This window comes from Zingiber officinale, chromosome 1A, assembly GCF_018446385.1.
Source record: "Zingiber officinale cultivar Zhangliang chromosome 1A, Zo_v1.1, whole genome shotgun sequence".
In the NCBI taxonomy this organism is placed as follows: Eukaryota; Viridiplantae; Streptophyta; class Magnoliopsida; order Zingiberales; family Zingiberaceae; genus Zingiber; species Zingiber officinale.
Window position 1 is genome coordinate 122,864,770 of NC_055987.1, and position 72,089 is coordinate 122,936,858.

General features: G+C 37.2%; 3 protein-coding genes across 6 annotated transcripts; all 3 read right to left on the reverse strand.

Moving 5' to 3' along the window:
- Positions 1-5,359: 5,359 nt before the first annotated feature.
- Positions 5,360-11,069, reverse strand: LOC122029959. Its single transcript, XM_042589105.1, has 9 exons — positions 10,601-11,069; positions 9,903-10,451; positions 9,637-9,736; positions 8,150-8,218; positions 7,460-7,559; positions 6,578-6,654; positions 6,113-6,174; positions 5,894-6,011; positions 5,360-5,777 (listed from the first exon to the last, which is right to left on the reverse strand). The coding sequence occupies exons 2-9, from the start codon at positions 10,232-10,234 to the stop codon at positions 5,688-5,690; spliced, it is 948 nt and encodes a 315-aa protein (XP_042445039.1). The 5' UTR covers positions 10,235-10,451; positions 10,601-11,069; the 3' UTR covers positions 5,360-5,687.
- A 3,450-nt stretch (positions 11,070-14,519) lies between these two features.
- Positions 14,520-25,739, reverse strand: LOC122029967 (plastid division protein CDP1, chloroplastic-like). 2 transcript variants are annotated; one of them, XM_042589114.1, is made up of 12 exons: positions 25,313-25,739; positions 23,612-23,725; positions 23,384-23,521; positions 19,805-19,909; positions 19,601-19,723; positions 19,161-19,529; positions 18,979-19,077; positions 18,776-18,907; positions 18,056-18,121; positions 17,216-17,977; positions 16,955-17,145; positions 14,520-14,846 (listed from the first exon to the last, which is right to left on the reverse strand). In XM_042589114.1, the coding sequence occupies exons 1-12, from the start codon at positions 25,574-25,576 to the stop codon at positions 14,762-14,764; spliced, it is 2,448 nt and encodes an 815-aa protein (XP_042445048.1). In that variant the 5' UTR covers positions 25,577-25,739; the 3' UTR covers positions 14,520-14,761. The 2 variants fall into 2 exon arrangements, with proteins under 2 accessions (XP_042445048.1, XP_042445054.1); XM_042589120.1 differs by having other exon boundaries at positions 14,786-14,920.
- A 949-nt stretch (positions 25,740-26,688) lies between these two features.
- Positions 26,689-35,861, reverse strand: LOC122029984 (E3 ubiquitin-protein ligase RING1-like). Of its 3 annotated transcripts, none has more exons than XM_042589147.1 (2): positions 34,683-35,861; positions 26,689-26,959 (listed from the first exon to the last, which is right to left on the reverse strand). In XM_042589147.1, exon 1 carries the CDS (start codon positions 35,791-35,793, stop codon positions 34,717-34,719), a length of 1,077 nt encoding a protein of 358 aa, XP_042445081.1. In that variant the 5' UTR covers positions 35,794-35,861; the 3' UTR covers positions 26,689-26,959; positions 34,683-34,716. The 3 variants fall into 3 exon arrangements, with proteins under 3 accessions (XP_042445081.1, XP_042445072.1, XP_042445065.1); XM_042589138.1 differs by having other exon boundaries at positions 34,675-35,861; XM_042589131.1 differs by having other exon boundaries at positions 34,688-35,858.
- Between the last annotated feature and the right edge of the window lie 36,228 nt (positions 35,862-72,089).

The window sequence follows — 72,089 nt, forward strand, 5'->3', positions numbered from 1 at the left end:
TACTGGGAACCAATTATGGAAATTAATATTTAATGGAATTAATAACTTAAGGTGATTTGGGTCGAACGTGTTAAGTTCCGCAGGAGACCCAAGTCAAAACCTAAAAGAACGAATAGATTAAGTTTTGGATCAAACGTGTTAAGTTCCGCAGGCGATCCAAAATTTAATTTAAAAGAACACATGGTAGCTAGGAAAAGGTTCAGACCTTTGTATAAAATTTTTGTACAGTGGAACCTCTAGGTTTTCCGAGTAGCAACCAACACTTCCAGCCAGAAGGCAGCTTCTCAATGATAGCAGCCACCTAAAAGGTTTCACTCATAACCATCCCTTCTGAGTGGATCTCGTGCAAGATCACCTAAAGCTCCTGGACTTGGCTGATCACCGTCTTGGAGTCAACCATCTTGTAGTCCAGGAATCGACCCACGATGAACTTCTGGCCCCTACATCCTCCGTCTTATATTTCTTGTCCAGGGACTCCCACAGTTGCTAAGTCGTTCTCTTCATGCTATACACAGCATATAGTGAGTCGGCAAGGCAGTTGAGGATGTAGTTTTAGAAAATGAACTCAGAATGAGTCCATGCCTCTACTGTACTGATGGCTTGTGCATCAGCATCGACAGCACGCTTGGGAGGGTCCTCGGTCAAGAATCGAGCCAGGTTGAGTGTGGTCAGGTAGAAGAGCATCTTCTGCTGCCACCTCTTAAAGTTCAGTTCACTGAACTTCTCTAGCTTTTCCCCATGATTGATTGGCACAGTTCCAATTGGGGCGGAGGGGGCATGCACGTGTTGAGTTTGTTGCACCTCAACATTCCGTTTTGTGATCATCTCAACAGAATCGAATCTGTTTCAAGATTGTTGGACAAAACAATCTGTTGCCAGAGATTTTGGAGACTTAGCTGAATTTAAAATTACATAGAATTTAAATTCAACTTACAATAGAAATGACCTGAGCGGATGATCTCAGGTTGTAAGCAGGAGATGGTTTCTGTCAGGTGATGAAGGCAGCCTGCACGGTGTTGACAGATCGGGTTATTCGGTCGAGTAGCACAAGCGAGTGCAACAGATCAGAAAGGCCGACCGGGCAGAAAGGTTGACCGAGCGGGCAGACATGCCTGATGAGAGGCAGGCCGGGCGATCTAGTGTCGAGCAGACAAACAGGTATGGCAAAAGACCAACCGGGCGAGTAGACATGTCTGGACAGGCAGGTCGGGCAAAGCAAACCAGCCGAGAAAAAGGTAGACATGTCTGGCGAAAGGTAGACCGGGCGAGCAGACTGGCAAACTAGGCGAAGCAGACTGGCCGGACGGATGAAGAGACCGACCGGGAAAACTGACCGAGGCCTGCGAGAGTCGCAGTTTCCTTGAAACAGATTTGCCCCACCTCCGGCAGTGCTTCGAGAGTCGTTTGTTTCCCAGGATACAACGGTTGACCGTGATTCCACCAAGCACTAGTGGTCACGGTGAATTGAGAAGCACTATCATGGGCACTCTGCCGAGCAGGAGTTGCACGACAGAGAACGAGGAAATGAAGGTGGAGAGAAGCTTGTGTTGTTGTCTATCTCTTGCTTGTGATCACAGTCTCCTTATATAGGAGCTTAGATCAACGGTAACGTTAATGGTTGATTAACGACCATTACTTTGCCAAGCAATGAAACGCCCATCGTTTCACTCATTATCTTGGTTGTTCTCCTTGGGCAAATTTTGCCCTGACTGGTCCGACATTCGGCACACGCAGGTCGTGCCCGCACACGAGTCAACATGGTTCAGTGCAATCCGGACCCTGGATTTGCACCCCCCCCCTATGCACCCACGTGTGAGAGAGAGCCTCTCCCCATACATTTGTTCACATCCTCAATGCATGTGAATCAATATAAACCAACCATCATGCCATGAAACTCCCAATATGGGACTAAAGTCTCATTCACAATAGAGCCACTTTCCGCTTCCACATCTTCTCCATTCACTTTTATTGAACATGTGTTGAGTGAAATATTTTAGATTTCAATTGAGTTTTATGTTTTATTTTGTCATGGTTTTCTTGTGTAGCATTATAGGAGAATTTATATTACAATTTATTTGATGATATGTATTGGCACTAAAATAATAATTAGTTGATGTTTCTCCGTAGTACTGAAACTTTGGTGTGTCCTTTTTTCTATCCTTCTCACATGTTTCATCCTCAGTGAACACTAGTGCTGGTTTATGAAGATCAGCACTACTATGATGCTAATCTTCAAAAATCAACACCAACATTTGTTCTAGTTGACATACTATTATAATTTTACCTACGTTTCTTAGTTTCTTAGGACAAGTATTGGACACTATATATACATTCTACACACTAACCTTTCCCATCTCATTACAAGTTTTCATAAATCCAAGTCCCTTAGATCCATCAATAGATTTGGCTCAAAATCTATTAATGGACTTAGAGAGCTCCGATCAGGTTCATTCCAACTCATGTAAGTTTTTGTAGTGCCCAAGAATCCAAATGTATCCTCCATTATCATTGTAAAAGATTCCCAATATTGCTCAAAAGGTTTACAAAATTTTAGACATTATATCAATTGACACGAGCCTATAACTTCGTGTAGGAGATTCAGGACTAGGATTTCTCACCTTATATCCCTTCTACATACTCCACTTCCATTTCATTGCAAGTTTTTTGGAAATCCAAGTCACCTAAGTCCATTAATGAGTTTTAGTGGAAACTCATTGATGGAATTAGAGAACTTTGATTAGGCTCATTCTAACTTCCGTAAATTTTTACAGTGCTTAGGAGTCTAAATATACTCTCTATTATTATCTTAAAGGATTCCAAACATTGCTCAAGAGGTTTAGAAAGTTTCAAACTTTGTACCAATTGGCACGAATCTATAACTTCGTGTAGAAGATTGAGGACTAGGATTTATCATTATATATATCTTCCATATATTCTACACTTTCATCTCATTATAAAATTTTAAAAAATTGAGCCCCTTAGGTCCATCAATAGATTTGGTCAAAACTCATTGACTATAGTGCTCTGATCAAACTTATTCTGACTTATGTAGGTTTCTACAATGCCCATAAGTCTAAATATGTCTTTCATTATCATCTTAAAGGATTTCCAATATTGCTCAAAAGGTTTACAAAGTTTCAGACTTTATGTCAATTGGCATGTGCCTATAATTTTGTATAGGAGACTCATGATTGGGATTTCTCACCTTATATCTCTTCTACATACTTCACAGTTTCATCTCATTATAAAATTTCAAAAATCTGAGTCTCCTAGGTCCATCAATAGGTTTCGGTCAAAACCCATTGATGGACCTAAAGAGCTCTGATCGAACTCATTTAAACTCTTATGGATTTATTAGATGAATCTGAGTCCAAATAAACCCTCATTTACTCTTTTAAAGTCGTCCCAATAGTGCTCAAAACAATTTGAAATCTTCATAACACTGTGGTGCTAGTTTTCAAAGACCAGTACCAAAGTGAACCGACACCACTATTTGTGATCAGAACTAATACTGTATATTGATCTTCAAAAATAAACACCAACATTTGTTCTAGTTGGTACGTGACTATAATTTTTCCTACATGTCTTAGGACCAGTATTGAACACCATATATACCTTATACACACTAACTTCTTTCATCTCATTGTAAGTTTTAAGAAATCTAAGTCTCCTAGGTCCATCAATGAGTTTCGATCGAAACTCATTGATGGACATAAAGAGCTTCGATCGGGCTCATTCCAACTTATGTAGGTTTCTATAGTGCTCAAGAGTCTAAATATGTCCTCCATTATCATCGTAAAGGATTCATAACATTGCTCAAAAAGTTTAGAAAATTTCAAACTTTATGTCAATTGACACGAGCTTATAACTTCATGTAGGAGACACAGGACTAGGACTTCTCACCATATCCCTTCTACATACTCCATACTTTCATCTCATTATAAAATTTTAAAAATCTAAATCTCCTAGGTCCATTAATGAATTTTAGTCAAAATCTATTAATAGACCTAAAGAGCTCTAATTAGACTTATTCTAACTCCTATGAGTTTATTAGGTGAACCTAAGTTCAAATAAACCCTCATTTACTCTTTCAAATCCTTAAAAATGATTTGAAACCTTCAAAACACTATGGTTTTAGTCTTTAGAAACCAACACTACTGTGGCGTTAGTCTTTGAAAATTAGCACCATAATGTGTGATCATAACCTATATTATGGTGCTAATCTTTGAAAATCGACACCATAATCACTTATATTTAAACTATAGTGTTAATTTTTAAAAATAAACATCAAAATATTTTTTTTATTTTATAATTATTTTTATTAATAAATTTGTTCATGTTATTTATTTTATTTTATTTTGAATTTTTATTATTTTATAATTAGATATTAAAAAATAGAAGATATTAAAAAAATAGAACAAAATAATTTTAATATTTTATTAACCTCCTCTTGAAAATAAATAAATTAATTTAGAGGATGATATAATTTTTTAAAAAAAGTTGAGAAAAAAAATATTGTATATTCAAATAGGAGATGGAAAAAAATGATAATCCTATTTAGCCTCTTTGACTATTCCTAGGAGTGACCGGTCTGGTTCCAGAGAAGTTTTCTACCGATCACCAGGATAAATAAGGAAGCGCACGTGATGGCCAGTCCAAAAGCTCAACATCTTTTGATTGCACCCCTCATTTGGAGGAAAAATTTCTACAAATATATCATAGTTGAGATTCGAACCGCGGATAACTGAGTGACAACCTGGATGTCCTATCATAACCCTGAAAATAAAAATTATCTGGATAAACATTTTATAGTGACTGATCTCACCGCTAAAACGATCCTATATTAAAAAAACTCCTAAGAGAGTTTTTATAGATACGATGTCACTGTATTAATAAGAGGTCCTACTATCGAGACAGAGGTCCTACTATCGAGACAGTACTTCAATCAACAGACCATTAAAGAAAGATTTATTTATTACTAAGACGACTCAAACTCAAAATCCCAAGCAAACTATGTCGCCATACTTACCACTTGACATAAATCACTTCGAGAAAAAAAAACATAGGAGAGGAAAGACAAGAGAGATGGTGGCACGTATAGGAAAGAGAATAAACAAATGTCGATAGTTGCGGATAAAATTGAAATCAAATGCATTTTTTAAGAAGAATAAAAGTTATGTGCATCTTTTAGACATTTTAAAACTTCAAAGACACCCTTTGAAAAATTGCCTCATTTTTAATGTAGGTGTAAGTATGATATTATTTTACTCAAATTTAAGTCCTAATAACTTAAACCAACATTCGACCTTGCCTACATGAGATAACAACAAACACAACCTCCGAAGAAGCATCAACGATCGATCATCGGAAATAAACACGATACGCTTCGTCATACACTTGGTAACATCAACGATCGATCAAGAAACATATGACCTTTTCTCAGTCCACATTTTCCAGGATTGAACCTATCGACAACATACAGATACCATTGTTTTTTCCGCACCGAGATGAGCCCCCTAATGACCATCAAAAAACTTTATATTATTTCTTTCCTCTACCTATTGATTTCTACACCCCCAACTATCCAGCAAACAATTTAGCTTCAGAGAGAATTTGATGCCCAATGTCATTCCATGGTTTGGAGCCGTTACAGAGGGCTTTCTCGTCGGCAGATGAACACAGACAGCTTATGTGTGCTCTCTAAATCCTCCTATGTTCGGCCTGATGCTCGTTGCGTCCAACCGATAGCTTTTTCTGGGAGGAGCAAGGCCAGTAACCTTCCGAAATGAAAAATGTGCAAGTGACTCAGTTCGATGTTTCCATCGTATGAAAGTTCATGTTAGACTTGTCAAAACCATAAAACTCCTATGCAAAACACAAAACAGGATCTTACATTTCCGGTGCGATGGATAAGACTTGCGAGAAGCTCATCATTTACAAATACTTGCAAAGTAGGCATCTGTCTCATAGATCCAGGAAATTTGTCCAACGTCGAAGACATTGCACTTATTCTGCAAGTAGTAGGGGTGACGCTTTACGAATTATCATAATTCTCGCAATATAATCTCATATGATGAAAGTGATCGAAGAAGAGGGAGAAGAGGCAACTTACCTATCATTGACGATCGAGATGTTATTTTTCACATAACGAAATATATTAACGTTCTCCTCTAACTGCAACGTCAAGAATGTACACACTTAGTAACCGAAAAGTATAGATAATGAACAAATAAGAACCACAAAGAACTAGAGTTTCTCATATCCTTTGGCAAACAAGTAGATTATTCAACTAATTAGCTAGTTACCAAGGGATTATTAAACCATAAAATCTCAAAAATCATCAACACATTGATGTAACACTACGATTTACGTATCTTAATTAAATGCTTAGGAGCATCTCTATGAATACAAATTTCCGAAGTCATTTGTTTACTTGGGTGGATGAGTAGGATGGAAGAGGAAAGTAGCCAGTACGACCAGGAATACGATTGGACTAATATATTCCACCAAAACAAAATGTGACTCGAAGACTCAAATCATAGAAAAGCAACAATTACAAAAGGGTAAGAAAACATACCGTGCCTCGGTTAATATTTTTTACAATTTCGTCCATAACTTTATCATTTTCATCCAAAATACGCTCTAAAGAGGGAGCTGTATGACAAGGAAGAAACATATAATGTCAAACTAAAAAGAGAGACAACAACGAGCACTAGTTAAGAAAAAAAAAGTGAAACGGTAATCAAAACAAATGAATCGCTTATTCAATTTCTTATGAATTTTAATCGTACAAGTATTATTAAATTGGTTAACAAAAATGAACACCGAATGTCAATTTCAATGGAATTATTATTCCTTAATGGTTCTTCAACTTTTTCTCACTCTCCAAAGAATATCTATTTCTAGTCTATTTAATTTTCCAAGAATACATATTTTGAACACACACGATGGACCAAGCGAGCTACGCAGGCTAGGTGGATAGGGCAAGTATAGTGAACCTAGCAAACTAGGTCGGACCAAACAAACCGAGCAAGTTGGCTAAGCCAATGGATGCGCCGAACTTTTACCAACCAAAAGTAGAAATGAAATGATTCATTCAATTCTATTCAATGAACCAAACTAAAGAATACAATATTCCTATTATGTCTCTTATCCATTCCATTCCATCAAGTATGAACTAAATATACAGTTACTGGAAAACTAGAGGGGAGTATGGAACGAGGCATAACATTTTCAAAAATGGTATAACACGATCAACTAAAGCTAATTAGAGTTCAAGAAAATCATGCAACCATTATAGTATCAAAAGCAGAAACAAGCGAATCTGATACAAGGTGCAACCGATCGGCGTTAAGTATATCACAAGCTATTTAGACTAAATAAGAAAGAGTTAAAAGCAACAAGTCTTAGTATGTTGTGCAAAAATTTCAGGATATGACTCGAGTGCTCCAAAACTAACCTTCGGATGGTATAATATCCTGGATCTTCATACGATTCCCTGAAAGCAATCTAGGAGCCCTGGAAATATTGGCTGCTGAGGGAGCACCGCCGATCTTATCCTAAAGTGTTAGAAGAACACTGATAAAAATCATAAATCGTTGAAGGAACCAATAAGCTATAACTAATTTTAGGAATGCAAACAAGCTTATAAGCTTAATTGTGAAACCGCTATCAAGATAAAGTTGAAAGATTCAGTTGCTATAATTCTCTCCTAATGTTTGTACATGTTTATGAATAAAAACATTTTACCTAAAGGCATAATCACATTACATTTCGATCGCATGTAAATAAGCGGGATAGGGATGGCAGTGGATTGGGTATTATCTAGATCACATTGGATTAAATATATGCCACTAAACCTGTTTCGATACCTGCTTTGGATGATAAACATGTACATGTCGTAAACAAACATAAACAAGACCCAAACCTGATTATTAAGCATAATTTGGTACCCGAACGTGAATTAAATAGGTCGGGTATGCATGAATACCAGATTATCATGTGACTGAGTCTTCTGTTTTATTAAAGCTGATGAGAAACTCATTAGCATTTAACACAATTCCTATGACCAATATATGCAAACTGGCACACAAGAGAATAGATTATTGGAAAACAATTATCAGATGAAAACAACATGTCGAAGAGTTACCTGCATATCTTTTGCCTTTCTTGCTGTATGAAATTCTTTCGTCTTCTGTCTTTTTCCATTTTCCTTGTGCTGCAAGAGAGATCAATGTGTTGGTGGAGAGATAAAATAGATAAAAGGATGCCTAATGATCTTTTAGCACTAATAACAATAACGTGTCTTTAGTCGTATGGTCTCTAAGTTGATACCTCCAGGTTTGAGGATTCATTGATCAACACAAGCCAGAGGAAAGTGCATTCAACTTTATTTTATCTTTGTATTAAAACAGATAATTACTTGGACATTAGACATATATTGTTGTTCATAAATAAATTTTGTTGTAGAAAAAGATGATTGATTGAACTAACAATCTATATCGGACATAGACAAAGAAAGCAAACTTTAACTGAAATGAAGGCCACTATGATCCATACATTGACATATCAATATTTTGGAGTTTTGTTTGAAAACAAAAAGAAAAAGTAAAAAGAAAAAAAAATATCGATGAAGCATGGCTGAGTTCTTATTGAAGATCAAGCAGATTTAATGAATCCACTTATGTTGTAAGAACAGAGTTAGCACATGGTTGTTCTTTGTAAAAAAAGAAAGAATAGAAAGGGAGAAGGAATTTCAATGGACAAAATGGAAATCTAATATGGGATTGGTTTTGGTTTCATTACGAAATCTGCCACTGCCTTTCACATTTCCAAAAAAGAAAAAAGAAAAGTGAAAAGAACTATTTTTCATGTTTCAGCTTTCCAAAATCTCTAAATTTTAAGATCATATTTAAAAAAGAAAAATATCCAACCAAAAAACATGAAAAAGGATAAAGATCATCCAACCAAACATAGTATCCTAACTATATGCTTCACTTCTTAAAGGATTGGTTTTGAATCGGTAATAAGCCAAGTGAGGCAGACTGGTCACTAATTGCATATTGCTTTATTTCTATAGTTGACAAATAAATATAAGTTGAAGTAATGTGAGCATGACAAGCTACAAGTTTTTTTTCCAATGGAAAATGATTGATCGTTATGTTTGTGTGCAGAAGCCATCGCCCGACTTGCTAAGTCCAGTATAAGTTAAGGGAACAATTGTAGAGGGCTCTGGGATTAGAGATATCCTCTTGAACGAATTATATTTCAACATAACAAAATACGTGTCATGTGTGGAATGATAGAAAAGGGCGAAGCAAAGCATGCTTCTGGGTCAGAAGTTGAGTATAAGTCGCTCTGGTAGAGAGTATATAATCCCACATGTTAAACTCAACGTGAAGGAAAGGACAATTTGAATATTGAATGATAGTTTAGCACAAACATTGAAACTGAGTTTTCTCGGTAAGAAGGGCCAGAGGCAGCAACCAGAAGTAGCACTGGTGCAAGAGCCTTAAGCCCAAAAGGAAAAGGCCATTTTAAGAATTCAAGCTAGCTAACGATATATTTACAAAATAGAAAACATAAATGAAACCCAGAGTTTTACATAAAAGTCATCATTCTGAACAAGGAACTTACTGTGATCCACTGGCACCTCAATGCAACATCCCTTATAGTCTTCTTAGGCAACATAAAAGATATCATTGTGTACTTTCGTATTCCAACGAGATGAGAATATCTGTCTTTCACAAACACAAATTAATATTGAAACATAAATAAACAACAAAAACAATCAAGACCATTTATGTTAGCCATAACACACAAGATAAATCTAAAATATGATAAACAGCAAAAACAAACAACAATTAAGAGAATTCTGAGAGATGGCATGCCACATAACATACTTGATAAGGCCTATGTGCAAAATTTCAATTTCTTCTTGTAACCAATATGCGGGCGACCCTGACACATGTGTAAACCCTGGCACTGGTTCACGAAGCATAGATCCCGCAGAGTACTGAACTGAAGTCGTCGCATCCATATGATTGATCAAGCCAGAACCCAGAGAATTAAACATGCCAACCATGCTGTTGTTCCCACCCAAACTGCAGACTTCATCAGGACTCAAGCCCCTCGAGCTATTTCTAGCGCCTGACTGAAAAGAAACCATGAGAGGATGATGGAAGGAAGGAGGCAGATTGGCTTGGTAGGAACCCATGTTAGAATCAGCTGCCATCTCTACCGGCTGAACTCCAAAGGCCTTTTCCTTTTGGGCTTAAGGCTCAAGTTACTCTTTTATAACACAATTCGAAAACGTCCCAAGTTACTCTTCATTGCTTTCTGAAGAATCTCTGAAATCTAGCTTAAAGTGGAACAAAGTTCCAAACTGGAGGAGCTCGACTATGGTTGATCGGAGTGGAATGGCCCATAGACACAAGGATGAAGGTTAGTTCCTGCAGAAGAACAGTACGAAGACTCAGTTAACTTCAATCAAAGATGACAAGAAGCTCGAGAGGGAAGAAAGACCATTTTCATATATATATATTTTTACGAGAGTTAAAACCCTAGCCTTGACCAGCAAGATACCAGTGACGACAATCACCTGCCTTTGACATCCTCCTCCTCCTCCTCTTCCTCCAAAGGAAAACGGTGGCTCTGCGCGAGAGCAGAAGCGTAGCGAGATTCCAGCTTTCGTTCTTTCACCGCACCGCCACTGCTTTTTTCCTTCCACAATGAGAAAGCAAAGGAAAAGGCGCTTCCTTCCCGAGCACAGCGGTCGGAGAAAACCGGATTCTTGGAGCTTGAAAGCTCAGATATGAATCCCGCAGACGGAATAAGATGCCGATACCGCCTCCTCGCGCGGCCACCGCCCTTTTCCCCCTTCGACCCTTTCTCCCCGATTCCCTTAATCGCTGTCAACCAACAAAAGGAATTCCCACTCGCCTGTTCCCCCAATGTCGATCGCCCCCTCCTTTCCTCCTCGAAAGATTGGACTTTGGGCAGCCAGCAAGTTGGGGGTTAGTGCCCTTCCCGTTCCACTTCCGCCTCTCCCTCGACTAGTTTAGTTGACAATCGCCCCTGGGATGGAGGTTAATCACGCGAATGCCATTTCGCGGCAAAGATTCTCGCGGCAGATGGGGACGGCGGGCCGTTGGATGGCAGATCCTGGCCACGCGTTGGTCGTACTACGTCGACACGTGGATCCGACGATGGCGGCGGTGGGGATGGCAAGATCCTGCGGCGCACATCATGAGCTGGTTTTTTGGGGCTACGGGCCGGCCAGAGAGTTTAAAATTGCGGCGTCAACTCTCATGGTGACCTTCAAGCAAGATTCCAAACGGAAGCAAAGGTTCGCTGGGTGGGTTGTTCAACTTCAATCTTACACATCCTCTGTTTTTGTTTTTGTTTTTGTTTCTTCCAAGAACACTGGAAGTTGGCTGGCAGCTCGCGTTGTGATCTTTGTCTAGATCGCGTCCCCCTCAACGCGGACTTCTGAGATTGTCGACCAATATTCACGAGCTCAAATTCTCTGGTCCATGAAACGTGGATCAAAGGATGAATCCTTCTTTATCATTGATGGAGAGTGATGTTCTCACATCTAAAATGAATGGAGAATGACTCATCCTTTAATTTACGTTTTACAGATCAAAGGATCCACACTTAATATTCACAAGATCTATCGGATAGAAAAGTGTTTTTTTTACTTTTTTGTTTGGTTTATAAAGTGGCTTAGATGCACAAAATTGTTGCTATATTTAGTTGATATGAATATTATTGGAAATTAATTTTTAAATGAAAAATATAACATTGTCGAGAATAAATTTAAATTTAATATTCAATTATGATAAAAAAAATTATTTATGTTCATAAAAGAATATATAAAATAAAGAAATTCAAACATTAATAAATTTAATTTGTTAATATACATACACAATAATTTATATATAAATCTATTGATTAATATATGTAAAATTTAATTAAAAAATTATTTTTTATAAAATAATATTAAATTATTTATAATATATTGAAAATTAAAAAGGTAATATAATTTTCATATATTAGATAAAGATTTAATCTAATTTATAAAAACAATAATAATATTAATTAAGCTTGATAAAAAGTTTTTATCTGACTCTACTAGATAAGATTTTTAATAAATAAATTTAAAATTACGCTTAAACACACTAAATTATATTAGACTCATCTCATTTATCCGTCTATACATCTTATCTTCACTTAGTGTAGGCCCTCGGGGTTGACAGTTGATAAGTATATAAGATAATAAATATAATGATCGGAGGATCAAAACTCAATAGAGAATTTCATTATTTTTGCGAGATTCCATCCATGTACTTGTCAATTTGAATTTCTACTGAACTCTTTCTCAATAAGGTGGGACAATCATAAGGAAACCACTAATGTAACATTACCATGTTTTTCACTCAGTTAATGTATAATTATGTTAATGATTGATGTTTCTCAACTCATTTAGGACGCTCACATTGTAGAGCTAGCCAACTCATTCAACTTGCTAGAATCACTCTTTTAGTGGTCTTGTTCAGGCTAAACAACATGATTAACTCGTTCGACCCATTCAACAGAATTTATTCATTTAATTTGTCCAATCGCCTATCTCATTTGGCATCATAGGCCTATCCTACCCATACCTGGCTCGATGAGTTTACTTGACTTAACTACTCTATAAGGTTTCATCAATCTCCACAAAGTCGATGGATCATACGACCTAATCAATTTCATTAATCTTAATCTAATAGACTTTACTGAATCACATAATCTAATTGACCTAAACTGCATGTGTTGATCAGCCAGTTTCACTATACCACTTAGTAAGTAACGTGATAAATTCCCATGGCCCACTAACACACATAGCCAATGACTGCTTAACTGTCTTGTTTTGCCACTATAGCAAAATAGTTAATTTAAACTAAAAATGCATAAATAAATCCCATTGACATATTTTTATAAAAAAGTCTCTTTAAGTATAAAATTCACCATAAAGTTTGGGTGAATGTAGAGGCAATAAGTTCATGACCATCAAAAGGCTCCGTGAAGTCACATACCATAAAATAAAATTAAAAAAAAAAAAGAATGCGACCAAAAAATGGACCCATACCAAAAGGCAAAGCTGACTATATCATATGAATTCAAAAGAATCCAAAACTCCCAAGATTTTAGGTCGAAAAAGGGAGCTTTGAATCTTTCACTTTACAATGTCATTAAAGGAGTAAATGTTACGAGATGATAAATAAATTTAAATTAAAAAATCATAATTGAGATTTTTAAATGTTAATAAATAAATTTGTTTATAAATTATTAATGAACTTTCTTCAATATTATCAAACTCTAAACTTCTTCATGAAAATGTCAATAAGCACATTGGGATAAATTTTAAAACCAAGTGTATGTTATTTTAAAATTAGCTCTCATAATTTTGAGATTGTCAAAATGCCCCCAGCAACACTCAAAATTCAATTTCCCCCTAAGCTTCAGACTTATTCCCTGCCTGAATCATTGAGTTTTGCACAGACCTGTTTCTTTAGACTTAAAATTCTCCAATAACTCAAACCTAATTTGTCTGTTCATCAACCAACACGGGCAAAGTGAACAACACTGAGGACAACAAATTAAAGGGCAAAGAAAGAAGAAAGAAGAAAGAAAAAAAAAGTTAGTACAGTAGGAGAAAAAGGAATGGACAGTGACAAAGCATGAGGAAAAAAAAAGGAGGCAAATTGCAGCAATGGAGGCAAAGCACCAAGACAAAAGCAACTTACAAGAGGAGGAGCTTAAGTGGAGTTGGGTGGCCACAAGCAATGGAGCCACAGCTGCTGACTCACCTTCCATGCATCTTGTTGTGCAGCAGAAGCCAATGTAGCCTATGCCCACGTTTCCTTGACTGAACTATGCCACAGATCTTCCAAAAGCTCTCTTTCAATGCACTCAGCACCCACCCAAATTAAACCTCTCCTGGGCTCCACCACGATCCGGTACCAGAAAGGAATCCATAGATTCCTGCACTCTTTTGTGCAAAAAAAGGCAAAGACACCACAACGACCACAAAGAAGGAAGAAAGCTAGAGCTACCAGTCGAAAAGTGACGAATAAGCTGACTTAAGGCACTGAGACTCACAGGAAGGAGATTACCTGCTGGTTTAAAGAGACAGATGAATGGCTCCGAGACAGTAAAGCTCCGAGTCATTGCAGCATGAGGAAAGCCTACTGTGCTCACCTCAGCATCACCAAAAGCAATATGCAAGTTGGGAAGGCAGCAGGATCTTATACAAACTAGGTACTGTTAAAAGGATGAGTAATTGAAGATTTTCACAATTCTTCTAAAATCAAATCCAAGCTAAGAATCATCCAAGCATACAAACGAATCAAAACATGCACTTTTTGCAAAATTGAAGTCTGTTTCCATTGCCTTACTTTGCAGATTGTCCAAAGAAGAGTTAAGAAATGAATTTAGCAGAATGAACTGTTGGGCCGTGTTTTCAAGAGTCAAGATTAGCATGAGAATACCACTCAATAGCAACTGAGAAATAAGGTTTCCATTTATACACACGATTGAAACTTCTGTCTTGGTTCAGCAACAATGACATCCACAATTATAGTGAAAAAGAAAAAAAAAATCAACTAATCTTCGAAATTCCGTGCCTTATTACTTTTCCACCTGCATGGATGTTTAATCTCGAGCTAAAATAGGCTCATCTACAAATTGCGGTAGAAAAAGCTGCATCTGAGCAGGGTCATATTTGATTCTCGACACCACCTTCACAGAATTTCCATGAACCATCTTCATGTCTTCTTAAAATATAGAAAACTTTGTATGAGCTGGGCATGTATTAGTAGAAAAGAGGAATCAGCTCTCAAGTACTCCACATATCTAGCATACATGCAAAATGTAACTTGCAAAATAAAAGAAAATTAGAGAGACGAATGGACCAAAAAAAAAACTGAGAGCATTATTTTATAAAAGGGGATAATAAATTAAACTGCAAAAACAAGCACAAAACATCAACAAGAAAAAATATCCAAAAACAACCGCAAAGTTTAATTTTTCAAAAGGTTTCATTAATGTCAAAATGTCCCCAAACATTTATATTTTGCTATCAAAATTTCCCCTCTGAGATCCAATTGCTGATTTTGCCTTTCTAAACTACCACTCAAATCAATCAGTTGTTATTGAGAGAAAGCATTTAGCCAGCAAAATGAAAATAACTTGGGAGCATTTGACAATAATGAAGCCTCAGGGGCATTTTAAAAAGCAATTAATTCTTAGAAGGCATTTTGAAGCTTATCCCCTATCAATGAAGACGTGTCAGTTGAAATTAAGCACTAAGAAGGTTTGTGTAATTGCTATGTGCCTCTACAGGTTTAAAATAAAAATTGTGACATTCTGGTAATGACACTTTGTTATGCGAGGATTACATAATTAAAAAAATAATGGGTAATTACATAGAGCTATCAACTAAAGCCTAAGTACACTTGGACACCTACATTGAGTTTCAATTATATAGGGGATCCCTTGGAACTAAGGCTGTAAACAAGCCGAGCCGAGCCGAGCTTTGGGGTGTTCAAGCTTGTTTGATAAGATAACCGAGCCGAGCCGAGCCGAGATTAAAATGAACCAAGCTTTTGAAATGAGTGTTCAAGCTTGGCTTGGTTTATTTTTTTTGAGCTTGAGCTTGTTTGAAGCTTGGCTTGAGCTTGGTTCATTTAGATGTTATCAAGCTTTCAATTCAAGCTTGGCTTGAGCTTGGTTCGAGCTTGGCTTGAGCTGGGTTCGAGCTTGGCTTGAGCTTGGTTTGAGCTTGACTTGAGCTTGGTTCGTTTAGATGTTATCAAGCTCTCAATTCAAACTTGTTTGATTGTTTAAAACTTTTAATTGTTTGATTGGTTATTAAGATTGATAATTTAAATTTATTTATTTATTTAGTTTAATTTAATTATTTATTTAGGATATTGAAAAGAGTTTTATTAATAAATATGGTTCGTGAACATTGTTCACGAACGTTAACAAGCTGAACACATATGTGTTCAAGCTTGTTTGTTTAGCTTAACGAGCTGTTCAAGCTTGTTTGTTTAATTAATCCTATGTATATTGAACGAACATAAACAAGCTCTTACCAAGCCGAACACCAAGCTTGTTCACGATCGCTTGGTTCATTTACAGCCCTACTTGGAACTTGAGCATGTGAGGGCGGCTTCAATCATATCCCTGAACAAGTTATTGTTTATTACCTCATGCCTCCTCAGTTTAAACATTGCACAAGGTAAATGACTTGGTTTGATATTAAGATTCCATGAGAAATCCAACTTCACTCAAAATACCAAAGCATTTAAGAGTATGGAGCCCATGCTATTTAACAATACCTAATAGGACTCACCTAACCATGTGAGACCAACAGGAGGAGTTCATCTCTTATTCCATCAAACTTATATTTTCCTTAGGTTATTTTCTCTTCAACGTTTTTTGTTTAGTCAACCCCTTCCCACATCGGAGTTCTAGTTGTGTTGGTTAATGTGAACCCAATGGAACCAAAATAGACATCCTATGTGCAGTATTGAAAATCAAAGGAGATAAAATCTATTATCAAGCCATTAATAAAAAATATTAACTACAGAGCCTTAATGTAGCATAGATAAAAATGTTGAGATGGCTATAGCAGATTAATAAATTACAAAAACATGTATATGTAAGTGTACTATAGCTCTGACCACCAGAGGACCTTTAAGTAGTGATAATATGAAATTTTAGATATGGTAATTAAACACAAACACATTAAGTAAGCAAGGTCTAGTAGTTTAGGTGCATAAATCATTGGCATAGTATACATTTAAATTTAACACAAATCTAATTGTTGATTTTAATTTCAGATTTTTAATTCCATCGGAAAGTAATATAACAGATTTTAGGTTATACTAGTTTGAGGAAGAACCTGTAATAACTTGGCGTTTTGGCCTCAGTACCATCAATAAGCTCAGCAGCTTCCTCAAGCAAAGCCTCAATCTCGGCAATCTCACTATCAATTCCGTCTGATAAGATCTCAGCACGCACAATAGAAGTTTGTAATAAGACAAACCTCCAAAAACAGCATCTGACTTTTGCCGACGAGGCTAAATCTTGCCACTAACATGTATCCAAATAAGATAAATGATGTTAAGATACAAGGGGAAAGAACATGTACTTCAAATTTTACCTTCATAAGCATGGTTCCAGAAAGAATACTGGGAAGCAACTGAATTTGATGCTCAGGACCTAAAGCCTCAGCCTTTATATATTGCCATTGTTTTACCAGTGCTTCTGCTTCCTTGATTGGCATTTCCTGCTTATTTATTGCAACAGAAGCTGAAACAGGGGATGAAACATCCTGACTTGGCCATGTCTGTTGCAAACTTCCAAAATTAATTTTATTCTGAAAGTTTTCGCTCAACATTACCCAGAACTTCCACATTTGACTAGTTATACCCAGGTCTATAGAGCCAGGTTTGCAATATTTAATATCAGCAGCTTCACTAACAATGCGAGGTTGATATGATTTCGTTGTATGTGGAATTCTAGAATGAGTAAATTGCAAAGCAAAGAGCTTAAACGAACCCAGTAATATACATCCAAAAAGAGTCATATAGGCAATCATTCCAGCTGTATCTCCTTTCATAAACCAACTTTCCCAGAATCTTTTACGATCAGACTCAAGATTTTTCAGCTGAGATCGCAAGGAAGCAGTACCAGCTGTGCCACCTTCTGCCTTTTGCATCTGCAAGTTAACCGGTGCAAGTTGCTTGACAGCTTCACCCAGATGGTTCGTTGAACTAACATGCAAGGCTTGTCCGCAAGAAGCTCCATGCTCAGGTAAAAGATCAAACGATGATACAGATTGGATGGTAGAAGCAAGTGCTTTCTTAGCTATTTGCTGATTGCCGGTGATAAGAATTCGCTTTGGCCTCCCAAAGAAGTTGGTCTATGTTGTACACTTAAAACTTAGATATTTGTGCAAACACCTTACACAATATTACATCAGTCCACTCCAAAGACTTACCAAAGAAGGGGAGCAATCTCGTGTATCTGGAAAGAGACAAAGAACTTCGTCCTTCAACCAATTTTCCTGGTAAATTTCAGTAGTTCGTCTGGCATAAGACAATTTCAACCTTAATGAAAATTCTCTGATCAGCAACTAATATGCTCATACACAACAGTTCATGGAAGTGATCCCAAATCACATCTACCATTTCCCTCATAAAATTCAACTAAATTTATAGTGCTTAAAATGCTAACATGACCTTGACCTGAAAAGGTCCAGTTTTACATTATGCAGAAAATTCAAGAATCAGCAACAATCATCTGACTGTGCTTTTCGCTTTTCGTACAACAATATTTAAGAGACTAAAACTTTCATAATTCCAAGAAGTTACAAGAGGTTATTTGAAACTTGGGCAATAAATCCTAGAATCAAACAATGCAATTAAGACTACAAAATTAAACCTTTTATCAGTAACAATTAAATTAAAGATACATGTATACAGCTCATTAACCAAATAATCTTTTTGATAGATGTGTCATTGGACCAACTTAGATGCTTGCTTTTAGCAATTATCATAGATGTAAATTATTCTGAAAGTATTACTATTTTTTAGGTAGAAATTGGCACATAACTCGAACACCTAAAACTACTTTAATTACCAAAGTAGCCAAGAAATTCAGCTTGACAGTGATCTTTAGCTCAATAAAGATAGAATGTAACAGATTAAAACACACATACCAATGCTTGATTGAGAGAGCCCGTGTCCTTGTTCTTCTCCATTACGCTCATACTCGACAGCGAATTCTGTGTGGTAGAACTTCTAATAACTAAAAGTTGGTTAAGCTTTTCAATAGCCTCCATCCTCCCATGCTGAAGACAAAGCAACTCATAAATAAATATGTAAATGAACAATGACAGAGGTTTAACCCAGAATAAAATACCTGGCCAAGAAGAAACGAACAAAAAGCTTCCTCAAACTTCAAGTCTGTTGCTCCCTCTGATGCAATTAAACACTCGCATATGTTTTTTGCTCTAGTGATCTACATTAATATAAGCATGAAATTTGGATTAAATAATGGCATAAAATAGTAACAAACCATTGTCACCGGCTAAAGGATAATACCATCTCAGTATTTCTTGTTGAGAACCCAAGAGCAATATGAGCCATCATGGCCAAATAAAAACATCCGAAATCAATTATTACTTTTTGACTCTGAGACTCGATTGATTTTTTGTTCTTGCGAATAACAGCCAAAGTATCCCAAGAAAGCAAATCTACTATTTCAAGTGCTATTAACTTATTCATAGCCTGACTTAAGAAACATGGCCAATCTTGAACTCTACAGGAAGGTTCAACATCCAGACCCTGTCTAACCAATTCTTGCAATGCAGCTAATGCTCCATGCCTACGCTCAGTACTCTCAGGAGAATGTGGCAAACTCAAAAGCTCCAATGTGCAAGCAGGCGCAAGGTCCTCTAAGGATTCTTCAATCTGAGAATGCTCCATCAAAAACAGTCATTTCATGCAGAACTCTCAAGTAAATCATTAAGAAGGATAATTACCTGTGATAATAATGGTATTTTATGCAAAGAGATGCTACTCCTTAATAGATACTGAGCACGTGCAAGTGCTTCAAAACCTTCAGAAATCTTTGTTTTTTCAAAACAAACCTTGGCAATTGAACACTGTCAAAGAGGGAAAAACAATCAAACACAATAAAACAATCGTACAAAATAATTGAATTTATATATTGGCTAATGCATTACTTCAGCTAAAGCCATCGAGAAAATCAAATCATGGTTGTATGCCTTTGCATTAGGAAGTTTCAAAGCTGCTTGGCCAATTTCCAAAACCAGCTTTTCTTCTCCTACCTGCATCAGATTTCGAATCACCTGTCACATTTCTCAAAAGAAAACAATGCAAAGTAGGCAAGATTACAGTAGAATTTCATCTCCTGTTTTGACATAATGAAAAAGTTGGTAAGTGCTTAATTGATAACAGTGCATATTTATGCAGCTGCGGATAGAAGTTGGAGATGCCAACTATACCAATTGGGAAGAACAGTTTGAATGCCCATAGCATACCGAGTCGGTGAGGTCAATCATATTGTCACACCTCACTAGCATCAGAGTATGTCAATTTTGATGGGATTTCCATGAAGTGGGATTGTCTCAATTTCTATGAATTGTTATCAACCGATGTGTTTGATTGGATGATTGGACATTGAACTTGGTTTACTTTTGCATCTATTATGGCTTTTTGGTAAATAGTTAAAGGGTCTATGTAAATCGATCAAAAGATAACATATATATGTACAGCACTAGAGAAAAATTCCAAATGACATGGAATCAACTCCCATTCCGAGGATCTCCTGTGCATGATTGTGTTGTCTTTTACACCAGTTGTCTGCATTGCACAATGAACCTTGACACACCTAGATAATCCCCTCTCATCTTCACAATGCATGCTATTGTACACACCACATTCAGTTCATCAGCTTCATCTCGTAGCAAATCTTTACAAATTTCTGCATAACAAATATATGCATCATCTTCATCACAGTTCCTCTTTGTTGCAGCTACTTCTTAGCATCATGCCACCGTCAGTTTGGCAGGACATTTACTCAGTCCTTCCTTCACTGTAGATAGAGAGGAGATTGATTGGGTTTTGAAATCAGACTTGTTGCTCACTATTGTTTCTTGGTAGTGTCCTAGTTTCTCCTCCACTGCAGAAAATATCAGTGTCCTTCTACATATACAAATTGTCGACTGCACCCTCATAGTGATTCCACCAATTTTCCTTTTTCCGCCGCAAATTCTTTTCCACAAAATTCTTCTTCTGTGAGAACTAATATCACCTGCTTCTGCATCTCTCTACAGGCACAAAATTCAGCAAATTGCAGATTCTTCAATTCATCTTCTGTTAGCTTTCTCTTATCATCTCAGCTTCCTCCAAGAATAATATCTCACAGTGAAGATTCTAGATATCTTTGTTTTTGCTTCTGGGTAGATCCAGCAACCTCAAGCTTGATTCTTTAACCGATTTGGTCATCTTCCTCCTTCAGAAGCCTAAGGGCCTATAATCATCAACAAGGAAATCTCACAACTTAGCAATATGATGTAATGGTGACCTTCTTAGTAAGCCCTCCAGTATTAGACACACCATCGGTCTACTGGTTAGGAGTAAGCCCTTTTGTTCAGAGGCATGTATATGGGGCAAAAACTTGAGATCTATATTCAAGAACCTCTGGGCATGTTTGGTAATACTTCCCTTTCCTCTAGCCTTGTACCAAAATCTTGTCCAACCAATATCACTCTACACATATCTGCAGAAGGCATTGCTTAAATCACTCGCACTATCAATCCCACTTTATCTTTATCAATGTTCTACATATGTCTAAATTTTCTCTGAATTTGCTATCTATAAGCAACCTTAATAGGTCCAATCTCAAAGCGCAGTGAAGCCACACAAAGTAGTCAAGATTGCGTTAGAGACAGGATTTTACAGTCCAAACTAACCTAAATGATCTAGATCATAAGAGCTGAATTAGTTTAGGATCTTATGAACATATGGTCCAATCTCATGCTTATCATTCCTAAGTAAAATCTCAATCCCAAATACCCTGACCGGAGAGATGTATATACATTCAGTATGCATTTCAAAATTTGATATTTGTTATAGCAAATAATTTTTCATGTCATAGAATTTGAAATGTGAAGGGGAGCCTTGGCGCAACAGTAAAATTATTGTCATGTGACCAAAAGCTCACGGATTCGAATCCTGGAAACAACCTCTTGCAAAAAACAAGGTAAAGCTGCGTACAATGGATCCTTCCCCAGGACCCCGCATGACAGGAGCTTCGTGCACCGGGCTGCCATTTTTTTTTATAGAATTTGAAATGAATTTTTCAATTATACAAGATTCTTTTACCTTTCAAGTAGATTTTAATTATTGACATTATCATCCTTCTTATCACTATCACTCATCTTATGAAGTTACTACTTGCAATAAAAAAATGGAGCATTAAGAATTATATTGTATTTTTCATATATTTACAATCTGAATAATATTTTAAATGTTCAGATTAATACTACATATTAATTAATACATATGATGAATATATCATATATAATCCTAAAATATTTTATTAAAATTATAGAATCTTACATTCTCACACTCTAATGCTATAATCCAAACCTATGAACCTCTTAATGTTCATGGGTAGTATCTCAATCCTCACAACCATGAGGTCAAAATTTAAATTAAACTCCACCAATGTCCTTTCCAATTCTACTTGTCACAATCTAAATCCAACTCCAGATAGTTAACAAATATATATTTATGGACAATTGGTGAAAGTAGTTCTACTACCAGAAGTTCTAGGAGCATTATTTAATCTAGATCTTATTGATCAAACTAGGAAATGAAGCTCCAAGAACCAATATTCTCATTTGATGCATGATACATATTTCACCACTAGTAAATAATAATTTTAATTTGACTTTTAATTATCATAGGCTTATATTTGGAAGTAAGCTAAATGCAAGAGGATTACAATTAAAACTCATTAGTTGATCTAAAGCACAAGCTTAAGGATTTAAAGCATGTCGAATGTTGGCACGACATGATACAATAGTTGTACCATGCTACGATAGATCTAAACTCAATTACAAAATGATACTTTAAAGATGAAAAATTAGTCATGTTTTCCAATATTCTGAATCTACCAAATAGAACAAATCAAAGTGCATCAAAGTCACTTATCTTATTGGTTATCACATGCTATAATTATAATGAGAAATTATTAACATATGATGTCCATTTTATTTCAAAGTTTTTATAAGTCTCTTATGGTATGTAAACATATAAATGGCATAGGCATTGCCTAGGATATCACATTATTGAAGATTATTTTAACCAAAACAGGTGACAAAGGGACTTTTGTGAAGGAGTAAGTTCAAACAATCTCAGTTGTGAAGCCTACAATGAAACAGAAGCAAGACATCTTCCATTCTTCTTGCAACACGATACCCATGAAACTCCCTACAAGACTATTTGGGTGTTAACAATGTCTGTCGAGCTAAAGATGTTCCAAATGGTTCATTTAGTGGTAACAAAATAACTAAAATCGAAATATCTTTCTAGTGCTACACCAAAGCATTACTTCACCAAGTTCATATAGAACATGATTAAACTAACTGATGATAGATTTCATAAAGCAATTAATACTTCAAGAGTATTTGCATGTCAATTTAAAAAATGATCCACAACTGCATATAGTTAATGGTTACTAAAAACCAAACTTCCAACGCCCTTATTTATCAGATGGAAGAAGTCTTGCTTACCTCTTGTAAAAGGCATAGAGCCCCAGGCAACCAACACCAAGGAATTCGAAGAAAAGATTTTGGAGGAACTTTTTCTTTGACATCTCCAGCATATTCAGGTTCAAATAGAAGTTTATCCCTAATATCCATCAAGAGCTCCTACACATATACATTGAACTTTCATACTACTACAATGTTCTCATTCAAGCTTCTATATTGCTCAAACTATTCAAAAACACCATTATAGACCTGTCGAGAAACAACTATGTCAGTTGTATAGCCGTCCTCAATTGCTGAACTCTTCAACTCCATTACTGCTTTAACAATCTCATCCTTTTCAGCTTTCACCGTAACACCTAGAAGCTGCAAATTTGTGATGATATTTATTAGAACTATACCCAAGCCCATAGAGTGCATAAACAAAATCAAAATAATCAATTATTGCATATTGGTTGAATCAATAGGCTAAATCAGGAAATAAATTGTTGCTTTTCTTTTTGTTACTCTGATAGTAGCTATTTTAGTTCCAGCCACACAAACTCTCTACTAGTCTTTGCATGATATTGGAGCTATTACTCAAACAAGAATGAAACTTATGCTTGCACATTCACCCATTGGTCAAAATGGATATACAATTATTGGAATAATTGTTTTTTTTATAACTAAAAATTTTATAGCTCGGACCAAGAGTATAAGAATTGGCCGTTTGGAGTGACTTATGACAAAGAGTCAAATCAGCATATACTCCCAAGGACCAGTATACATGAATTTGCATACGGCTGAAAATCTTCTCACAATCTAACTGACCCTCACCAAAGAAACTTTTATTTCTAGCCCTCCATACATGGTGTACCATAGAAGACAAGGCAAGATGACGAGCCTTTGTCAACAATTATTGGAATAATTATTGGAAACACAAATGATGGATTTACATGCATCATAACTTGTATGTTGTTGGTTGAACTGATTGGCTCAAACAGGCAATATCAGAACTCACCAGTAAAACATTTAATTGTAAAAAAAACAAGGGAAAAGATGTAAAATAAAAGAATTTAGAAATCACTCTCATAAACTTACAGATGCTCTTTCTCAACCCCACACATCTCAGCAACAGACACATTACGTCTAAGTTGGTGCTTCTTTGAAGCAGGCAAACTATAGATCCTACTGTACAAAGATAATTAAGTGCTAATCAAAAGATATACTTCTTTTTCTAAATCCCTCATCTCTGTCACATTTTCTATATCTCTCTCAAACAAACAATTCATATCAACCAACTTTTTCAATAGACCTTATATACATATATATTTGTTGTCAATCAAAGCACAACTTCATATACCCCATGTTCATTTTCATGGGTTTCGGACGATCTTGAGCCAATAAAAGATCACAACCAACTTCTCAGGAGAAAATCATTTTGGAATCAACTTATTCAGAGCCATCTCAGCTGATCCTGCTTGAGGTTGGCTATTCGTAAAAAATATGCTTTAGTGAAATCACTCTTCAGTTGAAGTCATGAACCAAAAAGTTCTACTACCACTAACCAAATAGGCAAAAAAACTAGGAAATAAACACAAACTATGACGGTATCAATATTGAAAATTGTAGCATTAGGCTACCACAGACATAGAATACTTTAAGCTCTTGCAACTGCACGATGTCTGTCTATCTTCCAGATTTTCCAGGAAATCTACTACTACTTACTCCTTCCAAGAATAACATTGTGGCAAAACAAGCGGCATTCACTCTTAGTATGGAAACAAGTAAGTCTCTGTGTCCTCAAGGATCCTGGCATGCCAAATACAAGACCCACCCAAATTAAGTTATATAAAATGCATAGTGGTGACAAGTGATGAACCAAAACAAACGAATAAGATCAATGAACTAAACCAAACGAAGAGATCATAAGGAGTAATGAACACGATAACAAAAATTATGTTGATGTCTCACCTGAAAGCAAGTCACAGGAATGTCTACCCCATCTCGGACTTTCCCATTGCCTACGTTCGGCGTCTCAAGAATCTTCATCTTCCCCTGTCCAGCGACCTCCATCCGGCTGGGAAGCGACTTGGTCTCTGGAGTTGAGTCCCGGTGGAGCCTTCTTTCCCCAAGATAGGAGGCGCCGAAAATAGCCAAGACCCTCCTTCTCTCAGCAGGGTGTAGACAGCTCCGCCATTGGACCGGTAAGCCGAGCACCGCAGGAGACAATGCCATCGCAAGCACGCAAATCTAAGAAACCACCTTCATGGAAGGCAACCGATCTGCGGAAGATGGCTACACCGTCATGGAGCTCAGAGATCAAGGTAACGAAATAGGGTTTCGTCGAGCTCCATCCAAGGGAAATGGGATGAAATAGATCGGAAGCAAATAGGTCAAAGTCGAGCTGGGAATGGGCTCCTTTTTTAAATAATAAAAAAAAAGTAAAAGAAAAAAAGGGAGAAAAGAAAAAATCCTTGCTTTTACGATTTTATCCTTCTAAAGTCTAAAATTTTCATATTCATCTACCTTGTTTTTTTATTTTTTTTGTTTTCATTTATTGTTTTGCAATTTCGAATCCAACGGAGTAATTAAGATTAATCACTAATAATTAAATTATTTAATCCAAATGTACATAATAGATCGTAGTCATGACAAATTTAGAGCAGTATACTGTCATATGAGTCGCATTATAATAGCAATGATTAGTCCATGGTTAAGATTTTGTAGAAACATATTTATAGGAAGATTAAGGGATTATAAACCTTGTATAAAAATCACAGATGAAATCAATCATAAGAATAATGTAAATGATATCACAGTTTTATTAAATAAAAATTGTATTTAATGACCCTACATTATTCAGGCCAAATTAAATCAGAATGATTTGTTTTTCAATTTGTTTAGATGTTAAAAAAAATTATTAAACATTCATCCCGTTCTTTAAATTTAAACGGTTGTAGAAAATTTTCAATGAAAATTATAACTCCAGCCAAATAATAATAATAATAACATATCAATCTCTAAAATCATAACATAATGTACAAAAGAATAGGAAGAAAAAAAACAACATGAAAATAAAAAAGGGAATGATAACCTTCTTAAACTTTGTCCATCTTTTAACAAAGCAACATGAAAAGCATTGACGAACATTTCTGACATCATTTACAAGATAAAAAGATGAAACTTGAGAGAGAAGGAACGAAGAATTTCTTCAAAGAGGTTTGAGATAAAGACTATAGTAAAAGCAAAAAAGAAGAGCACATTACAAATCCAATCTGGCTAACCTAGGCACAAACATATAAACCATGGGTAATTTGAAGAATGTATTGTAGGCGTAAGACAATATATGAAAATTAAAACAAGAAAAATTAAATCTGCTAAATGTAACATATATAAGCCAAAAATAACACAGGCTGTTCTATTTTTTGGCCCCATTCAGAAGTATACAAATTAATCCCCACCAGTTTAGACTTTAGATAATCATAAAACAGAATGCAAAAATATGAATAAATCCGAACAAAGTTAAAAATTGCTTATGTAACTGTAACCAGAAGACTCATGTTGCCATAGCTGCGAATCTTGAACTGTTGCTTGGACAACAAAGCATCAGGGTTCATCCTACAAAAATAAGGGAAAAGAAATCACGTAAGAACGTGGGAATTCGCTCAAAAAGAAATTATTAGTCCATAATTCTCTCAAAGCATAAGGTTAATTACATGACAATACAAATAATTAAACGAAACTAAATCATCATCTCCATGCTTGTGGTAGGTCAGGTGAGTTTATTTCATATGATAAGAACCGCCAACTTTGATTTATATACCTTGATCACATCCAGCTTTACTGACAACATTAATCTATACATAGCTATTTGGGATCAAGTAGCTTATCTCTCCACTGATAAATGAACTCACGCATTTACATACTAACTTTTTTGGAAATGGAGGTACAATTAAATTAAGCAAACACTTTTCCACCCATATTTTTTTTTTTGTTTTTTGTCTTCAAAAGCATGTTATCCTCAAATATATTTCCCCTGGATGGGGAAGCTGCGCAAAATTTGTAGGCTAGCTCAAGAGGGAGGAAAAGGAGGGCGTCATACGAAACAACTTTGTTGAAAAGAATCAACAGTTTTGGCACTACAAACCTAAATATGAAAGTGTGTGAAAGTTTAATTTGGACTCTAAAGGAAGGGATGCAAAAAATTCAAACAAACAGAAGAAAAGAAGCTAATTAATAAAAAAAAAAAAATTCAAAGCACATTCACACGCTATTGAAAGAGCTGTATGTGGCAACCCTTGAAACAACACAAATACTGCTCTGCTATGCAGCGTACAGAAAAGGTAGGTAACCCCAGCAAACTTGTCAGAGTTCCTAAAGCCAATGAACCCAAAAGTCATTCAAGTCTATTTTTTGGAAGCATTACTTACAAGATAGGTCAACATACTCATTAATGTCCGAGACCAATGGTTGTAGCTTTAATTTTTTTTTAGTTGGAATCCGTTATCCAACTTACGCCAACTAATGCTGAGAGTGACCAATCTCGCTCCACAGAAGTTTCCCACCGGCCACTAGGATAAATCCGAAAGCACTCGTAGTGAACGGCCCATCAGCCCAGCCTTCTTAGGTCAATCGCTCATTCAAGGAAATTTATCAATTAATTCGCCAAAACTTGGACTCGATCCTTAGATGCCAAGAAACTGAGAAAGTGTCCTGCCACTGTACCATTGCCCGGGGGCAATGGTTGTAGCTCTAATAAACAATAAAATAAGCGATAATAAAATGAGATAGCATGCACATATTCAAAGGCAGCCATAAAAGTGTTGAATCTAATAAAATAAAAGGTGTAAGAGTAAAGGAAGATCAAAGAAAACATTGTCAATCAATGTAATAAAAAAATGAGTTAATCAGGTTGAATATTACTAATGATGTAGATTTGCATATTACTAATGATATAGATTTGCATAGAGCACAATAAAGAGAAAAATATCATACACGACAAAGAATGGAGGAAAGGATGATATCAATGGAAGTAGAACCACAAATTAAAGTCACAGCAATGCCTCCAGCCACGGGAACAGTCTTCAATCAGATCCAATGTGGAGAAGTGGCCCAATTCTAGTACATTAGATGTACTGGAGTCCAAGACCCACCTTAGGCATTTCTCTATGCATTTAGGTGAGTTTGTAGAGCTTGATCCAAGGGAAAGAAGTTGATACCATTGGATGATCATAACAATAGCCCAAAAAGAGCTATGTTCTCCTTTTCTCTCAACTTGCATCAAAGGAATATAGATCAGAGCAGAAAGAACAGAAGGAAAAAGAAGAAGAGAAAGATGCAGGAGAAGGCATAGGAAGGAGCAGTAAGACAAGGTGCCATAAGGATAGTGGGATACAATGAAGAGGAAGTGGGAGATTGGATCATCTTAGATTAGCAAAAGTTGGTCTTATTCTGACCAGGCCCCAAGATTAACAGGAGGCAGCAAACTCGATGTTGGATAGAACTAACTCTAACATGCCCATTAAAGATCCCAGTCATTAGTTTAATTCAACACTTCACACAAAATATGGATCAGTTGTGTTCAAGTTATGTATGACAGTTCTAGGGCCTAAAGGAAGCAAACTATCTGACAATTTACTATGAATGAGAAGGCTAAATAAGTAAGATATATATAAACAAAAACAACAGTTGAAATTTGGAGCTAATATAATAATATGTATCTCAGGTTTCATTAAAATTAAGTAAACTCCAGTTTATTCATTTAGTACACCTATTAATCATAGTCAGGAAACCTGACACGTATCATAGTCAGGCTACTACATCTTTGGTAACACTATCAGCATAGGGTCTTCCTGTTAGATGTAATGTTTGCAAGCTACAAAGTCTTCAAATCGGATATTAGTTATTGGAGTTCTTTATTATATCAGTATATATCTTCTCAATTGAATAACATATTTTTATCTCTCAATAGACAAATCTAAAGTAGGGATTTCTTCTTTTCAAGAGGGAGAATTCGTCTGCATGATTGATGCAATGGTGAAGCTTTTGATCCACACCTACACCTTCCTCTGCATCCCAATTCTAAACAAATCCTCGCCCTTTGCAGAAAATTCTTTTCCACACTTCTGCTCACTCCATGCTAGAAGCAATTCCTCATGAGATCATCCCCACTATGGCTCTACAAGGTATTGCTATTGCCTTCACCTAAAAAGAGAGATTTCCCCTCATCAAAACTTCTCCTTCACCTCAACCTGATTGACAGACTCCTCAAAACCCCTTTGGATCCTACAGCTCCCTCCTCTCTGTCTAACTGAGTTGACTGCGTCATTTGGACCATCAGCTTCATTGAAGAAGGCATCACTGGATTAAGACTCTTAGTGTCCCCCATTATGAGTCACCAACCAAAGGCAAAGATTTGTCTTTGTCTACACCACACAAGCTCCAACTAAGCCTCCTCACTCTGCCTCTCGGCCATCATCATTATCACCTTCTCCAATGGAGCTCTTGCTATTGATGCATTCAACCTTGTCATAATGCTGAGATCCTACATCAGAGAAGAAATTTCCATTAATTGTTGACTGGATGAATTATTGACATCCACCACTATGATCCTTTCCCTTCTAGTTGTACCTTCTTCCCCAAGACGAGCAAATTTCTCTCTTATTCAGTATATCTGCTCCACTGTTAGTCCAAATATAGTAGATCCAACCCCATTTGAGCTTCACTTCCCACTCAAAAACGATACCAGAGATTCCTATAGAAAAGGGGGGCAATGGTATTGAAAAGATCATAACAGCAATCTAAAATATTTAGTATCAGCGTTATGTATCAGGTCTTCTGCTCTCATATTCTTTATCTCAAATCCACACACAATAATCTCTTTGTTTTACCATATATTTTCATCCTGCATTTGTTTGCTGACATTATGTGCACGCTTGAAGATGAGATTAAATTTCTACTTGTTACTTCCAACATCTCATTTCAGAGTTCATGCTATTCTGTCTCTTTTTATATCATTTACCAGAAACTAATCTAGGTTCCATTTAAAAAAAAAAAAAAAACCTTATATAAGAAATGTTAAACCAGACTAGACTCAAAATACTTGGAACCCAAAACCAAAATTGGACTTAGAAAATTGAGTTTTTCAAATTTGTTTCTGTTGGTGCAATATCCCTCAGGTCAAGGTTGACCTGGGTAACCAAGCTGAGTCTTGGTTTGGGTTTAGATGTTTGACAATAAGATATTGATTGAAGAAGAGTCAAGTAGGTCAAGGTTGACCGGATACTTGACTGGGAAGTCCTAACTGGGATGTTAGGCAAAATGAAAGACCTAGTGAGTGAAGCTAGGCAGTATGAAAGTCCTGGTGAGTGAAGCCAGGCAGAAGAAAAGTCCTGGTGAGTGAAGCCAGGCAGAAGAAAAGTCCTGGTGAGTGAAGCTAGGCAGATGGAAATCCTGGTGAGTGAAGCTAGGTGAAAGTCCTAGTGAGTGAAGCTAGGCAGATGGAAAACCCTAGTGAGTGAAGCTAGGTGAAAGTCCTGGTGAGTGAAGCCAGGCAAGGGAAAATCCAGATGGATCAAGGATGATCGGACATCTGGTGCTGGGAAGTCCAAGTAGGTCAAAGGATTGACTGGATACTTGGCATGAAAGAAAAGTCCAAGTAGGTCAAAGGGATTGACCGGATACTTGGCACAGAGAAAAGTCCAAGTGGGTCAAAGGGATTGACCGGACACTTGGTAAGGGAGTCCTAGCAGTCGAGGGAGTGACTAGATGCTAGGCATGACATACCAACAGTCAAGGTTGACCGGATGTTGGTTTGGGAGGTTGGGACTTGGTTTTGGACAAAATCTTCTGGATCGATCGATGGATCGATCCAGCTCGGATCGATCGTGGATCGATCCGCACCGCCCCAATCAGAGCTTCGGATCGATCCGTGGATCGATCGAGGTCCCAATCGATCGCTGGATCGATTGGGAGGCAGTCGGCGCGATAGCGCCGGATCGATCCGTGGATCGATCCAGCGCTTCGATAGGCGCTGGATCGATCCGTGGATCGATCCAAAGCCTCCCGATCGATCGGGAACATTCAATCGATCGGATCCGACCGCGGCGCTGCTTATAGCCGCAGCGTTCGATGGCGCGCATCATCTCGATTCACTCCAGACACGCCTCCTCCACGCCTCAAAGATCGATCGCCAGCTTGAAGGATCTGGAAGCTTTCAAGTCAAGAGGCGGATTAAAGGCAAGAAGAGAAGCTAGGGTTAGGGTTTTCATGCATATCGTAAGCTTTGCGCTTGTATTTTGTTTCCCTTTCCTTTCTTCTTGTACTGAGAGTCTTGTAGGGCTTCTCCGCCCTCGGTAGTTACCGAAAAGGAGTGTTTTCATAGTGGAGGGTGCGTGCGTGGTGTGGATCCTCGGACTAGTCACCTCTTGTGAGGTGGATACCAAGTAAACCAACCGTGTTAGCGTTGTTGTATTTGTTTCTGTATTTTCCGCTGCACATCTTTGAAGGAACAAGCAACGCCGAGCACCGAGCGAACGCGACGAGCTATTCACCCCCCCCCCCCCTAGCTACTTTTGGTCCTAACAGTTTCATTTTGGACCAAGTATGTGCTAGTTTTTTAGCCACCAACCCTAATTAGATGCAATCCTTCAATCGGAAAAAAGAAAAAAGAGTTTCAAGTATGGTAAGGTCTTGTATGAAGAAAAAAAATTGCCAGATGTGTAAAACAATACATGTGGGATGCTTAACTAATCAACCTTGACTAAGTGTTGGATATAGGTCATGAAAAATGCAAGAAGAGAAAATTTTGTTTATGTTCTAAACCTAGAAGATAGTAAAATTTTAGGAAACAATAATATTCATTTTTTCAAAGATAAAATGAAGAAAAATATCTGGAATGAAACGTTTGATGATGTTGATTTTATGAGAACATTGAAGGCAAAAAATTATAATAATAAAGCAAGATAAATTCTTGGAGAATCTAAAGGTGAAGGTGTAACATGTAAAAACAAATTGGTAGTGGAGCAGGGAACACAAAAGGCTATTAGTTTAAACAAACATTTTTAAAGATTAGAAAAATAGCAGAAATTGAATATGTATGAAGTAGATAAAATTAAAGCAATAAAAAAGTTACAAGTATAACACTTTTTAAAAGATACAATAAGTTCTACAGTAGCCTTAAGACCTAAGAATAAGAAGAGATATTTATAGGGCTGTAAACATAGAAAGAAATATAGAGCCTCAGAGGCTCAGGTGGTGTTAAATGTGTAAAAGATGAAAAGGTAAAAGATTCTTGTTAATGATAATGCAATTAAGGAAAGATGAAATTTTCATTTTATAAAATATTTAATGAGAACTTTATAGAAATTTGGTTTAGATGTTGAAAAATATGGTAAGTGCAAGGATCATAATTTTTTCATATTATCAGATTAAGATTAAAGCAGCTTTAAAGTACAGGTAGCAACGAGGGCATGGATCATATCCCTATTGAAGTTTAGCTTTAGGAGATCAAGGTACAAGTAGGCTAATTAGATTACTCATTCAAATTTGATAATTAAGAAAATGTCAGATGAATGGAGGAAAAGTTATTTAGTAACTGTGTACAATGTTGTTCAGATTATAACATTCCATCAAACCATGAAACTTTGGGAAAGATTATTGAAAGGAAAATTAAACATTTCTTAAACCAATTTTGAAAAGATCAACCATAGAAACCATTTATTATTTACTAGATACAGCTAATGGAAAATATTAATAAAAACAAGGATTTGCATATAATTTTCATTAACTTTGAAATGTCTATAATAAAACCCCTAAGCATTTAGTATTGTGGTTTTAGCGAGGAAAGGAATATCTAGTAATTATGTTGATGTGAGAAAAGGTATCATAGAGTTGCTATGAGTGTGACAAATCATTTTCACGTAACTTTTGCTTTACATAGGTATTAACAGTCCCTATCTTTTTCTGTTAATATTAATGAACTTACTAACCATATTCAAGATAAATTTCTAAGATTATGCTATTTGTAGAGTGTAGATAATATTTTGCTAAATTAAAGAGATTAAATCCGAACATACAATTATAGAGAACTTTAGAAAGAAAATCTACCATGCTTTGTTGATCAGGATGATGCCATGTTGGGCGCAACATATGTAGAAAAGTAATTTAGTAAAGAATGAACATGCTAAGATGAGTGTGAAGGGATACAAGAAAGTATAAAATTAAAAAAAAAAAAATAGAAAAAAATAGATACAAATAGATGTAGAGCCAAAGAATGAGCATGCTAGTTGATGCAAGTTCAAAGTTGATAAGATATTTTTTATAGCTAGAAGAGTTAAATCTATTAGGCTCCGTTTGATTTGTGGGATAGGATTAATGGTGTTAGGGATTATTGGTGTGATAGAGAGTGTTTGGTAGGTGGAATATGATTAATAGTATAGGGATTAATGGTGTGATAAATAATCCCTTGGGAGAACCAATGATTATTTATCACACCATTAATCCCTATCCCACCTACACCATTAATCCTTATCCCACAAACCAAACAGAGCCTTAGAGTAAAGGTTGCAATGCGTAAAGTAAGATTAAGGAATAGTGAATGTAACAAAAAGTCACTTGGTTGACTTTTAAATTATGTGATATAAATTGCATGTAGCTCAATAGAAAGATAAGATTCATGTAACAACATCAAATACTTAAGACAACCATAACTTAGTAAAATTTTCAAGTTCAATAATCTAAAAGAAAAATGTCAAACATTGGTACAAATTTAAAAGTAAAAAAAATTATTATTTTCAACCCATTTTATAATGTGTGCTTGGAAATGTCTAATCTCATTTTTGTACTTGACACAAACAATTTTCTTCCCCAAAGAAGGTACTCATCCACTTAATATCTGGAACATCTTAACAAACAAATTAGACATTTTAGTCTTGTGGCTCCTCATTTCAAAACAGCAGTTACATAAAGAACCATACAGTGGACAAACATACCATTATCAGCATTAGCCCAACTAATATGCTAAAAGCACCAACATACCCATGTGTGAATGAACTTATTGACTTGAATTTAAAAGAGAGAGAGAGAGAGAGAGAGAGAGAGAGAGAGAGAGAGAGAGAGTTATCATGCATAGTTCCATCCTAAAGTGCAAGCTAACAGATTGCTTCGAGCTTTAGAACTATGTCCCTGACAAAGCCTGTTTGATATAATTAACTGCCAAATTGCCAGCTAACCTCAACATCATTAAAAAAATCAACTACCACATATCCAAAACCAAATACGACATAGAAACTGAAGAGAAACAAGAAAGAAAAAACAATTCGTAGAAGATGTACCTTTATACCTTACCTTCTCAAATCAAATCTTCTGATGGATATTTAGCGTCCATCTTCTTGCCGATCAGGATGTGGATTGGTGCTGTTGTTCCCGTCATTTCCTCCACTACCAGCATTGCTACCTTCTGCTTGCGCCTCGAACATTCTAAATGGCCATGGTAGTGAAATCCTAAACCTTCTCTCAATCATTCTAGGGCTACCAGAATCCCCTTCAGTGAAGGCTCCAGCTGCTGCCCCAACACCACTAGAATCCCTTGTTCCAGCAGTTGTCCGTGGTGAAGGGACTGCTGGTGTCCCCCTGCGTTGCTCATAGTCAAGATCATCAGTGGGAAGCTCATAGCGACAGACTGGGCATGAATTATGCAACTCTAGCCATGGCAAGATGCAGTTTTTGTGAAAGATATGCTTGCATGGCATCTGCTTGGCCTCGTTTCCCATTTCGAAAGTATCCATACAGACAGAGCACTGAGCTTCATCAGAGGCAAGCAATTCTAGGCTAATTTTGATGTCTGGAAGGTTTGCAACAACAGACTTGGCAGCAGGTGGGGTGCCATAACGATTGGGATCATTCTCAGTGAGCTGTTGTATAAGCTGCTCAAGGCCAGGGCCAATAAAGTAATCCCCTAGGTTCCCAATACCGCCGCCAGGTCCGCCCTCAACTACGACTTGGATATTGGCACCTCCGGACATTAATTGCTGGAGGTAATCCTGAAGGAAGATCATCGGATTGAAGGGAACCGCGCTAGTAGCACTAGTGGGGCCGCCAGGTCCAGAGCGGGAGACAAAAAGGTCAGGGCCGAGGAGATCTGCAAGGTCAGCAGGGTTCCTGAGGTCTAAGCTAGCGGGGGCGGGGGAAGAGGAAGAGGAGGAGAAGAAGAACGAGGGGCCAAAGGGCTGGAGGAGAACAGGATTTCCAGAGGAGTCGTAAGAGAAGGTATTTGGGCTGGGACTAGGGTTAGGGGATTCTACCTCTTCGAGGAAGCCATCGTGGCAGACGGGGCAGACGATCTCGAAGGCAGCAGTGGGAAGGGCGACAGTACGCTGGCACCGGTGGCAGTAGTAGTTCTGGTACTCAGAGTCGGCGGCGGCACCACCTCCATGGCTACCGGCGGAAGACATCGGCGGGGAGGAGAAGGGAAGAAAGCGTCAAGAAATTGGGAATAGATAGATTTGGAGAAGACCTGCGAATGGGGCAGGTATTTCAGCCGATCGAGTTGTCACGAGTCCGCCGTCTTCACGAATCTTGAAGCGTGTTTGCGGTGCCTTCCGGACGCCACGTGGTGGCGGAAGAAGAATCTAGAATCAACCATACTCAGTTTGTTCGAAGGTGCGGCTTATTGAATTGGTAAGAAACCTTCGAAGGCGCTTCACCAATTAAAGCTTGGTTTGATTAAGTTTTTTTTTATTTTTATACTTATTTCTTATTTTAAGACTTATCAATATCTTGTACGAAAACAAATAATTCTTACTATTAAATATTATATAAAGTGAAAAAATATATATATTTTAAATATATTAAATATAACTGAGTCATCCATCCAAAATAGAAAGTATAAGCATTATATTGGTGATGAAAATTAGATAATCTAATTGTATTTTGATGTTAATAAAAAATTTGAAGTTAAGTTGTATTATGATTTGATGAGGGAAATCATAGTAGTCACATGTGAAATGTCATGTTCTTGAAGATCATGTTAAGATGTTTCTTGGTCCCCTCAGGGCGGTGCGATGGTTAAGACATGGGGTGTTACCATATGAGGTCTTGGGGTTGAAACTCGGCGTGACCGAGCATAACCTCCCTCATGCCTTGATCATTTGCACTAATAGCTAGTAGTCACCCGTGATTTACCTCCTCCGTGTTGGCCTAGGAACGGGTTGGCGGGGGCGCTAGGAGCGAGCGAATCGCCTTTTTTACCACATGTTAAGATGTTTCTTGAGTCCCCTCGGGGCGGTGCGATGGTTAAGGCATAGGGTGTTGCCACATGAGGTATTGAGATCAAAACTCGGCGTGATCGAGCATAACCTCCCCCATGTCTTGGTCATTTGCACTAATGGCTAGTAGCCACCCATGATTTACCTCCTCCGTGTTGACCTAGGGACGGGCTGGCGATAGCGCTGGGGCGAGCGAATCGCCTTTTTGCCACATGTTAAGATGTTTCTTATCCGGAGGTGTAATCGAGCCGAACCGAGCTGAATTCTGGGATGTTTAAGTATGGCTCGTTTATAATCGAGCCAAGCTCGAGCTTTATTTAACGAATATATTCATGGCTCATGAGCTTATTCGAACTTTTATCGAGTCTAAATGAGTTTAATAAATATCAATTATAAATTTAAATATTCATTAAAAACTAAATTATATATTTTAAAAAATATATAATATTATTATTAAAATTTATAATTGTATTCTAATAAATAAATTTAATATATTTGTCTATGTTTTGTTGGTTGCTACTCGGAAAACCTAGAGGTTCCACTGTACAAAAATTTTGTACAAAGGTCTGAACCTTTTCCTAGCTACCATGTGTTCTTTTAAATTAAATTTTGGATCGCCTGCGGAACTTAACACGTTTGATCCAAAACTTAATCTATTCGTTCTTTTAGGTTTTGACTTGGGTCTCCTGCGGAACTTAACACGTTCGACCCAAATCACCTTAAGTTATTAATTCCATTAAATATTAATTTCCATAATCGGTTCCCAGTACTGACGTGGCGAGGCACGTGGCCTTCTTGGATATGGGAGCAACCACCACCGACTAGACAAAACCTTTTATGGAAAGATAATATTTAATTTCCTAAAATAACTTTAGGTTAACCGAAAAGAACAATCAAATCACAAGGGAAAGAAAAACAAAAGAACACTATATCGAAAACAAATTCGAAACTCTAGAATCGTATGCCTCTTGTATTTAGTATTATTTCCAAAAATAACTAGTATGATGCGGAAACAAAAAATACTAGTTATACCTTTTAGAAAGACCTCTTGATCTTCTACCGTATTCCTCTTCTAACCTCGGACGTTGTGTGGGCAACGATCTTCCGAGATGAGAACCACCAAGCACCTTCTTCTTCCTTGTAAGTTTCGGCCATCAAAACTTCTTCTAGGATGAAGAGGTTCGGCCACCACCACCATGCTCCAAGGGATGCTAGAAACGAGGCTTGCTTTCTCTCCTTCTTCTCCTTCCTTGATCCGGCCACTAACAAAAGCTCCACCAAGAGATAAGTTTCGACCAACAAGAGGAGAGGAGAGAAATAGGGCCGGCCACACCAAAGAAGAAAAGAGAGGAAGAAAAAGAATAGAGTTGTTCACCATGAAGCCTCCTCTATCCCCTCTTTTATAATCCTTGGTCTTGGCAAATAAGGAAAAATTAATAAAACTTTCCTTAATTCTTTTGCCATGAAAAAGAAAAATTAATTAATTAAAAATTAATTTCCTTTTTCCAACTTATTTGGTCGGCCACCTACAATCCACAAATCAAGGAAAGTTTTAATTAAAACAAAAATTAAAACTTCCTAATTTGTTTCTAGAAATTTATAAAAATTTCTCCAATAATTTTATCCCTTCATGATTGGTTAATAAAAAGGAAATTTTATAAATTAAAATTTTTCTTTTAAACATGTGGATAAAAAGAAAGTTATCTCTAAAAATTAAAATCTCTTTTAATCTACAAATAAGGAAAGATATCAAATCTTTTATTAATCTTTTGTAGAAACTTATAAAAGAGAATATTTAATTTTAAACTCTCTTTTAAATCATGAACATGATTAAAAAGGAAAGTTTTCTTAAAATTTAAAATCCACCTTTAATCAACAAATAAGGAAAGATTTCAAATTTTAAACTCTCTTTTAAACATGTAGATGATTTACAAATAAGGAAAGTTTTTACCAAAAATTAAAACCATCCTTTTAAACTACAAATAAGGAAAGAGATTAATCTCTTCTCTTAATCTTTTGTAGAAAGTTATAAAAGGAAATTTTTAATTTTTAAACTTTCTTTTAAAATCATGATATCCACATAAGAAATAATTTTAATAAAAATCCTTTTTAATATTCTAGTGGCCGGCCACCTAAGCTTGGGACCCAAGCTTTGGCCGGCCACCTACATGGCTCATCTACTTGTTCTTGGCCGGCCCCATTGGATGGGTAAGAAGGTGGGTATACGGTGGATATAAATCTCTATATACTAGAGGCTACGATAGGGACCGAGAGGAGGAATTGGTTTTGGTCTCCCGATGAAATTAAGCATCCCGTGTTCACCCCGAACACACAACTTAATTTCATCGATAATAATTCATTCCACTAAAGAACTATTATTGAACTACCGCACCAATCCCAAATTACATTTTGAGCTCCTTCTTATTATGAGTGTGTTAGTCTCCCTGTGTTTAAGATAACAAATGTCCACTAATTAAGTAAGTTACTGACAACTCGCTTAATTAATATCTAGCTCCAAGAGTAGTACCACTCAACTTCATCGTCATGTCGGACTAAGTCCACCTGCAGGGTTTAACATGACAATCCTTATGAGCTCCTCTTGGGGACATTCTCAACCTAGATCACTAGGACACAGTTTCCTTCTATAATCAACAACACACACTATAAGTGATATCATTTCCCAACTTATCGGGCTTATTGATTCATCGAACTAAATCTCACCCATTGATAAATTAAAGAAATAAATATCAAATATATGTGCTTGTTATTATATTAGGATTAAGAGCACACACTTCCATAATAACTGAGGTCTTTGTTCCTTCATAAAATCAGTATAAAAGGAACGACCTCAAATGGTCCTACTCAATACACTCTAAGTGTACTAGTGTAATTATATAGTTAAGATAAACTAATACCTAATTACACTACGACCTTCCAATGGTTTGTTCCTTTCCATTATGGTCGTGAGCTACTGTTTATAATTTATAAGGTACTGATAACATGATCCTCTGTGTGTGACACCACACACCATGTTATCTACAATATAAATTAATTGAACAACTTCATTTATCATAAATGTAGACATTTGACCAATGTGATTCTTATTTCTAGATAAATGTTCATACCAAAAGCTAGGCTTTTAGTATACACTCTAACAATCTCCCACTTATACTAAAAGACTAAGCTGACATATCTGTTGCCATACATCTGATTCCCAACCCTTCAACATGTCCATCAAAAACTCTCGCCTTAAGGACCTCAGTGAAAGGGTCTATAGGTCATCACCTGATGCAATCTAGGCGGCAACAACTTCTCCTCGTTTATACGATTTCTCGTATTGGGTGGTACTTGCGCTCTATTGTGTTTACTTGCCTTATAGACTTATGGTTTCTTCGAGTTTGCTACTGCACCAACATTATTACAATAAATTGTATTAATCTTTGGACAAACCAGAAATCATATCTAAGTCTATCTTGAGGTTATTGAGTCATTCAGCTTTTATGGCTACCTCAGAGACTTGCCATATACTAAGCTTCTATGGTGGAGTCCAGAAAAACACCTATGTTTATCACTCTTCCATAGTTATGATTTTACCTCCTAAAGTAAACACAAAACCCCGAGGTTGACTTATTATTGTCCCTATCCGATTGGAAGTCAAAATCCATGCAACCCACAAGGACCAAATTAACTGCCTTGTAAGCTAGCATATATTCTCTAGTGCCTCTAAGGTACTTTAATATATGCTTTACTGCAGTCCAATGTCCTTGTCTAGGGTTACTTTGATATCTGCTAACTATGCCCTTGGCAAAACAGATTTCTGATCTCGTGCATAGCATACATTAGGTTGTCTAACTGCTGAAGCATAAAGAACTGCCTATATGTCCTCAATCTCCTTTGATGTCATCGGAGACATCTCTTTAGATAAAGACACTCCATCCTTAAAAGGTAAGAAACCTTTCTAGGAGTTTTGCATGCTTAAAACGAGCAAGGATTTTTCCGATGTATCAAGCTTGGGATAAGTAAAATATTCTCTTCTTGCGATCCCTTATTACTTTGATCTCAAGAATATATACATTCTCCCAAGTCCTTTATATCAAATTATTTGGACAACCATACCCTTACGACAACATTTTGATATTGTTTACAACTACCAAAATGTTATCTACGTATAGTACAAGAAATACCACCACGCTCCATCACACCTTTGTATACTTATCCGGTTACTAAATCCATAGACTTTGATAAACCGGATGTTCTAAGACTTGAAGCTTTCCATCCATAGACTGATTGAGCTTGCACAAGATGCTCTTAGCCTTTGCAATGAACCCTTCCGTTGCTTTATATGGATGCTTTCTTCAAGACTTTTATTAAGGAATGTTGTTTTGACATCCACTTGCCAAATAGATAAAAGAATCGGATAGACTTAAGCATGGCTACCGGTGAAAAAGTTTCTTTTTTCAACAAGTTATTACCTTCCTGTCTATCCCTCTTTTCCTATTATAGACCTTTTAACACCCAACGGCTTTTACACCATTTGGTGATTCTACAAGCTTCCAGATTTTATTAGAATACATATATTCTAATTCTATTATTCATTACTCTTTGCCAAGATGCTGCATATTTATCTTGGAGTGCTTCGTCATATGTCCGGAGATCAGGTTCATGTTCTTCAGGGATCAAGTTCAAAAACTCTCCCAAAACATGAATCTTTTAAGGTTGCTTAACAACCCTCCCACTATGACAAGGCATTTTCTGGAATTGTGTATCATTTGTGATACGTGTTGCAGTTTTCTTGTGGTATCTCATCTTGTACAGTTGGTACTAGTTTAGACATGTCTTTTATTATTTCCTTAAGAACAAATTTACTTATGAGCACGTGGTTCATTATATAGTCCTTTTAAAATCAGTCAATGATCTTCTGATTTTTAAGACTATAAACCTACTTTTGTTTATCTAGGATAACTTACAAACAAGTTAACTCCTATCCAACTTATTATTATCTCTCTTTAACATATGTGCTGGATTACCCGAATTCGAATATGCTTCAAAATAGGCTTATGCCTATTCAGCAATTCTATATGAGTAAAGAGTTCTAACTTGGAAGGTATTATGTTCACTTTCGTTTTCAGAGTTTTATCCTTAAAACAAATTTGGTAATTTTCTGAATAACTCATCATCTATCTAATTATTCCATAAGAGTTAGTCCTTTACCTTCTTTCTACTACACCATTCTGTTGGGGTGTACCAGATGCAGTTAGTTGGGATTGAAATCCAACTACTGATAAGTGACTCCTAAAATCTCTCAAGAGGTACTTGCCACTACGATCTTCCATAGTGACTTTTTACTTTAACATTTCTCCGCATCAACCTTGTACTCTTTGAACTAATCAAAGTACTTAGTCTTAAGTAAATTTATTTGTATCTTGAATAGTTGTCTATAAAATAGACAAAATATTCAATACTACCTCTTGTCTGGATAGTTATAGGATCACACAAATCAGAATGAACCAATTTCAACATATCTTTGACTCCATACCCCTTGGACTTAAAAGCTTCTTGGTTATTTTCCTTCCAAGTAAGACTCGCAGGTTGGAAATATTTCCACTACCAATGAACCCAAAAGTTCATTAGCCACCACTGAATCCTACTCAAGTATAACCTAGCTTTTAGATGCCAAAGATATAATTGGTTCATTTCCGAATGTTGCTTTCTCTTAAAATTAGAAGATGTGTTACTAATTTCCATTTGTTGCATCGTGGGAGTTATTGGATTATAAATTGTCAACCATCATACCAGAATAGATAACTTCCCTATTTTTCTTGATAACAACTTTGTTATCAAAATAGACACAATATCTATAATAGTTTAGAAACTGAAATCAGGTTCTTTCTAAACTTGGTACGAAAAGACAATTACTTAAAATCCAAATTTCATTCTTATCAAAAGATAAACATCTCCCACTGCAACAGCTACCACTTTTACAGTAGTGCACATGTGGATGGTGATTTACCTTTCATTTAGTTGTCGGGTTTCCTGGAACCCTGCAATGAATTGCAGACATGATTAATGGCATCTTGTATCTACACTCCAGGTTCTGGTAGATAACACCACTAGACATGTTTCAACTAATGAATTAAATACACCTAAATTGTTCTTAGTTCTAAGAAGATAGTCTACCTTAATGTCCAAGTCCTATTTCCAATCATTACAATTGGGACTACTAAGTTTTTTTCTATAGTATGACTACTAGGGATTGACAAACATCCTAAGAATCACAAAAATATTTGGTCAAGATCAACTCCTTAAAATCTCCATAAATTTTGCGTATACAAAATCAAAGAGGAGATTTTATTCATTAATTTTATTATCTCGTCAACTTTACTTTATGACGAATAAAATTAATAGTTGATCTGTCTTTGATCAAATATTTAGTCAAAACTCTTTGAATTTAAAATAACATTGATTCCTCAAATAATATTATTTAAATTGACCAACACCTCAAACACCGTGAATTTTGCATGCCACGTTAGTATGGACGTATACAAAATTTAAACATTTGTAAGAGGAGGGTTTTACCCATTAATTATCTTGTCAATAAATCTTTATGACAAATAAAATTACCTCAAACACCGTGAATTTTGTATACCACGTTAGTGTGGACGTATACAAAATCAAACATTTGTAAGAGGGGTTTTTAATTTTATTATCTTGTCAACTTATTTATTTGACAAATTAATAGTTGGTTTTCTTTGGTCACACAAATAATAGCAGTGACTCCGTTGGGGAGGATACTATTAGACGTGCCTAAGTGTATACCATTACTTGACACTAAGTCCATTAATAAGATTATGCCCCTTCCGTTGGGGAAGATCACACGCTCTTAATTAACTTCCTATAGTCATCCAAAATTGGAAGTCTGTTCTAGTGATCCACAAACAAGCTCATCCGTTATGGAGGAAGGCACTCAGAGCCAACGCGCAAGCTTGTTTGCATCACTTACAAACCAGTAATGGAGACCATGGGATTTACTTAAAAATCCCTCTCCCACTTAGTTATTTATAAATGAGGAATTTTAACTATGCTAGCCTACTAAATATGTAAACTAACATGCACACACAGCATAATATAAAAGCAATAAATAGAAAATCTAATTTTCAACTATTATGGCTTTTATCTCTAGTTGTCCTTCGTGTGTTGTCATCCCAAGCTGCTGCCATATTTGGCCACCGCCATCGCATCCATCTTGCTCCTAGTTCCGCTGCGCCTCTGGTCCTTAGAAGGTTCCACGCTTTGCAAGATTCGATCCGCGACATAAATAGAATTTTACATTTTGATCCTATATTCCATAAAAGGAATGTACATGTATCTAGATCAAAAATAAAATCCTAATAAAACTAAATACCTCCGTATTTTATAATACAATCATGCACATACAATAAAATGCCCTTGACATGTCCAGGGTCCAATCACACATAATAACTATAAGCCATAATAGTTGGATCCCGCATCCACAAAGTTAGCACATCCTACTATTATCCCGCCTAAATTATGTATGACATGCATGATTAAACTAATACCAAATACACGAGGCAAAACCCTAGCTCTGATACCACTTGTTGGTTGCTACTCGAAAAACCTAGAGGTTCCACTGTACAAAAATTTTGTACAAAGGTCTGAACCTTTTCCTAGCTACCATGTGTTCTTTTAAATTAAATTTTGGATCGCCTGCGGAACTTAACACGTTTGATCCAAAACTTAATCTATTCGTTCTTTTAGGTTTTGACTTGGGTCTCCTGCGGAACTTAACACGTTCGACCCAAATCACCTTAAGTTATTAATTCCATTAAATATTAATTTCCATAATCGGTTCGACGTGGCGAGGCACATGGCCTTCTTGGATATGGGAGCAACCACCACCGACTAGACAAAACCTTTTATGGAAAGATAATATTTAATTTCCTAAAATAACTTTAGGTTAACCGAAAAGAACAATCAAATCACAAGGGAAAGAAAAACAAAAGAACACTATATCGAAAACAAATTCGAAACTCTAGAATCGTATGCCTCTTGTATTTAGTATTATTTCCAAAAATAACTAGTATGATGCGGAAAGCAAAAATACTAGTTATACCTTTTAGAAAGACCTCTTGATCTTCTACCGTATTCCTCTTCTAACCTCGGACGTTGTGTGGGCAACGATCTTCCGAGATGAGAACCACCAAGCACCTTCTTCTTCCTTGTAAGTTTCGGCCATCAAAACTTCTTCTAGGATGAAGAGGTTCGGCCACCACCACCATGCTCCAAGGGATGCTAGAAACGAGGCTTGCTTTCTCTCCTTCTTCTCCTTCCTTGATCCGGCCACTAACAAAAGCTCCACCAAGAGATAAGTTTCGGCCAACAAGAGGAGAGGAGAGAAATAGGGCCGGCCACACCAAAGAAGAAAAGAGAGGAAGAAAAAGAATAGAGTTGTTCACCATGAAGCCTCCTCTATCCCCTCTTTTATAATCCTTGGTCTTGGCAAATAAGGAAAAATTAATAAAACCTTCCTTAATTCTTTTGCCATGAAAAAGAAAAATTAATTAATTAAAAATTAATTTCCTTTTTCCAACTTATTTGGCCGGCCACCTACAATCCACAAATCAAGGAAAGTTTTAATTAAAACAAAAATTAAAACTTCCTAATTTGTTTCTAGAAATTTATAAAAATTTCTCCAATAATTTTATCCCTTCATGATTGGTTAATAAAAAGAAAATTTTATAAATTAAAATTTTTCTTTTAAACATGTGGATAAAAAGAAAGTTATCTCTAAAAATTAAAATCTCTTTTAATCTACAAATAAGGAAAGATATCAAATCTTTTCTTAATCTTTTGTAGAAACTTATAAAAGAGAATATTTAATTTTAAACTCTCTTTTAAATCATGAACATGATTAAAAAGGAAAGTTTTCTTAAAATTTAAAATCCACCTTTAATCAACAAATAAGGAAAGATTTCAAATTTTAAACTCTCTTTAAACATGTAGATGATTTACAAATAAGGAAAGTTTTACCAAAATTAAAACCATCCTTTTAAACTACAAATAAGGAAAGAGATTAATCTCTTCTCTTAATCTTTTGTAGAAAGTTATAAAAGGAAATTTTTAATTTTTAAACTTTCTTTAAAATCATGATATCCACATAAGAAATAATTTTAATAAAAATCCTTTTAATATTCTAGTGGTCGACCACCCAAGCTTGGGACCCAAGCTTGGCCGACCACCTATGGCTCATCCATTTGGTCTTGGCCGGCCCTAGCTGGGTTCCAAGCTAGCTTGGCCGCCCCATTGATGGGTAAGAAGGTGGTATGCGGTGGGTATAAATCTCTATATACTAGAGGCTATGATAGAGAGGAGGAATTGGTTTGGTCTCCCGATGAAATTAAGCATCCCGTGTTCGCCTCGAACACACAACTAATTTCATCAATAATAATTCATTCCACTAAAGAACTATTATTGAACTATCGCACCAATCCCAAATTACATTTTGGGCTCCTTCTTATTATGAGTGTGTTAGTCTCCCTGTTTAAGATAACAATGTCCACTAATTAAGTTACGACAACTCACTTAATTAATATCTAGCCCAACAGTAGTACCACTCAACTTCATCGCCATGTCGGACTACACCCGCATGGTTTAACATGACAATCCTTATGAGCTCCTCTTGGGACATTCTCAACCTAGATCACTAGATTTCCTTCTATAATCAACAACACACACTATAAGTGATATCATTTCCCAACTTATCGGGCTTATTGATTCATCGAACTAAATCTCACCCATTGATAAATTAAAGAAATAAATATCAAATATATGTGCTTGTTATTATATTAGGATTAAGAGCACACACTTCCATAATAACTGAGGTCTTTGTTTCTTTATAAAGTCAGTATAAAAGAAACGACCTCTAATGGTCCTACTCAATACACTCTAAGTGTACTAGTGTAATTATATAGTTAAGATAAACTAATACCTAATTACACTACGACCTTCCAATGGTTTGTTCCTTTCCATTATGGTCGTGAGCTACTGTTTATAATTTATAAGGTACTGATAACATGATCCTCTGTGTGTGACACCACACACCATGTTATCTACAATATAAATTAATTGAACAACTTCATTTATCATAAATGTAGACATTTGACCAATGTGATTCTTATTTCTAGATAAATGTTCATACCAAAAGCTAGGCTTTTAGTATACACTCTAACATGTTTTTCATAAGTAAAGTGTAAAATCTATAAATTCAATATCAAAACTATTATTTTTTTTATTTAAAAGTTGATTTATGAGTTTAACGAACATGTTCACGAGCTAACGAGCCGAATATTGTGAAGCTTGAGCTTGGTTTGTTTATCTTAACGAGCCTCATTAAACGAGCTCAAACGAGTTTTTATCGAATCGAGCTTCGAATAGCTCACGAGCGGTTTGACTGATTTACACCCCTTTTCCCTTCGGGACGATCTAGTGGTTAGCGCATGAAATATTGCCACCATGAGGTCTGGGGTTCAAATCTCGACAAAACCGAGGTAAAGGTCTCCCTTATGTGCTAGTCATTATTCCAAAAGCTAATAGTGTTAGAGTGTATACTAAAAGCCTAGCTTTTGGTATAAACATTTATCTAGAAATAAGAATCACATTGGTCAAATGTCTACATTTGTGATAAATGTAGTTGTTCAATTAATTTATATTGTAGATAACATGGTGTGTGGTGTCACACACAGAGGATCATGTTATCAGTACCTTATAAATTATAAACAGTAGCTCACGACCAAAATGGAAAGGAACAAACCATTAGAAGGTCGTAGTGTAATTAGGTATCAGTTTATCTTGACTGTATAATTACACTAGTACACTTAGAGTGTATTGAGTAGGACCATTTGAGGTCGTTTCTTTTATACTGATTTTATAAAGAAACAAAGACCTCGGTTATTATGGAAGTGTGTGCTCTTAATCCTAATATAATAACAAGCACATATATTTGATATTTATTTCTTTAATTTATCAATGGGTGAGATTTAGTTCGATAAATCAATAAGCCCGATAAGTTGGGAAATGATATCACTTATAGTGTGTGTTGTTGATTATAGGAGGAAACTGTGTCCTAGTGATCTAGGTTGAGAATGTCTCCAAGAGGAGCTCATAAGGATTGTCATGTTAAACCCTGCAGGTGGACTTAGTCCGACGTGATGATAAGGTTGAGTGGTACTACTCTTGGACTAAGATATTAATTAAATGAGTTGTCAATAACTCACTTAATTAGTGGACATTCGATATCTTAAACACGGGGAGACTAACACACTCATGATAAGAATGAGCCCAAAATGTAATTTGAGATTGGTGCGGTAGTTCAATAAAAGTTCTCTAGTGGAATGAATTATTATTGATAAAATTAAGTGTTCAGGCGAGCACGGATGCTTAATTTTATCGAGACCAAAACCAATTCCTCCTCTCGGTCCCTATCGTAGCCTCTTGTATATAGAGATTTATACCCACCACATACCCACCTTCTTACCCAACCAATAGGGGTCGGCCAAGCTAAGCTTGAAGCTCAAGCTTAGGGCCGGCCAAGCCTAAAGGTTGGCCTTAAGGTGGCCGGCCAATAGCTTGGAGCCCAAGCTTAGGTTTTTATTAAAATTATTTCTTATGTGGATATCATAGTTTTAACAGAGAGTTTAAAAATTAAATCTTTCCTTTTAAAAGCTTTCTACAAAAGATTAAGAAAAAATTTGAAATCTTTCCTTATTTGTAGATTGAAAGGAGATTTTATTTTTAAGAAAAACTTTCCTTTTTAACCATGATAATAATTTAAAAGAGAAGTTTAAAAATTAAATATTTTCTTTTATTAGTTTCTACAAAAGATTAAGAAAAGATTTGATATCTTTCCTTATTTGTAGATTGAAAAGAGATTTTAATTTTTAAGAGATAACTTTCCTTTTGGTTTTTATCCACATGTTTAAAAGAAAGATTTTAATTTATTAAATTTCTTTTTTATAAACCAATCATTGAAGGGATTAAATTATTGAAGAAATTTTATAAATTTCTGGAGACAAATTAGGAAGTTTTAATTAATTAAAACTCTCCTTGTTTGTAGCTTTGGGGTGGCCGACCATGTAAATTGAGAAAAGGAAAATTGTTTTAATTAAATAAAATTTTCCTTTTCATGGCAAAAGAATTAAGGAAGTTTTTAATTAAATTTCCTTATTTGCCAAGACCAAGGATTATAAAAGAGGGAGTAGAGGTGCCTTCATGGGTGATCAACTCTATTATTCTTCTCCTCTCTTTTCCTTCTTGGTGGCCGGCCCTAGCTTCTTCCTCTTCTCTTCTTCTTATGGCCGGCGGAAACCTCTCTTGGAGCTCTTGATGGTGGCCGGTTCTAGCTAGGAGAAGAAGGAGAGAAAGGTGGTTTTGTTTCTTGCATCCCTTGGAGCTTGGTGGTGGTGGCCGGACCTCTACTTCTCTTGGAGAATTGTGGTGGCCGAAACTTGTAAGGAAGAAGAAGGTGCTTGGTGGTTCTCATCTCGGAAGATCGTTGTCCACACAACGTCCGAGGTTAGAAGAGGAATACGGTAGAAGATCAAGAGGTTTTTCTACAAGGTATAACTAGTCATTTTTCTTTCCGCATCATACTAGTTATTTATGGAAATAATACCAAATACAAGAGGCTAATGATTCTAGAATTTCGAATATGTTTTTCGATGTTGTGTTCTTTTGTTTTTCTTTTCCTTGTGATTTGATTGTTCTTTTCGGTTAACCTAAAGTTATTTTAGGAAATTAAATATTAGATTTCTATAAAAGGTTTTGTCTAGTCGGTGGTGGTTGCTCCCATATCCAAGAAGGCCGTGTGCCTCGCCACGTCAGTACTGGGAACCGATTATGGAAATTAATATTTAATGGAATTAATAACTTAAGGTGATTTGGGTCGAACGTGTTAAGTTCCGCAGGAGATCCAAGTCAAAACCTAAAAGAACAAATAGATTAAGTTTTGGATCAAACGTGTTAAGTTTCGCAGGCGATCCAAAATTTAATTTAAAAGAACACATGGTAGCTAGGAAAAGGTTCAGACCTTTGTACAAAATTTTGTACAGTGGAACCTCTAGGTTTTTCGAGTAGCAACCAACAATTGGTATCAGAGCTGGTCTCTGCGTATTTGGTATTAGTTTAATTATGCACATGTCATACATAATTTAGGCAGGATAATAGTAGGATGTGCTAACTTTGTGGATGCAGGATCCAACTATTATGGCTTATAGTTATTATGTGTGTGATTGGACCCTTGGACATGTCAAGGGCATTTATCTGTGTGTGCATGATTGTATTATAAAATACGGCAGGAGTCAGATTTAGTTTTATTAGGATTTTATTTTTGATCTAGATACATGTACATTCCTTTATGGAATATAGGATCAAAATTGTAAATTCTATTTATGTCTGGATCGAATCTTGCAGCGTGGAACCTTCTAAGGACCGAGGCGCAGCTGAACAAGGAGCAAGATGGATGCGATAGCTAGACCCGGTGGCAATAGCTTGGGATGACAACACACGGAGGACAACTAGAGATAAAAGTCATAATAGTTGAAAATTAGATTTTCTATTTATTGCTTTTATATTATGTGTGCATGTTGGTTTACATATTTAGTAGGCTAGCATAGTTAAAATTCCTCATTTATAAATAACTAGTGGGAGAGGGATTTTTAAGTAAATCCCATGGTCTCCATTACTGGTTTGTAAGTGATGCAAACACGTTGGCTCTGAGTGCCTTCCTCCATAACGGATGAGCTTGTTTGCATGATCACTGGAATGCACTTCCATTTTGGATGACTATAGGAAGTTAATTAAGAGCGTGTGATCTTCCCCAACGGAAGGCATAATCTTATTAATGGACTTAGTGTCAAGTAATGGTATACACTTAGACACATCTAATAGTATCCTCCCATCGAGTCACGCTATTATTTGTGTGACCAAATGAAACCAACTATTAATTTGTCATAAAACTAGGTTGACAAGATAATAAAATTAAAGGGTTAAAACCCTCTTACGAATGATTGATTTTGTATACGTCCACACTAACGTGGCATACAAAATTAACGGTGTATTAATTTTATTTGTCATAAAGTTACGTTGACAAGATAATAAAGTTAATGGGTAAAACCCTCCTCTTACAAATGTTTGATTTTGTATACGTCCACACTAACGTGGCATGCAAAATTCACGGTGTTTTGAGGTATTGGTAAATTTAAATAGTATTGTTAGAGGAATCAATATTATTTTAAATTTAGAGTCTTGACCAAATATTTGATTAAAGATAGACCAACTATTAATTTTATTCGCCATAAAGTAAGGTTGACGAGATAATAAAATTAAATGATAAAATTTCCTCTTTGAATTTTTATACGTCCACACTAACGTGGCATACAAAATTCATGGGGATTTTAAGGAGTTGGTCTTAACCAAATATTTTTGTGATTCTTAGGAAGATGGTCAATCCTAGCTGATATACTTTAGGATAGACTTAGTAGTCCCAATTATAATTGATTGGAAATAGAATTTGGACATTAAGGTAGACTGTCCTCTTAGAACTAAGAACAATATAGGTGTATTTTATTCATTAGTTGATACATGTTTAGTGGAGTTATCTACCGGTACCTGGTGTGTAGATATGGGAGCCACTGATTCATTGCAGGGTTCTAGGAAACCCGACAACTAAATGAAAATAAAAACACCGTCACATGGGCACTACTGCAAAAGTAGCAGTTGTTGCAATGGGAGAGGTTTATTCTCTAATAGGAATAAAATTTGGATTATTAGGAATTGTCTTTACATACTAAGTTTAGAAAGAACCTGGTTTCTAAACTATTATAGAATAGATATTGTGTCTATTTTGATAACAAAGTTGTTATCAAGAAAAATAGGCAATTTATCTATTCTGGTATGTTGGTTGACAATTTATAATCCAATAACTCCCATGATGCAACAAATGGAAATTAATAACACATCTTCTAACTTAAAAGAAAGCAACATTCAAAAATGAACCAATTATATCTTTGACATCTAAGGCTAGGTTATATTAACTTAAGTAGGATTCATTGGTAGCTGATGAACTTTTGGGTTCATTAGTAGTGGAAATCTTTCCAACCTGCGAGTCTTACTTGGAAGGAAAATAACCAAGAAGCTTTTAAGTCCAAGGGGTATGGAGTCAAAGATATGTTGAAATCGGTTCATTCTGATTTGTGTGATCCTATGAATATCCAGACAAGAGGTAGTATTGAATATTTCATCTATTTTATAGACAACTATTCAAGATACAAATAAATTTACTTAATGTACCGCAAGACTAAGTACTTTGATTAGTTCAAAGAGTACAAGGCTGATGCGGAGAAATGTTAAAGTAAATGTCACTATGGTAAGATCGTAGTGGCAAGTACCTCTTGGGAGAATTTAGGAGTCACTTATCAAAAGTAGGGATTCAATCCCAACTAACTGCATCTGGTACACCCCAACAGAATGATGTAGTAGTAAGAAGGTAAAGGACTCTTATGGAATAATTAGATAGATGATGAGTTATTCAGAAAATTACCAAATTTGTTTTAAAGATAAACTCTGATAACGAAAGTGAACATAGTACCTTCCAAATTAGAACTCTCTACTCATATAGAATTTCTGAATAGGTGAAAACCTATTTTGAAGCATATTCGGATTTGGGTAATCCAGCACATATGTTAAAGAGAGACAATGATAAGTTGGATAGGAGTTCACTTGTTTGTAAGTTATCCTAGATAAACAAAAGTAGGTTTATAGTCTTAAAAATCAGAAGGTCATTGTTAGCATCAATGACTGATTTTTTAGAAAATGACTATATAATGAACCACGTGCTCATAAGTAAATTTGTTCTTAAGGAAATAATAAAGGACATGTCTAACCTAGTACCAACTGTACAAGATGAGATACCACAAGAAAACTGCAACATGTATCACAAATTGATACACAATTACAGAAAGTGTCTTATTGTAGTGGGAGGGTTGTTATGCAACCTAAATAGGTTCATGTTTTGGGAGAGTTTTTGGACTCGATCCCTGGAGGGCATGAACCTGATCTCCGGTCATATGATGAAGCACTCCAAGATAAAGATGCAGCATCTTGGCAAAGAGTAATGAATAAAAGAATTAGAATATATGTATTCTAATAAAATCTGGAAGCTTGTAGAATCACCAAATGGTGTAAAAGCCGTTGGGTATAAAAAGGTCTATAATAGGAAAAGAGGGATAGACAGGAAGGCAGTAACTTTCAAAGCAAGGCTTGATGAAAAAGGAAACTTTTTCACTGGTAGTCATGCTTAAGTCTATCCGGATTCTTTTATTTGGCAAGAGGATGTCAAGACAGCATTCCTTAATGGAAGTTTTGAAGAAAGCATCCATATAAAGCAACCAGAAGGGTTCATTGCAAAGGGCTAAGAGCATCTTGTATAAGCTCAATCAGTCTATGGACTGAGGCAAAGCTTCAAGGTCTTGGAACATCCGGTTTATCAAAGTAATCCAGATCTATGGATTTATTTAGTAACCGGATAAGTCTTGTGTATACAAAAGGTGTGATGGAAGCGTGGTGGTATTTCTTGTACTATACGTAGATAACATTTTTGGTAGTTGGAAACAATATCAAAATGTTGTCAGAAGTAAGGGTATGGTTGTTCAAACAATTCGATATAAAGGACTTGGGAGAATGTATATATTCTTAAGATCAAAGTAATAAGTGATCGCAAGAAAAGAATATTTTACTTATCCCAAGCTTCATCAGAAAAATCCTTGCTCGTTTTAAGCATGCAAAACTCCAAGAAAGGTTTCTTACCTTTTCAGGATGGAGTAACTTTATCTAAAGATATGTCTCTATAGACATCAAAGGAGATAAAGGAAATAAAGGCAGTTCTTTATGCTACGGCTGTCGGAAGCCTAATGTATGCTATGCACGAGATCAGAAATCTATTTTGCCAAGGGCATAGTTAGCAGATATCAAAGTAACCCTGGACAAGGACAGTGGATTGCAGTAAAGCATATATTGAAGTACCTTAGAGGCACTAGAGAATATATGCTAGCTTACAAGACAGTTAATTTGGTCCTTGTGGGTTGCATGGATTTTGACTTCCAATCGGATAGGGACAATAATAAGTCAACCTCGGGGTTTTGTGTTTACTTTAGGAGGTAAAGTCATAACTATGGAAGAGTGATAAGCATAGGTATTTTTCTGGACTCCACCATAGAAGCTTAGTATATGGCAAGCCTCTGAGGTAGCTATAAAAGCTAAATGACTCAATAATCTCAAGATAGACTTAGATATGATTTCTGGTTTGTCCAAAGATTATTACAATTTATTGTAATAATATTGGTGCAGTAGCAAACTCGAAGAAACCATAAGTCTATAAAGGCAAGTAAACACAATAGAGCGCAAGTACCACCCAATACGAGAAATCGAATAAACGAGGAGAAGTTGTTGCTGCCTAGATTGCATCAGGTGATGACCTATAGATCCTTCCACCGAGGTCCTTAAGGCAAGAGCTTTTGATGGACATGTTGAAGGGTTAGGAATCAGATGTATGGCAGCAGATATGGCAGCTTAGTCTTTTAGTATAAGTGGGAGATTGTTAGAGTGTATACTAAAAGCCTAGCTTTTTGTATAAACATTTATCTAGAAATAAGAATCACATTGGTCAAATGTCTACATTTGTGATAAATGTAGTTGTTCAATTAATTTATATTGTAGATAACATGGTGTGTGGTGTTACACACAGAGGATCATGTTATCAGTACCTTATAAATTATAAACAGTAGCTCACGACCAAAATGGAAAGGAACAAACCATTAGAAGGTCGTAGTGTAATTAGGTATCAGTTTATCTTGACTGTATAATTACACTAGTACACTTAGAGTGTATTGAGTAGGACCATTTGAGGTCGTTTCTTTTATACTGATTTTATAAAGAAACAAAGACCTCGGTTATTATGGAAGTGTGTGCTCTTAATCCTAATATAATAACAAGCACATATATTTGATATTTATTTCTTTAATTTATCAATGGGTGAGATTTAGTTCGATGAATCAATAAGCCCGATAAGTTGGGAAATGGTATCACTTATAGTGTGTGTTGTTGATTATAGAAGGAAACTGTGTCCTAGAGATACTAGGTTGATAATGTCCTCAAGAGGAGCTCATAAGTATTGTCATGTTAAACCCTGCAGGTGGACCTAGTCCGACATGATGATAAGGTTGAGTGGTACTACTCTTGGACTAAGATATTAATTAAATGAGTTGTCAGTAACTCACTTAATTAGTGGACATTCGATATCTTAAACACGGGGAGACTAACACACTCATGATAAGAAGGAGCCCAAAATGTAATTTGGGATTGGTGCGGTAGTTCAATAAAAGTTCTCTAGTGGAATGAATTATTATTGATAAAATTAAGTTGTGTGTTCGGGGCGAGCACGGGATGCTTAATTTTATCGGGAGACCAAAACCAATTCCTCCTCTCGGTCCCTATCGTAGCCTCTTGTATATGGAGATTTATACCCACCACATACCCACCTTCTTACCCAACCAATAGGGGTCGGCCAAGCTAAGCTTGAAGCTCAAGCTTAGGGCCGGCCAAGCCTAAAGGTTGGCCTTAAGGTGGCCGGCCAATAGCTTGGAGCCCAAGCTTAGGTGGCCGGCCACATCATATTAAAAAGGATTTTTTATTAAAATTATTTCTTATGTGGATATCATAGTTTTAAAAGAGAGTTTAAAAATTAAATCTTTCCTTTTAAAAGCTTTCTACAAAAGATTAAGAAAAGATTTGAAATCTTTCCTTATTTGTAGATTGAAAGGAGATTTTATTTTTAAGAAAAACTTTCCTTTTTAACCATGATAATAATTTAAAAGAGAAGTTTAAAAATTAAATATTCTCTTTTATTAGTTTCTACAAAAGATTAAGAAAAGATTTGATATCTTTCCTTATTTGTAGATTGAAAAGAGATTTTAATTTTTAAGAGATAACTTTCCTTTTGGTTTTTATCCACATGTTTAAAAGAAATATTTTAATTTATTAAATTTCTTTTTTATAAACCAATCATTGAAGGGATTAAATTATTGAAGAAATTTTATAAATTTCTGGAGACAAATTAGGAAGTTTTAATTAATTAAAACTCTCCTTGTTTGTAGCTTTGGGGTGGCCGACCATGTAAATTGAGAAAAGGAAAATTGTTTTAATTAAATAAAATTTTCCTTTTCATGGCAAAAGAATTAAGGAAGTTTTTAATTAAATTTCCTTATTTGCCAAGACCAAGGATTATAAAAGAGGGGGTAGAGGTGCCTTCATGGGTGATCAACTCTATTATTCTTCTCCTCTCTTTTCCTCCTTGGTGGCCGGCCCTAGCTTCTTCCTCTTCTCTTCTTCTTATGGCCGGCGGCAACCTCTCTTGGAGCTCTTGATGGTGGCCGGTTCTAGCTAGGAGAAGAAGGAGAGAAAGGTGGTTTTGTTTCTTGCATCCCTTGGAGCTTGGTGGTGGTGGCCGGACCTCTACTTCTCTTGGAGAATTGTGGTGGCCGAAACTTGTAAGGAAGAAGAATGTGCTTGGTGGTTCTCATCTCGGAAGATCGTTGTCCACACAACGTCCGAGGTTAGAAGAGGAATACGGTAGAAGATCAAGAGGTTTTTCTACAAGGTATAACTAGTCATTTTTCTTTCCGCATCATACTAGTTATTTATGGAAATAATACCAAATACAAGAGCCTAATGATTCTAGAATTTCGAATATGTTTTTCGATGTTGTGTTCTTTTGTTTTTCTTTTCCTTGTGATTTGATTGTTCTTTTCGGTTAACCTAAAGTTATTTTAGGAAATTAAATATTAGATTTCTATAAAAGGTTTTGTCTAGTCGGTGGTGGTTGCTCCCATATCCAAGAAGGCCGTGTGCCTCGCCACGTCAGTACTGGGAACCGATTATGGAAATTAATATTTAATGGAATTAATAACTTAAGGTGATTTGGGTCGAACGTGTTAAGTTCCGTAGGAGATCCAAGTCAAAACTTAAAAGAACAAATAGATTAAGTTTTGGATCAAACGTGTTAAGTTTCGCAGGCGATCCAAAATTTAATTTAAAAGAACACATGGTAGCTAGGAAAAGGTTCAGACCTTTGTACAAAATTTTGTACAGTGGAACCTCTAGGTTTTCCGAGTAGCAACCAACAAATAGTCGCCAGTGATTTACCTCCTCCGTGTTGGCCCTGGGACGGGTTGGCAAGGGCGCTGAGGGCAAGCGTATTCGCCTTTTGCCACCATATTAAGATGTTTCTTGTTCAATGAAGATGAGAGGTTTGTCCCAACGTGGATTCAAATATATGGACTACCTTCAGATTATTGGTCACAAAAAGTCTTAGATGTGATTGTCTTAGAGGTTGGGAAGTCGTTGCACATCAATAGTTTGACGCGAACAAAGGAGAGGTTGGAGTACGCTAGACTCTTGATCGAAGTTTCGGTTGTTGAAGATAGGATTCATGAGGTTCCAATTCACTTGCTAATAAGAACCCAGTTAGATCTTAGAATTATCTATGAAATGGTGCCTAACTTTTGTGATGATTATCGAAGAATTGGCCATAACAAGGAGAATTGTCATAAGAGGGCAACTTTGACAGAACCCCAAGGACATGTGGCTGATCATGAGGCACCGAAAGGGTCTAGATGTGAACCATCCTCAATGACTAAGGTTCCAATCAGTACGTGGTCGAATGAGATTGAGGTATCGGAGGAGGTCGGTTCATCAAGGGTTGAATGATGCGACTCCTGAGGTACTGAATGACTTAGCAATTGTGGCTATGCATGATCCATTTTTGGTTGTGGTAGAAAGGCCTCTAGGTCATGTTGGAGACACAAGGGGAGCGACAAATGTCCCCCCACAACAAGTACCTCAAGATGAAGCGCAAGATGATGATGGTTTGTCCACCATTTCAGAGGTCTCAGGTAGTTTAGGCTCTTGTTCCTCATCGGTGGCACCCGTATCTTTGGCATCATCTTCCTCAACTGTATCTGTGACCTAGAACTGTACTTCTTCTTCCTCCTTAGTTGAATTGGTGTGTAATGGGGAGGTGGGCACGAAATTGAATGAAGACCCTGCACCTCCGTAAAGTGGTAGACAATTACGAGTTTGAGCAACCTGAATAGGTGGTATCAAATGAAGGTAGCTATGTGGAACATTAGGGGCTTTCACAAGTCCCTAAAGCATGGGGGGCGCAACACCTCCTCAAGCAAAGAATATTCAGGTGATGACATTATTGGAGACTAAGCTAGCGGAGAATTCTCTTAACCCAATTATACAAAGGCGGTTTTCAGATATGGGGCATGTTTATAATTTTAATATGTCCAATCGTGGTCTTTTATTGCTCCTTTAGGATTTATAGAGGGTTGATATGGAGGTTACCATGACAGCCGAATAATTTATCCATTATCGTGTTCGGTATTAGATTTCTAAAAGAGATTTCTTGGTGACATTTATTTATGGGCTTCATTCCATTATTCTTCGGAGGCCATTATGGGAAGCACTTATAGAGCTTTATGGGACTATCTCTAAACCATAGATGATTATGAAGAATTTCAATTCAATTATATTAACTCAAGATAGACATAGGGGATCTCTGATCACTAACTATGAAATGAGTTATCTTCAAATTTTTACCCAAAAATGTGGTTTAGTGTATCTTCGCTCCATTAAATGCTGGCTCACTTGATTCAACGGTACGGTATCTTGTAAATTGGATAGAAATATGGTGAAATTCTTTTTAGTTGATCACAGATTTTGATGCTTATGTGGAGTTCACGACACCCGAATGCTTATTGGATCATTCATGTGGCATAATGTATATACTCTACCAAAGGATTGTGCACTCAACCCCGCCGTTCAAGTTTCTTAATATGTGATTATTGTTGGATCGAGATGCGCTAGAGAGGGGTGAATAACACTTGTGGCTTTTACTTTACGTTTCGAAAAATTAACGAGTAAATGCAGCAGAAATATAAAACACAACACAGAAAGACTCAAGTGTTTTTACTTGGTTCGGAACCTTGGGCGACTCCTACTCCAAGGTCCACGCTCGTTGAGCGTTTACTTCGGACAATCACTATAAGCTCGAAAAAAGTACAACTTTAAAGTACAATATTAAAACTGAAATAACAATTATACCGACAATGAAAATAGCAAATTGAAACTTCTGGTTGTCGGAGTCTTGTTATAGCTTTGTCGAAACGTCTCTTGAGCAGCACACGGAAGAAGGGTTGTCGAATTGTATTATTCTCAAGCTGCTGGTTGAGACTGCTATATAAAGCTCGTTGAGGGTGAAGGGTTTAAGTTAGACCTTCATTATCTAAGAGGGAGTTCGCTCTCTTAGGGGGAGAATGTAGGGTTTAACTTACGTCTTCATTACCTAGTGGCATGAAAAAGGTTGAGGCTATGGGATTAGCCTAACTTAAAGTAGGTATTGTCAAACATCAAAAAGGGGGAGATTGTTGGTGCAATATTCCCCAGGTCAAGGTTGACCGTGTTGACTGAGCTTGATTTGAGTCAAGCTCGAGTCTTGATGTTGTGATTTTGATGTTTAACAATACATGTAGTCAATACATGAAGATTGCAGGTGCAATTGTTCATGTGTGAAGGAGAGTCAAGTAGGTCAAGGTTGACTGGATACTTGACTGAAAATCCTGGTGAGTGAAGCCAGGTGAAAGACCTAGTGAGTGAAGCTAGGCAGAAGAGAAATCCTGGTGAGTGAAGCCAGGTGAAAGACCTAGTGAGTGAAGCTAGGCAGAAGAAAAGTCCTAGTGAGTGAAGCCAGGCAAGGAAAATCCAGATGGATCAAGGATGATCGGACATCTGGTGTTGGGAAGTCCAAGTAGGTCAAAGAGATTGACCGGATACTTGGCACAGGAAATCCAGGTGGATCAAGGTTGATCGGACATCTGGTGAAGATAAGTTCAAGTGGGTCAAGGTTGACCGGACACTTGGTGAGCGAGTTCTAGCAGGTCAAGGGTGATCGGATGTTGGTTTAAGGGGATTTGGACTTGATTTTGGGCAAAATCAAGGAGCTGGATCGATCAGCCGATTGATTGGCTCATGCCCAATCGATCGATCGATGGATTGGGCGAGTCTTCGCGATAAGCCTCCTCCCAATCGATCAGTGGATCGATTGGGACAAGTGCGCGATCGCACAGAACGACACTGGATCGATCAACTGATCGATCCAGATCCCCCAATCGATCAGTGGATCGATTGGGAGGTGCGATTTCGCACGACAAGCCCTGGATCGATCAGCCGATCGATCCAGGCAATTCCGGAGAGCACAGAGGCGCTCTGGATCGATCGGTGGATCGATCCAAAGCCTCCCCGATCGATTGGGAACAATCCAATCGATCGGGATCCGACCGTTGGCGTCGATTAAAGCCGTTGTCGAGCTCCTTCTTCGCCAACTCTCGCACTGTTCATCTCCGATCAACACAGCACCTTCTCCACAGCTAGTTCCACTCTCGTCGCCAGTTCTTGAAGGATCTTGGAGAGACATCCAAGTTAAGAGGCGTGACTACAACAAGAGGAAGAAGCTAGGGTTAGGGTTTTCACTGCATATCTTGTAAGATATTTCTTGTATTTGTCTTCCCTTGATTTCTTGTTGTATCGAGAGTATTGTAGGGCTTCTCCGCCTTTGGTAGTTACCATAAAGGAGTGTTATTCATAGTGGAGGGTGCGTGAGTGTGTAGATCCTTGGATTAGTCACCTCTTCTTGAGGTGGATACCAAGTAAATCCTTAGGGCGTGTTTGGTTCGGGGTTATCGCTGATAACCTTAGTTGGTTATCAACGATAATCTTGTTTGGTTTAAGTAATTGGCGATTCCGGGTAATGCAACATTACCGCCACATCAGCAATTAGGGAATATAACCAGGAATCAAAAAACCTTGAAAACCTTAGGTTTTCTACGATTCCGGGGTTATCAACATTTTTTTCCAAAATTGCCCAAAGAGGAAAGCTTTGTTTCCATGGTAGAGGAAAGAAAGCACAGGGATACGGTCGAGGTCTCCGAGGATGATGCTGCGGAGGCGGTTGTAGGAGAGGTCGAGGAACTGGAGCTGCGTGGCGGCGGAAGAGAGGTTGGCCGGGACAAGGCCGGCGAATGCATTAGAGGAGAGGTCCAGGTAGCGGATACCTGGAAGGAAAGGCAGCGGGCACAGAGCCAATGAGGAGGTTCAGACACTGCAGAAGCCGGAGGCTCGGACGCTGCAGAAGCCGGAGGTCAGCAAGCCGAGGAGAGATGAGGCCGGAGAGGTGAAGGCGAGGGAGTCGGAGCTCGACGACGCGGGCGGCGTTCGGCTCGCACGCGACGCCGCGCCAGTCGCAAGGTGCGGAGAGAGACGCCTCGTCCCAGCCGTCGAGCGCGCCGAGAGGGTCACGGAGCGCGAGCCTAAACGCTGTAAGCGCGTCGATCTCCCCCTGGGTTTCCCGGCTGCGCCCCGCCGGCGTAAGAGGCGGCGACGGCGGCGGAGATGGAGGTGAGGTGGCGGAAACAAGTAAGGGAAACCGCAGCAGAAGCGTGAAGAAGTTTATTGTGCCCACGGGAGCAGCAGCAGGGGCTGATGGAGGAAGACGAACACAACAACGAGCGTCTCTCTCCCTTTTTTGACTGCTTTCCTTTCTTGTTTTTCCTTTCTTCCGCTCTCGTTTGGAAAAGCAGACAGAGAAGAGGAGGAAGGTTTTAATTGAATTAAATTAATTTAAAAAGTTAAAGGGTAAATTAGTAAATGTAAAATTAAATAATTGTATAATCTTAATCGAACCAAACACCTAATAAGTTATGTTGTATTCCCTATAACCTTTGTTATGTGATTACCTGGTAATCACATAACCAAGGTTATAGATGATGACTTGAACCAAACGTACCCTTAGTGTTAGCGTTGTGTTTGTTTTCTTTGTATTTTCCACTGCATATCCTTGAAGAAACAAGCAACGAAGAGCATGACGAGCGCACCGAGCTATTCACCCCCCTCTAGCTACATAATCGGTCCTAACAGAGGGCGCCTTCAACCTCCTTGAGGGCGCCCTCAACTCTGCCGATTCCTCAGCGAAGATTAGGGTTGTACAGGTCGCAGCATATCCTCTTGAAGGCACCTCGATCTCCCTTGAGGGCGCCTCCAATGCCGTCCGAGGCGCCTCAGCACTCCTTGAGGGCGCCTCCAGCTTAGCTTCCTGCGCAGCTTCTGCCAAAGCATTCGAGGCACCTCCAAGCTCTATGGAGGTGCCCCGGACACTGTTCATCCAGGTTTTAAGTGTCTCTTTTGCTTCTTGCAAGATACGTTAGTCTCAAAATATCAAGCATACCCTGTAACACAAAGTTAGTACATAATAATAAGGTAAACAAAGATGTTTAACAATTACCGGACTGTCCGGTTCTGACTTTATATTTCCGATCGGAAACCCTAGGTCGAACCGACGCCTACTGTTCCCTCGACGGAGAACGCGTCCTCACCTACTCCACTCAGGAGAGTATACCTATTGCCAGATCGGTCCTCTAGACCGACTGAATTTTTGTTCAACGCCCGAGTCTTCAAGTCTTTCCGCTGGGCGTCCGCTCCACGACCCGTCCAGACTTTCCACCTGGTTCGCGACACCAAGACTTTCCACCTAGAGTATCCGACTCTAGGACTTTTGCCCGAAGACCTCAACCCACCAAGGCTTTCCACCTAGGGTTACCACCCCCTAGGACTTAGGGTTACCGCCTCCTAGGGTTTTCCCTTTGTCTAACCACAGCTAGGACTTTTCTTCACCTAGGGTTACCACCCCCTAGGGTTTTCACCTGCCTAACCGCAGCTAGGACTTTTGCCTAAGTAAACTTAGAACTTTCCTGCAATCTCAATCACATATGTTAAATAACAAAATAACTTAACTTTGAACCCTTAGACATAATCAAAACACAGGTTTGATCATCGGATGATTCCCGCACCAATAATCATTTCATAAGTACTTCAAGAAAGTGGTATAGGAGTCTTGGGTGGTGTTAGTTATAGGAAATGCTAATGCTCAATTTGTGTTAAAGGTGAAACTACGATGTTTAAAGGGTTGTTTGAGAGAGTTAAATAAAAAGCAATTTGGTCACATTTCTAAAAAAACAAGAAGGGCAAAATTTTAGTTGGAAGAGTTGCAACAAGGTATTGTAGTAGGAGAAGGCATTCCCCAAATTATGAAGATATAAGGAAGAAGATAACGTTTCTAATAGAGGTGGAGAAGTAATTCTACCGACAAAAGGCTAAGCATGTCTACCTGAAGAGTACGGATAAGTATACCAAGTTTTTTCAAGATGTAGTGAAGAGGAATAACAAAAGGAATGTCATCATTATGCTAACTAAATGTAATGGGGACCAAACATCAAGCATGGGTGAAGTGGCAGATGAGCTTATGTACTATTTTCATGATTTACTTAGACAATCGGGGATGTGTACCCTTATGGACAGCAATAACTTCACTGAAAGAAGGCTAACGAATACCCAAGTTAAAGACTTGATCAAGTCAGTAGGGGTGGAGGAACTCAAATGAGCACTACACGACATAGGGCATGACAAGGTGTCGGGTTTGAATGGTTTTGGGGCAAAGTTCTTTACCTCTACTTAGGATATTATTGGTCCATATTTTATTACTATTGCTCAAGAGTTCTTTCAAGAAGAGATATTGCTTAAATAGTAGAATCATTCTTAGACGGATCATGCTTCGGGGGTTACAGGTTATAGACCCATCTCTTATTTAATATCTTCTGCAAGGTGATTACCAAAGTGTTGGTCGAACATTTATCATTAGTGTTGGGATATTTATTGGACCTCGCCCGAGGGACTTTTATTTAAGGGCAGTCTATTAGAGATAATGTTAGTCTCACCCGAGAACTACTATGGAAATATACAAGGAAAAGAACTTCACTGAGGTGTATGCTTAAAGTGGACTTACAAAAGGTGTTTGACACAGTTGATTGGGAGCTTCTAATGATGTTCTTTGTTGGTTTTAGATTTTTCCAACAATATTATGGATGGATTAAAGAGTACGTCGCTATGACTTCTTACTCCATATCTCTAAATGGTGGCATTCATGGCTTCTTTAACAGACATCACGGATTAAGGCAAGGGACCCCTTATCACCCTTGCTCTTTGGTTTATGTATTGAAATCTTCTCAAGGAGGTTGCAAGTGGCCTCTTTGAAGCCCTTTTTTCACTCCCATCACATGTGCAAAGAGGTTGGTATCACACACTTAGCATACGTCTACGACTTGATGATGTTTGCTTGGGTGGATGAGTCCTCCATCAAGGTGTCAGTGGACTTTTAGAGCGTTTTGGTGAGGAGTCCAAGCTGAAGGCAAACCCATAGAAATCATACATCTATATGGTAGGTGTTGATGATAGTATGAAGGGTCAATTACTTCGGATTATTGAGTTCCAAAAGGGCATGATCCCCTTTCAATATTTGGATATTCCACTTACGGTAGAGAAGTTGAAAATAGTTAACTATGAGTCTTTGCTTGATGTCATTGTGAAAAGGATAAGTGATTGGCTAAAGCACTCTCTCTCCTATGGGGATCGATTAGAGTTGGTAAGATCGGTGCTTTAAGGAACAGGGTATTATTAACTCACTATACTTTCTATTCCTAGCGAAGTTGTTAAGAAGATAAAGACAATGTGTGAACATTTGTGTGAACTTTGAAGTTTCCCCCAATATCATTGGCTACCATTTTCTTTTCTAAAGAAGATGGTGGATATAAACTTAGAGATCTTTATGCATGGAATAAGCTAAGCAAAATGTTATGGGAGATTCAATCAAAGGAGGTCTCGGTATGGGTAAGATAGATTCATCAATACTACATCAAAGGTGTGAGTTTTTGGCAATAAGAGATAAGCCCTTTAAACTCACCTCTCATTAAAAGACTTGTGGATATTCAAAGAAAAATTCAACAGGGTTCACAAGGTATTGGGAAGGCAAACATGAAGATGATTGAACGATTTATGGATGAAAAAAAGGGGTTGTTAATGTCTATGCCTTCTTCAAACCAAGGGGGCCAGTGATAACTTGGGCCTCCATGATATGGAGGCCAGAGACTATGTCAAAGCATTGGTTCATTGTGTGTCTACTAGCGCATGAGAAGTTACGAATGATGGATAGATTATCATATGAGGAGAACAAGACTTGTATCCTTTGCTAATATTAAGATGTGTCGAATAGTCATTTGTTCTTTGAGTGCTCTATCACATGTGCTCTTAGAACAAGGTAAAGAGATGGTTAGAGATAAGTCATGAAGTTAATTCAGTGGTGGAACTATTTCACATTCTTGGCCAACATTATAGAGGTGTAAGACGACGAATGAAGGTCTGACATCTAGTATAATCTATGTTATACGGGAAGCCCATAATGAGAAGATATTATTGGTGCGGTTAGCACTAACGGTCTAACCCAGGTTTTGATGAATGACAAAATAGGTTAAGTTAGTTTTGGTGTTGATCTAACACTCTGACCGAGTGTACAGGAGAAGTCCAGACAGGTCGACGGGCTGACCGGATGTCTGGCACGAAGCCTAGCTAGGTCGATGGGCCGATCGGATAGCTGGCACGAAGTCTAAACGGGTTGATAGGCTGATCGGACGTTTGGCACGAAGCCCAGCTAGGTCAACGAGCCGACCGGATAGCTGGCACGAAGTTCAAACAGGTCGACGGGCTGACCGGACATTTGACACGAAGTTCAGCTAGGTCGACGGGTTGACCGGATAACTGGCGAGAAGTCCAGATGGGTCGAAGGGCTGACCGGACGTCTGGCAGGTAAGTAAGGTAAGTCACTGGAGGGGAGTGGCTGTGAGGACACATTCCCGGGAAGGAAACTTAGGCGTCGATTCAACTTAGATCCATTTCGGAAATCTAAGTTGAGATCGTGACTAGATTCTGGTCTCGGAAAGACGAAATCTAAGTCATACTCTTTATGTTAAAATTATAAACTGTGCTAATACTTTGTTTTGCAGGATATACATTATCTATTTACCTCGGACTAACCTTGTCTTGCAGGAGAAGGAGTTTCTGGAGAAAGGTGATCCGGGCGCCCGAAGGGGATCCGGGCGCCCGGAGGTCCGAGCGCCCGGAGGCAAGTTTTATCCCCATCTCACCGTCGACACATGGAGCTCTTTGGTTGGGCCTGCTACATCACACCAGGGCGCCCGAAAGGGATCCGGGCGCCCCGAGCATCCTATAAAAGAAGGGTCAAGGGTGGAGCTTCAAAATACAACTCAGAACAAACGATTTGCTCACTTGTGCTCCTGCGACGTTGCGAAACTCTGACAACGCGCTCTTTTCTTTTGATTTCTTCCTTGTCGGTACTGCCTTATTTTTCATTAGCAACTGTACTTTCAATTGTAAAACAATTCTTCGAATTGCTAGTGAATTGTCCAACGAAAGCACTCGACGAGTGTGGGCCTTGGAGTAGGAACCGACACAGGCTCCGAACCAAGTAAAAAGAACTTGTGTTAGCCTTGTTTCTTTTCGCTTATATTTTCCGCTACACTTAACTCTTTTCGATGAAAGTTTTTAAATTCGATATTCACCCCCCTCTATCGAAATTCACGATCCAACAAGTGGTATCAGAGCAGGTACCACACTGATTTGGTGCAACCACCAATCAGACAAGAGGGTGATCTGTTTTTAAAAAAAAATCTTCTTTCGGCTTTCAGTTTTTCGTATAATTCCAAACTGGTATTATTACCTTTTTGGAAATTTCTTTCCTATGTAATTAAATTTAAATTGGTGCAACACCGATTTAGTTATTTTTTTATTTTCCCGCACTACTAATCCAAGACAAAGTCTTAGAACCTCTCTTGTTTGTTTTCCTGTGTGCAGATTAAAATGTCGCAACTTGAGGGCTTCAGCACAGTGCGACCTCCCCTGCTCAACGGGGATGATTTCCCGTACTGGAAGAAGCGGATCGAGGTGTATCTCAAGACGGATTTTAACCAGTGGCTCAACGTCACAAAAGCCTACAAAACACCCATTGACAACTCCGGAATTCCACTAGATCCGGAACAGTGGACTTCAGACTTGAAGAAGAAAGCGCCGACGGAAAACAAGGCGAACAAGGCGATCAACACGTTACAATGTGGATTGACAAGGGAAGAGCTGAACCGGGTCGGACCGCATCAGAACGCGAAAGAGCTATGGAATTAGGGGTGTCAAAAATGAACCCGACCCGTCGACCCAACCCGAGTCGACCCGAAAAAAATCAGGTTCGGGTTGGGCATTTTCGGGTTCGGGTTGGAGGGTTGGAGAGTAAAAAAGTTTCTGGTTGGGTCGGGTTGGGTTCGGGTTGACCCGGGTTGACTTAAATATAGGGTTTTGTGGGTTTTTTGGGGTTAAATCAAGTTTTTTAAAAAAATTTAGATATTTTTATGTATATTAATATCATGTTTGTATGATAATGATGAAGTACTGAGATAAAAGTGAAGAATTATAGGGAAAATAGCCCAAAAAAGTCATTTTGAATAGGATTTTCGGGTTATATGGGTCGGGTTCAGGTTGATCGGGTTGGTCGGGGTTCGGGTTGAGGTGTTTTGGGTTGAACTCGGGTTTGGGTCGGGTTCAGGTTGGGTTAAAAAAAAAAACTCAACCCGACCCAACCCGACACGACCCACCCGAATTGACACCCCTATATGGGATAAATTGATCGAGCTGCACGAAGGAACTAGCGACGCTAAGGTAACAAAAAGAGATTTGTTGTTAAATAAAATATTTAATATAAAAATGTAGGAAGGAGAAACGGCGAGTCAGCTACACGCGAGGATCAAGGATATCCTCAACGGGCTCCACGTGATAGGCCACCAGATGGAAAACATAGATCTAATCATGTATGCATTAAACGCGTTTCCACACAACAATTTGTGGGTATCTATCGTGGATGCCTACAAAATTTCTAAGAATTTATCTAAACTTAAATTAGATGAATTATTTTGTGAATTAGAGTTACACGAACAAACTAATGCTAGATCCGAGAAAGGTATAGCTTTGTTTGCAGGTTCCTCCAAGGAAAAGAAGAACAAGCCTGAACCTGAAGAAGATTCTGACCAGAACTCCGAAGATGAAGAGCAACTGGTGAACCTAGTAAGGAAGATGTTCACCAGGAAAAAAAGGACCTTCAGCAAGAAGGATCTTCAGAAGATCAACACTCCAACTGAATCGAGGAACGTGACGTGCTTCAGATGCAACAAAAAGGGGCACTACAAGAATGAGTGCCCGAGTTCGAAGAACGACAAAACGAAGCCGACTAAAAAGAAGACCCTCAAAGCAACGTGGGACGACTCGTCTTCGGAAGAATCGGAGGACGAAGATCAGAAGAACCAAAGTTACCTCGCGCTGATGGCCTGCGAAGCAGAGTCGGAGGACGAATCAGAAGACGAGTCTGAACCCGAATCGAGCCACGAGTCCGTACTCGTTTCTGAAGGTTTCGAAAAGGTATATTTTAATTTAAACAAAAAGTTTTTACAATTATTTCGTGTTTAAATAATAAATTAATGAAAATCGAAAAAGAAAATAAATTGCTCCTTGAGGAAAATCAAAACTTCAAGGAACAAATCACAAATAACAAACCAACTCAAGATCTAACACTTGAGGAATAGAATTCATCATTAAAATTAGAAATCAACAATTTAAAAGGTATGTTAGAAAAATTTACTACAAGATCAAAAAATTTAGACTTAATCTTAAATAATCAAAAAGCAAGTTACAACAAAATCGAACTTGGCTATAAGTCAAGTTCAAATAAAATATTTAATTCATTAATAACCCAACATAAATCAACAAGAAAAGCTTGGGTTCCGAAAGCGTGCTTAACCACGCAAGTAGGACTTAACCAATATTACGTACCTAAAAATAAAATATATTACGTAAAGTCAAATAAACCAAATAAAAAACTACAATACAAACCTAAACAAAAAAACTCAAAATCTAAATATTCTAAAACTCACCAAAACTTAGACAATCATCAAGTAAATTATAACTATAAAAGAAATAGACATAAACCTAGAACGAAAAATTAAAGGCTAATAATTCAGGGGGAGGCTCCAGAATAGTTGGCACCTCCAAAACTAACGTACCCGGAAGGGTAACTCAAAGGTACTTAGGACCAATTAGGAAGGAGACTCAAGTAAAATTTTACTGGTGAAGTTTTGGATGATAGTACGTTAGGGAAGCTTAGTCTATGCATGTCGAGAAAAATATGGCTTCGACCTGGTGCATTTGGCTAAGTGGAACTGACCGAAGCTACCCTTTATGGATCCTAACTAGTTAGACCAAGGTTTTGTATTAAGTCTAGTGGATATGACTATTTGGAAAATCTCGAAGGCATGGTTACTCTAATGATGTCCAAGTGACTCATCATAGCCTAGAAGTTTATCCAGAGAATGTCTATCTGTTGAACCCAAAGCTAAACTTGAATCTAACACAAGTTAAAAACAAAACCCTAAAATTGAAGCTAATTCATCTCACAAAATTATAGGATTCTCTGATTGAAAACGTAGATCAGGTGAGATGACTAAGGACCCAATTAATTAAATTAAATTAAAATTAAATTAAATTAAATTGAGTCAAAGAAAATTAAATTAAAGTAAACTTAATTTTATTTTTAAAATTTAAATTTATTTTTTAAAAAAATCATTTTAAAATTAAACTTAATTTTAAAAAAAACATTTTAAAATTAAACTTATTTTTTTTTTTAAAACTTAAAAATTTATTTTAAAATTAAACTTAAATTTTTTTCCATTTTAAATTTATTTTTTTTAAAAAAAATTATTTTAAAATTAAACTTAAATTTTCTTTTAAACTTAAAAATTCATTTTAAAATTAGACTTAAAATTTTTTTAACTTAAAAATTTATTTTAAAATTTTAATAAACTTTTTTTTTTTAACTCAAAAATTTATTTTAAAAAATTAAGTTAATTTTTTTTAACTTAAAAATTTATTTTAAAAAATTAACTTAAATTTTTTTAACTTAAAAATTTATTTTAAAAGTTAACTTAAATTTTTTTCTTAAAAATGTATTTTAAAAATTAACTTAAATTATTAACTTAAAAATTCATTTTAAAAAATTAACTTAATTTTTTTAAAAAAAATTATTTAAAAAAATTAACTTAATTTTTTTAACTTAAAAATTTATTTTAAAAAATTAACTTAATTTTTTTTAACTTAAAATTTTATTTTAAAAATTAACTTAAATTTATTTTTAAACCTAATTTTTTTTTTATTAAACCTAAATTTTCTTTAAAACTTAAAAATTTATTTTCTTTTTAAAAACAAAAAAAAGGTCAAAAACCAGGGGCGGGCACCCCTGATATACCCTTCCGGGGTGCCCGGAAGGGACTCTGCGTGCCCCGCCCCAACCAGCCCCGGGCGCCCGGGAACGGTCCGGGCGCCCGGAGCCCCCTATAAATAGGGGGGCAGGGGCACCCTCAGCTTTTGCACCACTTTCTTTCGTTCTTGCTAAGGCTCTCTTTGAGCTTTACCGTGAGAGTGATCAAATATAAAATTTTATTCTGCGGTTATTCCGTTGCTGTGAATCAACCGAGGTCATCAGCTCTAAAATTTTATTCACGATGCCTCAGTAAATTTTTCTTCCTCTCCGAAGTTTCTTTATTTCATTAATTACCTGTTTAAGTATAGTTTCTTTTATAATGTAGAAAGCGCTCTAGATCTGGTGTTGGGCCCTCAACTACTAGTATAGACCCTAGGTTCCCCACTGATGAACTTAGGGTTAAGTTTGAGTCAACCATTTATGTAGCCATTAGGAGTAAGTGTCTAGATAGAGCGTTCTTCTTACGTTCTTGTGTTCCAGTTATAGAGATGATTAGCCACTATAACTTACGGAACCTTGTTTACTGTACCAATTCAGTAAGCATAGATTTATGTGCTGAATTCTATAATAACTTAGGTAGGGTAGATGATCTCACTTACGTTACTAGGGTAGCTGGTACAGATATGACACTATCCCCTATCATTATCCAGGACTTCTTAGGATTATGACCATCTACGTGTCGTTTTCAGTGTTTCCCCCCTAGGGATCTACCATTTGGTGATCTCTACTCACACATCACCCTGGATATGATTTATTCGTATTTTTTCGGAGGGGAGCGTGTACCCACCGTCACTATGTTTAGGTCAGTTGGCCTTCGAGTTCATGACTATGCACTGTATAGGGTCTTAGTTTACTGCATACTACCATTATCCACTCGCGACATAGCGATGATGCATCCATTCCATTCCTTTCTGTTGTACACACTTTGCCATAGACTAGATATAGATATTAGTCTACATATATTTCATACCATTATCTACGCAGCTGGATATGTCACCAGCGCTCGAGTTCATATGCCATATTGTCATATTTTGCTCACCGCTAGATTAACATCACCCGAGGTAATGTTCGGGCCATGACTGAGTTCGACGTCATAGGATTTAGGAGTTTCTCATTAGCGGGTGTCCACGTAGATGAGGATGACAGCGTCATGTCTTGGCGAAGGGGGCTACAACACCGACCAGACCCAGATGCCCAAGAGGCAGCAGAGCATGATGAGTTTATGGTTGCGCTATTCGGCGACGATGCTCCAACTCCGGCACCAGCTCCACCTCCAGACCGAGCACCCCGTCCTGCACATCACACCGGCCTAGCCGATCGAGTTATTGGACTCGAGCTATCCATGACGAGTCTTCGGCAGGAGGTTTCAGACCTGAGACAAGACGTATCCAGTTCCCGAGAGGATGCCCAGACACGTCACGCTGAGTTGATCGAGATGTTCCGTTCCCTCGGAGCCAGACCACCCGGATCACACCCCTCCTCCTCATCCTGACAGACATCCCTACCACTATGTACATGTTATCATGACTATTGTACCTTGACTTTCATATTGAGTTATGACATTCTGAACTACATCCACTTAAGTATATAGTAACGTAGAAAATTAGGGATATGTCAAATAGATTAGGATTTTTTTAAAAAATTATTTTCAAATTCTAAGGTAAAATACTTTTATGTTTTCAAAATTTTCTATTTTTAGAATTTCAAAACAGTTTTAGCCTTAAACTAGAATAATTACTTAGAAATCATGTTCCCCTAGGACTGGTATTTGAGTATCTCACCAACACCATAGGATTCTCTTGTTTGTGACTGCCAAACATAGAAAGGGGTGAGATGCATAGGCAGATTGTCTGGACTTAAGATGCTTATTTCAGTGCATCGACATAAGTCTGGGCGTTAAATACCAAACAAATATTAATCAAATTAAGTCATTCAGTGTAGTCAAACACTAACTGATACTTAGACTTAACTTGACTAACCAAGTGAAAGCTGCTATCCTCTGAATAGTCAGTAAGTAACTAAATGGTTAAACAGATTTTGT

What these genes read in the sequence shown, in the direction of transcription:
- LOC122029959 (XM_042589105.1), bottom strand. Translation starts at nt 10,234, where the DNA reads ATGGCAGCTGATTCTAACATGGGTTCCTACCAAGCCAATCTGCCTCCT. An exon ending in GGATATTATACCATCCGAAG is followed by an intron (nt 6,655 to 7,459) that starts GTTAGTTTTGGA and finishes CTTGTCATACAG; the next exon opens with CTCCCTCTTTAGAGCGTATT. An exon ending in ATCTCGATCGTCAATGATAG is followed by an intron (nt 6,012 to 6,112) that starts GTAAGTTGCCTC and finishes TACTACTTGCAG; the next exon opens with AATAAGTGCAATGTCTTCGA.
- LOC122029967 (XM_042589114.1), bottom strand. Translation starts at nt 25,576, where the DNA reads ATGGCATTGTCTCCTGCGGTGCTCGGCTTACCGGTCCAATGGCGGAGC. An exon ending in GTTCGTTTCTTCTTGGCCAG is followed by an intron (nt 18,908 to 18,978) that starts GTATTTTATTCT and finishes CTTTGTCTTCAG; the next exon opens with CATGGGAGGATGGAGGCTAT. An exon ending in CTGGAACCATGCTTATGAAG is followed by an intron (nt 17,146 to 17,215) that starts GTAAAATTTGAA and finishes GATACATGTTAG; the next exon opens with TGGCAAGATTTAGCCTCGTC.
- LOC122029984 (XM_042589147.1), bottom strand. Translation starts at nt 35,793, where the DNA reads ATGTCTTCCGCCGGTAGCCATGGAGGTGGTGCCGCCGCCGACTCTGAG.